Source organism: Anarhichas minor, unplaced genomic scaffold (assembly GCF_050575085.1).
Source record: "Anarhichas minor isolate MPS153535 unplaced genomic scaffold, ASM5057508v1 ptg000042l, whole genome shotgun sequence".
Taxonomy (NCBI): Eukaryota; Metazoa; Chordata; class Actinopteri; order Perciformes; family Anarhichadidae; genus Anarhichas; species Anarhichas minor.
The window spans coordinates 2,283,048-2,343,995 of NW_027466488.1; the positions used below are offsets into that span (position 1 = coordinate 2,283,048).

Consider the following 60,948-nt stretch of genomic DNA (forward strand, 5'->3'; position numbering starts at 1 on the left):
GGTCTCTGGTTCAACTCCTCTCACATGTCTTTGAATCTTGTAATTGGGTATGTAGTTATTGGCTGGATCTGATTTGTGATGTTATGCTCTTCCCGCAGCCAAGATATTAAGCAGAGCACAGGCTGTTGTGGTCTTTTTGTGCAAAGCTTGAAATTGTTGTTCAAAAATAAAACGTCAAATCATCAAATAAAGACATCAAAATAACCTTTTTGTATATGTTCAATCCTAAATATTCTAAAACCTGCCAGTAGTTTCAGTAACGCCTGTCCCAAGACTGATCACATTGATGTGATGAACAAGAGAGGAAGTAAGTTGACAGACCAGAGAGGATAGCCTTTATAACATGCCATAGCCATTATAAATTCAACAAATCAGGTCTGGCTACAGCTGATGGCTGGACAGGAGATCGTAAAGAAGATCCCATTGGGAAGAAAGGTCTTAAACATTACTCTTTTTGAGAGTCTGCTTTGTTTTCTTCCTTTTTATGGTAGATGTATATTGTATCAGTCAATCTTAAGAGTCTACACTTTCTAATGCAATTTGTAGCAGAACATCTTTCGAAGATTGATAATTGACTCTGCAGTCATATTGTCAGACACATAGCCCTACCAGAGGATCAGAGCTGTCTGCTGATCACCACATGGTGCTAAGGTGGGGAAGGAAGTCAGTGGACATGCTGTTCCAATATAAACACCTCTCTACCCTTTTGAGCATTGCCCTTTTCTCTTTGGCTTCCTAGCCTCTGCTGCAGGTGTGTATGCAGGTATCCCATGATGATGGCGGACGTGCAGGTCACATGATATAATCACACCAGTTTCAAGTCTTGACCTCCTTCAGCTTGTCCTGAAGGCTCCAAAAACATCCTCCTCGTCCTGACCTGATGTTGCAACCTCTCGCGCTGTTGAGTAGTTTTGTGTTTGGTTGCCTCTTTCCTTCTTCCCAAGGATATGTTCCACCCTGCTCCCCAACAGGTTCTCCAGAGCTGCAGACACCACATATGGAACTTCCTCCTCAAACACCGTCTGACCCTCTGAGATCACAGTGGACACGTCCATACTTTGGTGCAAGTAAGTAGACAATGTTTTTTAGGTTTTACGTGGAGTTATGTGTAAAAGTAATCAATCTGCAGTATTGCTTTCTTACTTTTTCACTCTAATATAATTTTTATGCACATTTAAAGGTACAGTGTGTGGCATTTAGGCCTTTAGGGTCTATTAACAGAAATGGTGTATAATCGCTTGGAATCAAGAAACATGTTTTCCTTAGAATGAGCGTTTTGTATTTGCATAGGGAGCGGGTCTTCTTCAGTGAGTCCACCATGTTGCAACGCCATGTTTCTACAGTATCTCAAAACAGACAAACCAAACACCAGCTCTAGCTGGAGCCTGTTACGTGTTGTGTTACCTAACGGACACAGTAGTTCTCCAACACACTTGGGATACTGGGGCAACGTGAGCCGCAGAGGGCAAAACCACAGCACCACCAGCCGCCATCTGACTTCCGTCGCTACTTAAGTAGTGTTATTGTAGTTAGAAGGGCCTCTGAGTGAAGTGAATGGCGTTACACATTTTTGGAAAGAAAGGAGTGAGGAGAGGGGTATTCAGGTGGTTGCAATTTGCAACCACACTAGTAGATGCTGCCAAAACCTACACACTGTCTCTTTAAGGGCAATTTGAGCAAATTTTGACATGAGCAAAACAGCTGTCAGGCTGTGAATTGTGATTTCACATTAACAGAGTACATAAATGTTCCAAAGTATTAACTGATGTCGAATATTAAAAGAGGTTTGTCGATATTAGTCAGGAGATGGTTATACCTCTGGATTTCCAACAGCTCTTCTGCAATCGTTTGCCCAATCCTCCCAGCACCTGCCCTCGTACCATTAGGAGTTCCAGGCACCGTTTGGAGATCCAGCTTCCCTTCACCTGCAATAGGACAAGGCTGTACGATTAATGATGTGCTGCTTTGCTTTGATGGTTGAGATTTAAAAACAAATAACACATAAGAAAGGGCTTTCTGATTGTCACCTGGCATCAGTACGGTGGCCATTGTGTGTGGGGAGGCAGCAGGCTGATAACCGCTCTCAGGTCTGTCAACTGAAGGACTGTTTTGCAAATGAAAAAAGCAAAAGAGTGTGGAAAGAGGCATGACTGTGTATTATGTCATAGCTCAGCAACCTACATTAGTCACACAGAATATACAGATATCCTTAATTTATTCTGCACTTTCTTTATGTGTTGCCGTGCAGCGGTTGGCCAGTCGGTCCACCATTTCGGTCCAGACTGAAAGATCTCCACAACTATTGGATGGACTGCAAGAATATTTTTACGGACATTCATGGTCCCCAAAGGATGAATCCCCCTGACTCTCTCACTTAAACATCTACATGATGGATTGGCACAAAATGAGGTACAGACATTCATCGTTCCCACAAGATGCATTTGAATGACTTTTGTAATCCTCTGACGTTTCCTCCAGCACCATCAGCAGGTCAAACATCTACATTTATCACCCGTCAAATATCTCAACATCCATTCAAATTAATTGGCACAGAATTTACCAATACCAAGAGGAAGCCTACTGTCTTTGATGATCCTCTTACTTTTCTTCTATAGTTATCGTGATTGACTATATTGTGAGCTCCTTAATTGAAAAATCTTGACACCAACAGATTTTTTGCTGTGAGATTTAATGCACAGATGCATTGTCCCCAGAGGATGATTGTAATAACTTTGGTCTCATTTAGCACCATCATCTGGTCAAAATGTCAATCATTTATTTTGTCCAATACTTTTGTTTATGACTGAATACATGCAAAATTTATGATATCCAGTTCTAGTTGCAATTTGTGTTTAGTCTTGTTAAACTATAGCACTATAAACAACAAATATAAAATGAATGTCATACAACAGGATTGTACAACATGATATTATATTATAAGCTAGAAAGGGAGAGTTTTACTTACGTGACTAGAGTATTGGTAGAGACAATGAACTCCACTTCTTTGGTCCAAGGGTTCTTAAAACTGAACCAGCGGCTTTTTAGTGTGATGAATGAGCCGTCTTTTATTTTGAACTTGTAGCACCTTGTATTGATCTTTTCTCTCACCTGCAGCACTTACAGCAGACAGCGACAGAGGGGGACAAGGACAAGTAATGGATGAACTGTCCACAGGTAAGATGAACTACAATACTATTTTCACCCATTGCAGCAAAAGCACTCCAATTCCACCAGATTCACTGAACAGTGAGAGCAGTCCTGGTCTTTGGCAGAGCTTTGCACATAAGTGCAATTGCAGTGAATCAAGTGTTGTCCCTTCTGTAAGATGCATACCTTGCCTGTGACTTTCTGCTAATTGAGCATTATCTTCTGTCATCTTCATAACAGTATTTGTAAAATGAAGTTCTCACCAGCTCCTGAGGTAAATAACCCAAAATGGCAGTGGCCCTTAAAAAGAAAAGAAGACTATTGTTCACTTTAAACAAAGTCCTAAATAACTTGCTGGTCACTACACACCCTGTAGAAACAATGAAGGTCCATGTTAAGTGACACTCTTTAGACTTTCATTCAGCAGTAAGGTTTTAATCCACATTTCATACAAAATAAAATGGAAAAGTGGCAGACCTTGGTAAGTCTATGACCAAAACGTAGCTTCTTTATTTCATTTTGTGCTGACCATGTGTGATAATCAAAGCGAATCTTCCATGCACCTGTCTTACAGATGCAGCATTAGAATAAATGCCATTTACTATCATAACATTATTCTATAAAAAGTAACAGCAGTAAACATGGTATTCTGATGTCTAACAAATCTCATAGGTAACAAAATGCTTTTATTCTCTTTGTCTAAATTGACATTTCATAAAGAAGACACAGCACAATTGAACTGATCACAATGGCAAATCAATAAAACAAATGTAAAAGAACGGGCTGAGATTTAAACCCAGGACCAAATATTGTAAGAAATTACATTTATTTGTGAAGAAATCCCATTATTGTAAGGTCAATGTTAAAAAGATATTACATTACAGTCATTTAGCAGACGCTTTTATCCAAAGCGACTTACAATTCAGATTCTATCACATTTCTACAGCGTAGGCACAACTACGGGAGCAATTTTGGGGTTAAGTGTCTTGCTCAAGGACACATCGACATGCGACTAGCAGAGCCGGAGCCGGGGATTGAACCGCCAACCCTCTGATTGAAAGACGGCCCTGCTATCCACTTAGCCACAGTCGCCCAGGTGACAATCAGAAAGCCCCACAGTCGCCCCATATTAGATAGAAGTGTCATATCTCCTCGCCAAGAGGTGGATATTTTATTCCAAACAATGAATAAACATTCATTTAAACATGGGTACTTTGACATCTGGACTAAATAGGCCAACAGAGAGGAAACAAAAGCAACATGTTTTACCAGCCGCGGGGTAATGCACAGACGGAGTGTGTCCGTAGACTTACAGGTATACAGTGGAGCTTCCGTTCCTTGTGCGAGAGGAGCTCTGGCTGGTTGAGCTGCTGATCAGGTTGGTTGACCGTGAAGACATGAGCCTGCTCATCGTAGATGAAACGTCGTCTGTCGGGTCCATGTGGACTTCACGGAAGTACTGAAGTAACACACACTCGTCTAGTCAGGTCATTATTGACTTTTGAGCACAAGAAGGAAATCTATATATCAAGCTTAAAGCAGCACGAGCAACAACAGCTTTAACAGCTGGTACTTACAGCATATGAGACCCTGAGGATTTCAAAGAAGCGCCCCAGCCTCTCCACACACCTCATTCATAGTCAGACACACACCTGAACATGGCAGCTAAGATTCACTTTTGACATATAGGAGAGGAAGCTGAACTTCAATCAAGATAGTGTAAACTTTACCCTTTAGACTCAGTAGTATAAACTTTGGGATTAAATTACTTGGTTTAAGTGGACGTGGGCGTTTCTTAACTGAAGATCACAATCATACTTGCATAAGCCATGACACATGTGATAATAAACAGGATCTGATGTAGGAGAACCATTAAAGGACCCTTGCTGGATGTGATTACGTAAAAGCCTGCTGTTGTGTAGCTCAAGTAACAAGTCTGCAATTTATTGTTTTAACCTAGAAAATAGTTGCTAACTTAAAGAACAATATCTTTCTAAAAATACATTCTCAGATTTGTAATAGCAGACTCCTAAAATAGAGAGATGTCAAAGTTGGCCTGAAGGTAAAAGTTGAACAGAGTGAACAGATGGCGGGAGTAATCACATTATCAAAGTCAGTAATATGAGCTTTTTGTTTGCTCTGGGGATTAAAGCCCAATTCTGTCCTTCTAGTTTCCATCCCAACATCTTCATATTACTAAACACCATCAACCCTGTTTTTGTTGTTGTTGGTCCCATTATAGGATTATTAGCATGTTTTTACTTTTAGCATGAAGCAAGCCTGGCTGATCAGATCAAACTGAATGTCTCTGTATGATAATATTTTATTGTATTGCATTTCTTTAGGTGCAGATTGTTTCTAACTTAGTAATGCATCCGAAATGAACTTGACACTAATTACTAAAATCCTTCCAATGAACCATTTTACTACAGTAGAAGAGAGAGCTCAAGAAGACATCTTGCAAATAAAAACACAAACAAATTGAGAAGCACAGAAACCAATTTGACTTGACATGACATTTGTAGAGGGGGCGATAGTAGAAATCCTCTATGAGAAAACTCACTGAAGCACTTACAGAAGCTAGCGGAACAGAAACTAGACGACGGGACTTTGGCTCCTGCATGATGAATATCGTCATCCCCCCTTCCTCCTCAACCTAACGTGGAAAAATATATGAATTTTTCAAGTGGGAAAAGAATTTGTGCTATACCTGCGTGCAGAAAGGGGCTCAGCTTTAACGGTTGCCACAAACTCCCACAGTTTAAAATTATTGTACCGGATAAACAACAGCAATTCAAAAGGGAGACAGTGATCCATGTGTATAGTAAATGTGTAAACAAGAAAAAGAAGGGCCCTACCCCTGTATATAATTGAAGAGGTCAGTTGGGTTGTGAATCTTATAGGGGATTCATATCTGCCTTTTGAGAAGAGACACAAGGCAGGGTTTATTGAAATTGTATTGAATGATGAAAAACAAACCTCTACTTTAATTTAACTCAGGGAAATTGCTTCATAAATGGCATTAAAGAAAAATCTGTCTCAACAGAAAGCAGTCCGTCTTTCCGACTGACTGTGTGATTGCTGTTATTGTTAGTAGCAGCACAACGGTAGTCGTAGCTGATGTTTTTGTTGTTGTAGTTATGTTGCCATGGGAACAAAAAGAGAGAAAAGGTAAAACAAATATTCAACACGCTAATAATCAAAGTAACATAAGACATGTATAGATGTTGTAGGACCTCGTGATACTAGATTATGTCTTTCAGCATCGTCTCTTCTCGCCACATGCTGGCGGTAGAGTGCCAACAAACAGATGAAAAATCCCCACAGTCAACATCTAACAGGTTTAACATCTGTCTTTTTTAAAGCCAAAAATACAATTATTTTTGATAAAACTTTAAATCAACAGAAACAATACTTCACAATTTGAATCAGTAAGGTATTAGAAGAATGATTTATTCTCATTTGATGCAGTTTTATTGAGCAATGGTGCCAGAGAGACTATACCTGTTCTATATCTCTATCTATTAAGATCTAAGGAAACGGTATATGGAAGGTGCAAACTTCAGGCCTATAACATCAATTAGAAGAGGATGCTGGAAACATTGTTGATAAGATGTCCATCTTAAAATGGAGCATCAAACACACATCTTATATTGCCAACATGTCAAGTTGGTCATGTCATGTAAAGGGATTTATAACAACAATTCCAACTATGAAGGAAGGATTTAGTTACATGTTCAAATGTGTGATGCAAATTATTTGGAGATCAAAAGTGAAAGATTGAATCTGAAAGTAAAGATCTCTAATCAGGCTTTAACTGTAAGAATGTCCTCATCAACTGCACAGTTCTTATACATCCCATTACTAACAGCAGTGAGACGATTTAAACCAGTCCTGTGTTAGTGATAGTGATAGTTTATGTTGCATTTGTTCCACTTGGAGCCTCTGTGCATCAGCAGATGTTGATGTCCTGTATCACTGTAAATGACATCACTCAGAGTTCGGACCAGACTGTTGGGTTTCCCGCAGACACCCTGGACTCCTTACACAACCTCTGCTACGTTACTACATTACTGTAGATCCACTTCCTCCCTCCTGTTTAGTTTAGAAGATAACGTCTTGGTTGGCGTGGCAGAGTCAGAACTTCTCATGGTAAATGAACATGAACAACATGGATTTCAGACAACCCGCTGAACAGCCTTGAATTGTATCTGCAGTAAGTCATGAGACAACAAGCAGCATTAAAATGGACACAGAGTTAATGCCATTAGCACGCGTCACACAACAAATGCAAAACAGTTATACAGGTAGCGTCTGTGACTATGGTCTTTATTTTTAATAATAACACATGACAGACATACAAAATAAAATGAGGAGTGAGAGACTTAAACCTCAGTGCTTCATGAAAGGCACAAAAATTAAGTGGATCATCATAATCAAAAAGTGGTATAAATCTGGCGATGACCGGTCTTTTAGCTTCAGAAGAATAGATTCAGAAGTGACACGTAAAACTGATTGTTTGGCTTTTGGGCTGTTTTCACCAGCTGGGCGAGGACAGGCTGTGATGTCTTCTAATTCAATATAGTCCAGGCAGAGAGATGTGAACATGCAACATTATACCTTATTTAACTCCAACCCAATCTAACCATCTGCTCTTCCTGTGGGATAAAGTGTCAGTGAACCACATGTTGACATGTGTACAATCAAATGAAAAATGTGCAGCCTTTTTTAATGCTACATTTTCTGAATCCTAAAATAAACAGGCTCTTCTGTAATTTAATTACACTCAACACTCACATGGTGTTATTTATAGTGTTTGTTATAATATGAGAGCAGAGTTCATTTAGATTTAAAAACAACAACAACAGAATAGCCTTGAAAGTTCGCAGCTGTTCATCATCTTTAAAGCCATACACACAAAAATAATAATGAATACTATATACCAAAGGCAACTGGATTTTTTGTTGTATTCTTTAAGACGTTTCACAGCTGGAGGCGTCAAAACAGACTTTGTCTCTTATCATCCGGCCATTTTTATAGACAAACTGTATGTAAAAACATGGAGGGAAATTTAATATATTCTGTTTTTATCTTGTATATCACAAGAGCCAAACCAGGCATCTTGTAGAATTGTGATATAGTTACTATAATTTTTATAAATCCATTCAGATTTCCTGAATTTCCAGCAATTTGTAGTCTTGCTTGAAAAACAACAACGACAAAACAACATAGCAACAAAATGTGAAAGCAGAGACGAGGCAACAGCACAAAAGGTCAAGTGTCTAAGTAAGACAAAAGTAATCTGAGACTAAATGAGTTAACGCGTAGAATGAGGGTACCGTGACAGAACACCCTTCACATAACAGGCTTGATACTCTGCTGCTGTGGATTATAACTGTGTAAATGTGGTTATGATGTCAGTTTTACACAGCATTAGGTGCATTTCAGCTGCATGACGAGTGTGTGTCTGATAATTGTTGCCTCAGTCTCACACAATAAAGACATTTCTTTAGAAAATAAGTGAGGACTCTAGCTAAAACCATATTCCTCTTGCAATTACAGACTGAGCTTACATAAAATGTCCTGCCTGAACCCTGGTCTGTCATGACTGAGTCATAAGGCACAAAATATTGTTTGGCATGTCGGCATGTTGGGACGTTTGGGTTTTGAGAAATTTGGCTGGCTTTCTACTGAGATCAGATGATGACTAAACTCTTGTTATTGTCTGTGTCCAAGTAGCATCGGTGAAAACGGTGTGGCTGTTGATTTAAAGATTAAATCACATGGTTTATCTGATCAAAACCTAGTCAGAACAAAATCTTATGACTACATGCTTTTGTCCACAGCTAAATGCTTGTAGTCATCTCATTTCCTTTTTAATTCGACTTAACAAAATTAATTTGTTTCTTTCAACTTAAGTATTTGTTATTATCTGTTTTAATTAATAATATGTATATAATCAGTATATAGCTCCAAAGCATAGGCTACTGATTTCTGGTATTCCAAAGCATGATTTCTTCAGTACCTCTACATAAGTGTGCCATCTGTCAGAGGGCTGGCCTACCTTTAGACAGCCAGAGAGAAGAAGCAGCCAGTGGCCATCTAATCCCATAATCTTTATGTCTTATTAAACACCTAGTCAAACACTTTCATCAGAGTGACCTGTGAAGAACCTGCCTTGCTGTGGAACAATCATAAGCTCCTATTCATGTCTACTATTGAGTGTAATCAATCATGTTCAAACAGCGTGATATAATTTACAACACATGTAATTGGTCGGTGTGTTTCCTGGACCCCTGAACGACTGCTGCAAAGGCAAGAGAAGCTGTGACGGTTAGAATAGAAGTGCTATGTCAAAATTTAATAATTCTCAATTATCTATCAGTTTTAGGTCCGGACCTGAACCGCGATTCACCTATCAATGACCCCTGTACCCCCTATAACTTTTTTCAACATTCTATGTGGTGCTCCTCCACTTTTTCAACTTTTATTCGATATTCTCAAGTTTCATGTAATATTCTTAAGATTTAAATATTTTGGGGGATTTGGACTATTGGCCAGACAAAACAAGCAACATGAAGAAGGCAAGTTTTAGTATAATGGCAATTTTCCATGAACCCTTATTGACAAATTAATTACATAAAAAAACAATCGATTATAACGATGAAATACTCTGCCGATGAAAATGTTGTAGTTGTTTTAATACTGTAACTGTTTCATTATGAAAATAAAGTTAAGTCTCTGACTTGTCTTTGCATGCTATAAGAGGGTCAAATTAGTCAAATTCCACGTTACTTCATACCTTATTTCTTCAGATGTCTGACTTGGCTTCTAAACTTGCTAAATGCATGCTTAGTTTCAGAGTTCATTTATTCTGGGCTTTGAATGTGCTGCAACTGCTGCGCTGCTTCCTGTCCACATATGTCCTCCTACAGTTTGTCCTTTGGTAATCAACAGTACAGCACACTTATAAAAGATAACATCAATGCCAGTCTAAAAAAATGAAGAACCCCCATGACAACAATTTGAAATATAACACAACTGAAAACTTCATTTAACATGTCCCCTTATTAAGTGTCACCCTTTAGCCCCCTAGTTCAGTTTGGCTTCCCAGATGTCCAGATGACTGGTTTCCATGACAACACTCCTTTCACCGAAATAGGCTCCGCCTTTTATCGTGCCAGGGAGGTTTGCACTTGAGTGCAAGAGTGCTCTCCTGGCAGAAATCCCTTATTCTTTATTAGCTCACTGAATAGACTGGGTTTTTTCCTGAGTGAGGAGTCGTCTTTGAAGGTACAAACATGGACGAAGCTTTCATTAGTTGTATTGGGATTTTTTTGAATCCAGACTGTTGAGCAAGATTTCATCAGAGAGCAAGTACCTCACTTCAGTCGGCACATATGACTTACAGTGCTTTTGTTGGTTATTTAGGCATGTGGTTTGTTGTTCATTGCTGCTGTTGGTGTGCCAATGCACGGAGACCTTACACTGCACACAACATCCTCCACACACCCTCTATCATCCATGTTCAGTCAGCGGGTTTAAAATCAGATGAAATAATCAAGTGTCCTCCCCAAAAAACGCCTCGAACAACATATGTTTATGTTCTGCTTTAAAGCGCTGTTGACACTGTAGACCCTGGTTTGCATCTCGTCTACTCACTGTCAGCACTAGTTTATTATAACTATGACCGCATTTTTCTAATAACCCAAACATGAGTTGTTTTTCAATATGTAACAATATCAAAATATATCTAGTATTTTACTGTGTCTGGTCTGTTTTATTTTACTGATGTGTCAAATCTAAATAGACGCTATGCAGCACCATCTTCTCCTCCCACGCTGTAGTTAAAAAGAAAAAAGAACAAAAGAAACACATCATTTTTACTGTTTAATTTTAATTCGTTGGTGTCATCACAACTTGTACGTGTTGAATTTTAAGGTAAAAACTGCCTTGTTAACTAAATTGTTCAGTAAACATAAGCAGACTTGCTTCTCAACAGTATGTTTGTGCAATTTAAGACGCAAACTAAAACTAAAATGATCTCTAAATAATCTTGATCAAACTGGTCTGGTTGCACAGAATGATTCGTGAGAAACAAAATGAATCAATTTGTATTAATTACATTATAATAAGCAGTCAAATGTAGTTTATCCACATGAATCTCGTTAGTTTAGATTTTAAGTCAACATGCACACCATTTACAATATGAGGGTGGGATTAATTAAGTGGCAGCACAAACCAAAGTTGTCATGATACCCTTGGTGTCAAATTATAAGTTATTTATATTCAACAAGTCTTATGTGTGTTTTTAATGAGCAACCAGCAGCTCCATCTTTTCAACCAATTCAGAGGGTCTCCGTGATTATGAGGAGAAGCTAAGAAAGTGCACATATGTTCATTATGCTTAATAACAAGGGAGAGCAGGCCTCCAGCCTCCCAGACATGCAATTTACATTTGAGATGTGACCTCACTGCTGCTAAAGAGCTTTCAGCCCTCCTCTCAAAAGACACAGAGTGACTGAACTCTGTTGTGGGCTCCTGTCAGCTGTTTCTAAATGCTAATCAGCATGTCTGTTATTCAGGCCAGACTACCTGTGGGGCTCCACCAATCACATCACAATAGGTGTTCTACTACTTTGCTGTGGCTGTGAGCACAAAAGAAATTCAAAACAGCGAAAGAAAAAAGCTTCAGTCCAGGAATAATTACTTCTGTGTGAGAGCTTTCACCCTCTCAGCAGAGCTTACATTCTGTCAAGCCACATTTAGACAATTATTTAAAATCTAATTTTTACATCATCACTATGATTATAATGTTAAGCTTTAGCTTAAACCTGAACTTGTTTTCAAATAGAGCAGATATACAGTTATCCAGTGTCTCCACAAAGTGAATGGTCATTATCCTCACTGAGTCATTTCATTGATTATCTATAGCGGCAGAATGAACCCTGCGCGCTGACAAAGAGGATGAGCAAGACGAGCAATGATGAAGCTGACAGTGGCTGAACTCATTGACAACCTTTATAACCTTCCCTTCCTGATGATAATCAGCTTTTACTCTCCCAGTAATCTCTACTGAACGAGGGCGCTCTGATTGTCTGATGATGTTACTCTATGATGATTTTTTTTGATCAAAGTATCAAGACTCTGTGTATCTGTTGTCAGATCAGTATATTTTACAATGTAAATTGTGAAGATTAAGAGTTTCTGTTTGTGACACGTGAGTGAACAAGGTGCTTTTTATTGAGTCCAGTGGTGGTTTACTACGCTTCCAGACTACAGCCATGTGTTTAAAATATGTTTGTGTAAGAGACGTCTCACAGAAAGTAAGTTCCTACACCATGCAGCCAATGAAAAAGCAGCATGTGGCAGTGCGTGTGTTGTGTCTTCAGTGCGTGTTTGTGGTTACAAAACCACAGGGTATTTGGCATTTGGGTCTTTCTTTGAGAATCCAAGATATCAATGGTTTGGACTTCAATTACAGACTTCTAGTGTTTGTACAATCTGTAGTTCTCAGGCATGAGTCACTCCTGCTCTGCTCTCTCCAAACTTTGTTGTCACTATTATTTACTTTTTTTTAATAATCTGCTTTGTGAAAATGAGACGGTTCAGACAAATCTATTGCTGTAAAATTAAGTGTATTATCCATGTTTTTAGAGCACTATATAATAGATAAAAATAACTAACTATAATAAAAAATAGATAAATAAATAAAATGACACACACACACACACACGCCTTGGTTTTGGCCGGATTGTCACAGTCACAGTCATCAACATGCCCAAATCAGTTATCCGCACATTGGCCAAAACATCAGTGTATTTTCAATAGTCTGCTGCATTTGAATGACAGATTAATAACTGATAATGGCATTAGAAAAATCTGTGCTTTACCTGCTATGAAATATATAAATTCCTGCTGTAACAAATGTCTATTGCCAGTGATCACATTTGCAGATTTAAGAATGTGTTTCTGTTGCATCCTCATAGAGTGATTTGCCCCATTTTTCAAATCTTGTCCCAAGATGTTGTACACTCTATTTGAGATTCAAAACAATCTGAATAAGTAATAGCGTCCTCAATGGGCATACACTATTAGTTAAAAGATGAAATGTACCCCAGATGAACTGCTCCTGTCAAAATGTGTAAATATCCCTTTGCATTGAGGAAGGGCAAGAAAATCAGACACTTTCCACATCCTTGCTGTTTTTGATCCTATTTCAGTCTCCACTGTACACAATGTGTGTTTCAAAAGGAGAAACGCTGTGACCCACAAAAGTACTGCAACACAATCCATTCCTATTGTATGTGAAACCAAACTTCCCCATTAAGTGATAAAGAGGGGGCGTTACAGCAACTGTTCTAGAGAAAAGATTTTAGCCTTGAGCAGAATCCATTCACTGTAATGGCGAGGAAGATAATTCAGTGAATTTCAGAAACACTCAGACATCGTCATGAGTTTTTCTGTAACTGATACACCAAGCACACCCATGCAATCCTTTATTTTGCACGAGAGGAGAATGTCTGTGTTGTTGGAGGAGATAACTGTAATATGCTTAATTTTCATCACTTATGGGTGTGACACCTTTTGCCACAGACGAGCTGTTGAACACTAGTAAGATGTAATGTGGTGTAGCATTCCACTAAACCCTGATACACTTTAATTAAAGGAGACATTTCATCCGTATTTTTCTCATACTTTCTGTATACTCCTGTATTCAGCCTGTTTGTTTTAGCGCCTGTCTCTTTAAGCCCCCGTCCCGAAAAAGCCCAGTCTGTTCTGATTGGCCTGCGAGAATTAAATGGTGCACCTTTGCAAAGGTGGTTCTCAGGCCGTGGGCGGAGATGTGGGGCGGTATCTTCTAATAAGCCTTCATGTGATAGGAAGAGGAGCCAAATCTGAATCGCAGGTTCGTTTTATCTACACAGCCAAAAAAAATACTGACTGGGTTATTTCATTTCACAGTGTCCGTGTACAGCCTCAGCTGTGCTTTGCATTGAGTGCAAATTAGCAAACATGTGCGTGCTAACACACTAAACTATCGTGCTGAACATGGTAAACACTTTAGCTGTTAAACATCAGCATGTTGGCATCGACCATTTTAGCTTTTCTTCTTGTTCACTGTTGCTGCCAACTGTGGTCTAACACTCCAAATGTAGTGATGCAGTTATCAAAACTTTAAACTTAACTTTTAATGATTTCTGGTTTTCGTCACACAATTCTCTTTACTTTTTACACAACTATGACACAAATGATGAGTTCAGCATTGCCCTTTACCCATCCAAATATATCAAAGGTCTACCTTTCCCCATTGAAAGCTTACAAATCACATTCACTGAGGTCATGGACTCCGATGGACATCACTGCAGAGCCATGGCAAGGTTTATTTTGATGGGTAGAGTGTTTGGGTGTAATGTGAATGAAAAGCTATGTCCCGATGGAAATTACAGGAAAAGACATGAAGAGATAAACATTCATACTACTCATGGATAGGTCTGTTATTTGCATTTATATAGTTACAGTTTTGAGCATGACTTGTTGTTTTGCAAAACATGTATCACCTATTCTCAAAGCCGGATCTTTTGTTCTCAACAAAGCATCCGAACAATGGAGAAAAACTGTAACCAAGACGTCTAGACGTCTTTTTGAAAACCCAATGCCCCACTGGACAGCTTGGATTATGTCGATCAATTGACAATGTACTTCCTTGCTGATAAATGACAACTTTTCTGCCATGGAAACCTTTTCTTGTGGTAAAACTACGTTTTTACAGTCACCTCTAAGTATTTGATTCTAAAAGTATAGATTTGGGGTCAAAGTATCATTTTAAAATATTGATATCTGCTCAATCCGCTCTCTGTCATTTGGTTACACACTGCATTGTTGGCAGACTGCAATGGCTTTATGTATTTCCATTGCATTCCATTTGAGTTAATCAGGAAAAAAGGTTGAGTGTAAGAACCACTACTCTTCTGACCTTACTATGTGTGTAGGTGCACTATTATGTAGCGAGTTAAACACAATTCCAATAGAATTGGCTTTTTTACTAAATATCACTGATAGTGATTAGAAATCATAAAATTAGGAAAGTTAGACCAAATGTTTTGTAAAAACGTATTAGTACTGTGACAAGGAAACTCAATCTTGGTTTGAAGAGCTTTAAGAGTGCGTCCGTCTGCTTTGGAGATATGAGAAAATGTGGGATGAATCTTGAAGACTTCCTGATTTACCTGCCTCAGGAGATTTTCACAAAGTTGAATTACACCGAAAGCATCTGATTCTTTATGAAAGACTTTAAATCGTTTTTTCAGATTGTTAGATATCCATGACACCAGTTATAATGTGGCTTTATGAGAGTTGGTAAACAAAGACTTGCATTAAAGTCCCCTACATACTCCACTAGTTGTGATTTAGCTCCTCTGAGGAAGGTTATTGGAGGGTAATGAGCCTGTTGGTGACAGATCTGGGCTGCGTCAGATCCTACAGGAGGTGACAGGCCTTGAGATGCTCGGAAAGAGGTTGTACAGTATCCCACAGGCGAGGTCCTGGGGTCAGCACCCGGCCTTACAGGATTAACACACCTGCCACCGGCACAATGAGGTCTAATGAGCGCACACTGGCGGCCCCAGTCTGTTAGCAGCAGGCCAAGTGCTCTCTGAGTGGCTCACACCTCAACGCTGGTTATTGAAGTCCTGGCTTTTGAGTCAATACCTTCATTAGTGACTTCATGGCAGATCACTCTCTGAGGCCGAACAAAGGAACAACAGGAACACAAAGTGACACATTCCTGGGATTAGAAAACTCTGGCCAGTTGAGCCATTAAAAGAAGGGTTTTATTTTCTTGACGTGCAAGGAATTTGCTTTGACTACTGCAAACATAATTAATTTCAATGTAATTAATCTGACGAGTTTGAAGTAGTGTTGACATATTTCAACATATCGGAGGCATTTGTGTGCCTAAAACATTTGAGGCTGTCTTAAAAGTTGAAAGTTCACATAAAACTGGTAGAAAATTATATATTTAATCTAATTAATATTTGTATCTATATACACAGTGGCAAAATAGCCCAACAAAAATGCTTTACAGAAATGTACTGTAGGTAACAATGTACATAACTGTGTAAATCCCAATAAGCATGTCCTTGTAACAACAAACTCAATCACAAGCAGGTAGCAGTCTAATAGACATGGTGTAAGCTTACATATTAAAAATGTTATCGAAGGCAACAACAAGAACATTATTTATATTCAACCATAGATGAACAGGTCACCGTTTATTGAGTGGGGATAACCTATTGATTACAATTCAAGCCTTGTAGTGCTGTCTCTCTGTTAGTGCTCACTAATTAATACAAATTACACTGCCCTCGAATACAACCCTAAATTAACATGTTTTAAAAATCGGTTTAAAAAAAAAGTATATATAATGTTAAAGATAAAATATTGCAAGAAAAAATAAACAAGATATGACAATATATGGAGCTGAGCAGTAACCCAGGTCTTACAACGCTTTCCTTTCCTGCTGCTTAGATAGCACTCTGGAGTATTACCCTAATCAGGTTATAATTGAATTATCAGCATTTGTGTAAACACACCAGCTGCTGACATGTGAAAGTCTCCTCTGAAGAGGATATTCTTCAAGTTGTAATTTCCTCATTTAGACGGAGTTGATGCATGGACTCTTTATGGAGTTAACTGAGGTGACATAATGATTTAGTGGCCGTGCTGAGATCTCTCTCTCTCGTACCAATACATCAAACCCTCTGCTCTGTCCATGAAGAGCCAGAGTTAGGGAGCCCGACTGCGTAAAGAGTCTTACCGCCCTACTGTTCACCTTCATGACCCCCCACGGCAGAAAGAGTCAGATGGCAACGACGCTTCAGTGACTTTAACCTCTGATAACATGACCTGTGAACCCTGTGATGACCCCAGAACAAAGACTGTGACATTTCCTTTGGTAGGGCCTGACATGGTTTTTTGTTAGCGTGCATAGGGATGTGAGTTGTGCATCACATGCCAGAAAAGACTGAATTTCGGATATAGTTGTGTGATAACGGACGTAAATACTATAATATAATATTATATTATGACAATCCTCAATCCTGTGTCTTTAATCATGCCAGCTCAGCAAAAAGCTCAAGAGAAGGACACTTCAGATTCCTGAATTTCCTCTACAGAGTTCTGGGGACACTCCACCGAATCAAAGCTAGACATTTATGCAAACCCCCATTTAGTGATGTGGGAAACACTCCAGTCCACACAGACTTCACCTCTGAAACAAAAGACAAAAGAATGTGCTCATGTTTTCCTCTGGGAATACAGTACGTAGCAGCCTATTACATTTGTGCTTGTCACGTGTGAGATGAAGGTTTTGTTTTTATCAGGTCAAGCTAATTTATGTTCTTCTGTGTAACAAAGTGGCAAATAAAAAAGAGAGCCATGTGAAAGTAGTGTGCTGCTATGTGTCAAGAGGCAGGAAGGCTGCCATTCAGCAGGCGTGTAATACAGTACTTCCTCTTGTTTGACAATGATGCTGCCCTAAATTCAAGACACACAGATGGCTTGTATAGTGTGTGTGTGTGTGTTCTTGTACTTCTATCTCTGTGAGGATCTTTTTGAGTTTCAGACCTTGACAGAGAGGACATTTTTGAGAAACTGAGGATATTTTGGCCTCAGACCTACAAAGAGCTATTAACTTAAAACTTTATCGTCCACAATATGGATAATTGTCTCTGGCTTTACCACAACATGAATTACAAATAAGACAATAGTAAGAAACAGTAAACCTATTGGGAGAGCTTGGAGTTTAATTATATGCAATCAAGTTTAAGTGTTAAGACCGTTTTTCTTTATAGATTTAATGTCAGAATTTGGTTTTAGCAGCACGCAGTTTCAATAGTTAAAGTCATGGTTGGAGAATGCATTGTGTCTTTGAGTCTCAAGGCGCCTCACTCTTTAAGAAAAAACATTCATCTGAAATACCAGTACAAGGTTAAATTCTTCCCCTACAGACCATTCGATAACTAACTGTTGATTAGTTTGTTTGTCAGAATCTCAAAGCACGTTGGAGGCTATATGAGCTGCCTCATGAACATGAAACCTGTTTTTACTCAGGTTCATAATATATTCTATACGGTGGACAGTGAAACGGGAGCTGTGTGCAGTCAAATCTTTCTAATTGCTTGTGGAGTGTGATTTAGAGAAAGAGATTTACCTTTGTTTGATCTATCAAGAGCTAAAACACTTCACTCTGAACAGTTGATGGTTACAACCTGCTGACAGGATGGAGAGATGTGCCTCGGCTTGGAGGTAGTCATGTAGTTCCTGCTGTGTGGAGCTGTTGGGTTTCTCTAGGTCACATCTGCTTCTCTGGCAGCAGATTAACACAGCAGGTTGTTTATTCTGTGTGAGTTATGGACAGGATCTGTGTGCTTTTATAAACACACCAGACCAGTAGTCTAAAGAAGGAGGACGCAGAGCACCTTAGAATTCACCTGCCATAAACAATGCATCACAGCATGTCGACACTTGCATTAAGAAGTCTTTGACATCTGCAGATCTAGTGAAACTGGGAGTGCACAGTAACTACTGGGAATAAACAAACAGTGTTAATAATACTGTGTATGTTCTCCTTTGATAGGAATTATTCTCAATCCTAATGACTGTAGCTGTTATCTTTATCGGCAGTTATCATTACGTTTGAAGCCCTGAATCAGCCAAATGTTACATGTGTCGAACCTAAAATGTCAGTGGCCCCCAGAAAACTTCAACTTTCCATGATAGCTAGAAAGAATTAGTAAATTAATCGATAAGTCAATCAACACCAAATTAATAATTCAATAGCATTTTTGCTTAAAATACAATTCAAACATTACTACACTAGTGTCTGGTCTTCCAATGTGATCATTTCCTGCTTTTCTCTGTTTTACAACATTGTCAACTGAATATCTTTAGGTTTTGACTGTTTCGTTGACGGCTCTGAGAAATTTTGACAATTGTGATATTTTTTACACTAAACAATTCAAACAAGAATCTCATCTGCAGCTTATGCCACAATACATCTAATCCATGACATGTCAGAGTGAGGTGTAGATGTGTCTAAAACTCACATCCCACAATCTCTTCTCTGAAGGACACAACTTGTCTGCACACATCATGTCCTTTTTTGTCCTTTTAAAGAATGATCTCTTTGTGACTGCAAAGCAACACAGAAACGAGTCACTGAACACAGACACATTGCAGCCACTGAAAATCTGCAGATGTGGAAACATTAGTCAACATTAGCAGCTTGCAGCTCTCTCACAAAGAAGTCATCTGCAGCGCTGCACACTAAAGCGCTTCAGTTTTGCTTTCTATCATTTTCCCGTAATCTCAAAAAACCTAACAAAGCTCAAGTTCATCGCCAAAGTGTATCCATGTGGACGGCATCTCGATACCTTTTAGCGTGAATAACATACAGTTTGTCACAAACTGGCATTACAAAGTCCAGCCACTTGACAACATGAAGAGATGACGGAGCCATAGTTGAATATGTTATTGCCCATATATTCTATGAAGAGTCCAAACTATCAGTGCATCTGATGTGTCTCTCTGCATCTGATTTACCAATACAAATAATGTTGGAATTTCAAACATTGTAGGCATATAGCAAAAATAAATAAAAGTAAAAAACACACGAATGGCAGAGTGGTGCGTGTTCTCGGCTAGCTTTTACATGAATATATATATATATGTAACGTTTGCATTTCCATTTTTAGCTGTTGTGCTCAGTTTGAGTTTGTACTCTGATTTAAAACATTTTTCTTTCAAATATCCAAGAATAAAGTATATAACATCTTGCTGACAAAACAATTAAAACCATCAAGAGTCGCAGATTAAATCGCTTTTTTCACCGATGTGCGTCTGCGTCCTTTTTTAAACTTAATGTGTTGTTTAGCTGATAAAGTGAACAAGAACTTGAAGCACATGACTGGACTACTGCACATCATAGTGTTTGTAAGAAGTTGCCTCTCAATAATTTGCAAATAAAAAGTCTCTGTGAAGTACCAGGGTGAAAATATCGTTATGATACTGAACAATGCCAAACCCACGTCGTTGTGTAACACAGTACACTGGGAAAACAGACTTTACCCCAAATAATCCTCCAGTATTCACACATCGGCCTATAAGTGAGTTATGTAACAGCTTCTTTGCTCAGTCACTGTATACGCTGAGAAATAACATTTAACATCTTTTATTCTTCCTGTGGATTGAATAATTCAATACACCTATTACGTATAGGTATACAACTCCTGGGGCACAGGTAGTAATGTATACTTTATTGTTGCCTTGTGTATCACTGTGTACTCGGGTATAAAGCTGCACTTGGGCGGGTTTATCAAGGGCGGAAACTGAATACTCTTTTTGATGCTGTTTTAATGTTTGTTATTCTTTAGCACCGTGCTTAGAAACTTTACAGACAGTAAATAAATTCAGCAATGAGAAGTAATGTCATTTTTTCTGTATTAACTTCATATGGAAGGTGTTTTTCAGTGGCTGCAGCAGTGGATGTCACGTACTGTACTTTGCTGAATATAAACAGAGCATGTTTGTCATCTGTAGGCCACAGTGTTATTTTGAGTGCAGCTCAGCCAATTCTATAACAGCAGTAATATAAAAACACCAACTCTGAATACCAGATTTATAATTATTTAGAATTAACCCGTTTGTGGAAAACTTAGGAGCACATTTTTGGACACAATAACACACGAGCCTGTGTAGACTAATGCATATCATACAGTGTGGAAACAATACTGTCTGCCAGACGTCTTTGACATTAGACTGTTAACTATGTATGCAGCAATAATTAACAACTTATTGCCAGGATATTAAGTTATTAATAGGAAAAACACTCATACAAATGTTCTCTCCTGATACGATACATTTACTAACTTCTGCCGAGTACTGATCCAATAGCAGCGCTCTCTTTTCCTCACATTTAAAATCTGTATAATACACAGAGATCATTGGAATATTGTTTATGTAAAGTAACATGAAGCCAGGGAGGCTGTGGTACGACAAATTATGTTTTGTTTTTTTGAAGACACTGACGAAGAAACTGTATTTAATGTGGATCTGTTTTGTTAATCCGCTAAGGCCAGAATCAACGCCAATATCAATCAGGCATCCTGAAGAGATTTTGATTTCAGCCAGCAGCTTCCACTTCCTGTTGCCAGTGTTAACTTAAGAACAGGCAGGCAGACTGTGCCAGGGATTCATAAGATATAAAAAGCAACCTTTACTGTATTCTCTTTTCATTTGGGGAAATGAAAGGTGAAGTGTCTTTCTTTCTTTAAAGCAGCATGGCAGATAAAATGTGAAGATGCTGCTGATGTCCCCATACTCTGGATGACTTATTCACTGACAAGTTTCAGCTGTGAGATGATTTTCTCTCTCTATAGTTCAACAGCAATCATTCACAGCTTTCATGCTGTGTCTGTATCAGACAGTGAAATGTCTTATCATCTGTTGGAGGTCGTTTCTGCTTGAGACTTCAGACATTATTATGACTTAATGATTCAGAGGTTTTCTTTATCCCTCAGTGTCTAGGTCACAGTGAACGCTGAGATGTTGTTCACAATCTGCAGAAATATCTTAAAGACCTTTGACTTTGTGTTTTGGCTGTGTCACCCTGCTGTCTCCGAGGTGTGTGTTAACACGTCAGAGGTTGTGGAAATGATCTGAGAGGGATTTTGGCATCATCTCTTAATTGGTTTTCTGCATTCCTGACTCGAACATCCAAAAAAGATGAAGAGAAAAGAGGAACAAATGAGGTCAAGCTTCAAAAACAGCTTTTATTTGTATGTCAAAACAATTTTCTTGGTGCACGTATTACCCCAACAAATAAGAAACATAGTTTCTAAATGGATGTTATAAAAATAAATGAATATGTGAGGATTGTTATGGTGCCTTACAAAGATTTAAAAAAAACACCATAAAGTAAGATAAATACAGTTTATCATCCATGTTTACTTCAGAGTAAATATGATCCCTGAGTCTGTGGATGTTTAAAATCGATGAACAGTCAGATAAATCCTAAACCAGTGACTCCCACACAGGGTGGCTGTCTGAGTCCTGACTGTGCAGAGAACTTAAGCCAGTGTCTGAGTCGTCGTCGTTCACACTGTGAGCTTTGGACAGACCCCTGGCCTGCTCCACCCACTCGCTTTTCCTCTCCAAAGTGCTCGTCATCCCCATCTTATCATCTGTCCCGTGGCTACATCTCTCCTCGCTGACTGTCCCTTCCTCTATATCCAAAGTGTTCACTTTCTCCAGCAAATCCCTCATCTCCTTCTCCCTCGCTCCGCAAATCTCCTGGGTCAGCTCTAAATCGCTCCTAATAGCTTCTAAATCCGTGTTGAGGCGCAGACCGACGTATAAACTCGCCTCTAGCTGAGTTCTGATCCTCTCTTCTTCCAAAAACATTTCGTTTTCTGACGCTGTGTCTGCCTCAGGAATGGGCGGGGATGGTGCGCCCTCGCCGGTCTCTGTGTCTTTCCTCCGCTGCATCCAGCGGTGGTTCAGCTCCTCCTGCACCTGCAGCGTGAAAATGTCTATAAGGGCTTCCTGCTCCCACAGCTCCTCTTGTAGTCGAACCACCTCCTCACACTGCCGGACATACTCTTCAAAGTTGGCAAGAGTTTCAGCTGAACACACTTTGTCTCCATCTCGGCTGGAAGCCGCCGCAGCATCCACTAAATACGTGTCCTGCACGTAATTAACCCCGTGTCTCTTAATTCTGTCAACATGCACCTTTGCCTCGCACATTTCGATGTCTGCGTCCAGCTCTGTAATCCTCTGGACCTGCTGGCGGATTGTATGATCCTGAGAAATGACAAGATGGACCAAAGTTTCCATCTTTTCTGCAGAGGACGCATCTCTCTGCGCCCTCTTTGTATTGATTTTCTCCAACTTTCTGAAAGCTTTCCTGACGACCCGACGCTGTTTCTCGGGTGGGACGCCACCCGTGGGAGACCGTGCGGTCCCCTTGGTAACACAGGGGCTGTGTCTGCTGAGCACCACACGCGCCTCTGCGCTCCGGGCTCCGTGGTTCGCCAAAGACGCCTCGCTTTTCACCAACACAAACTTCACATTCCTCTGCTCCTCTCCCCACGCGACCCAAAGCCGCAAAATCTTTGTCTTGTTCGGTAAGATCCTCTCGAAACCTCTCCATTTCTCCACGATACAGTAGGACTGTGGGCGTGCAGCTGTGGAGAGGCCGTGCTGTGAGTTCTGCTCCTCCAGAAGCACTTTGACAACATCAGCGCAGGTTGTGCGCTTTGACAAGCCGAAGACAAGCTTCTCCTCTCGGCAGACCCACACCGATATCTTACTCTTCTCCGCCTCCATCACGAATGTCTGCTAAACCGTATTTCTTATAAATAGAAATAAGAAAAAAGTCGTTTTTTTAAAATCGACTTAAATCCGCATTTCTGGAGAAAAGCGTAGCCGTGTCATCTCCTCAGTGTGCATGCGCGCTGCGTCCCGGACGCGAGATATTGCTGATGGAGCTAAAGGTTTGAGGGTCCCATGTGTCCTTCTGTGCACTTTCCTGAGGCCAAATCAAGGCCTGCCCTCACGAGACTGCCTCTGCTGTGATCACATGACTGCCACCAGCAAGCGTCAGCAAACAGTTATTATTTTCTGTGGCATGTTGGAGATTTTTGATGGTTGTATTCAATACTCTTTAAGGGGTTAATAGGTTAATAAATGATCCCCGCACCGTTTAAATCCAGATCTAAGTGTTTAAAACATCATGAACATAGTTATGATCAAAAATGCTTAATTTGGATTCATGTATTCAAATTTAACTGAATGGACACAACACATATTTAAAATTCATAAATTAAACATAACAATTTAAGAACATAGAAAAAGTAGCCTATATAGCTGAGTATTCAGTGTCAGTGGGAAATAATTTATATTAAAATATAGAAAAGTATATTTTTTTTAACTGAATGAGATTTTCTAAAATGAATTTATGGCGTTTTAGCTTTGGTTTGGTCTGCCGACTCCCGAGGGAAACATCTGGTTTAACTTTCTTCGACTGCTTGTGTATATTTGCAAACAGCAAATGTACAGACTGTACAGAGCTGTCAACCCGCTAGCCTAAATATAATCATAATAAACTTTATACAGCACCGTTTTAAAACAAAAAGCTAGGCTAATGTAAAATTAATCAGCACCACTGGTAAGCCAGCAAATTAGCAAAGGGAAGAGTATGAATAAAAAAAGAAAAACAGTCAAATTAACAAATTAAAACACATAACACTTAGTGGAAATGGAAAAATAAAAGATGCAGACCTAACATTATTAAAATTATTTAAATAAATGATGCTAACACATTGACAACGTGCACTGTGTTTGTGTGACAGACTGATTTGTAACTCCAGGCCTCACTGTAATTTTCCTTACTGAGTTGACATTGACTGACTTTATATGCAGACATGTCACCTTTAAAAGAAACTCCTTCTGAAAGCTGCACAGAGAAATGAAATGTGATGGTGTTAACGTAAAAAATAATGTTTAAAGGGGCTCTAAGATTTACCTTTCTTTAGGAAACTTTATTTGTATTTGACCCTTGAATTTGGACGGCATGATGCAGCCGCAGGTTGTGATTCTGTACATTGTAAAGTATCAACGGTGCGACATCATTTCAAACAATGAATAACCGTCATATGAATACAGACAGAAGAAGAAAAGCAAATCAGTTTATTGCAGAGCAGACACTTCCTGCTGTCGCCAAGGCTGTGTGGCAGAGACACAAAGAAACGTGCTGTACAATCGAACACATTGAGAGATCTGAGTGGATCAGAGGTGACCTTCTGCTGGATTACACTTTTGTGTTCGATGATTTGAATATTCAGGGTTAGTTTGCTTTTGTTGATTTGAGTGAGAGGGGACAGATATTTGATTGTGTAAATGACACCTTTAGATTGTGGTGAGGATACCCGGGGGTCAGAAACGCCAAGAAACAACGGCTGAGTAACTGAATGTTGTATAACTGTCAGCTAAGAGTGTGCTGCTTCGCCTGGTCCGTCCTTGATATTTTGTGATAATGTGCTTTAAAAGGAAAGGGATGTCTATTTAAAATTCTATAATGTTGAGCCTGTTAGCTTTTAGTTCATTATCTTTTTCTGTCTCATTGAACCTTTCAGATTTCGGCCTTGGTGAGTCCTGAATGCATGAGCTTATATTTCAAAGCACATTGCTGCTCACCTTTGTCTTCAAGAAAGACCTGATATCCTGAGTTTTTTTTGGGGTTGTCAAGGCTGCTGCTTGTGTCCGCACAGGAGGCTTGTTTGAGGCGTATAAAGACCATGTACTATAAACTTCTTGTGTAAGAGGTGTGCCAGCTTTTGCTCGTGCAACTTGTGATGTTACAATATACGATTGGTTTTATGCTTTTAAGGCTTAAGATGATTACCGTGTGTGTGTGAGGGAGAGAAAGTCAGCAGTGGTTGTTATACTCTGCACAGTCTTTTTGGACCAGAGCCAAAGAAACTAATTTGAAACCTGAAAGCACTCAATCCTCTAAATTTGTCATATCTCATTAAAATGAAGTGTCTTCAATCTTTACCTGGATTTGAATGGTTGTTAATATTCAGCAACTAACAACAGGAAGATAGATTGAAAAAATTGTCCAAACAAAAAAAACGTAGCCCAGTGTTGCCAACTCTTTGCTAATGGAACTAGCTTTCCGAAGCCGCCAGATGGTTTGTTACACTGATTCTCGCGTGATCGCATGACGGCGCGAGAACATAGCTGCTGTGCAAGGTAAGTTGGCAACGCTATAGCTCCAAACCAAACAAATGTCACTAAATCTAGTGAGAAAGTCACCGAGTCACACTGACAGCTCGTCCCTCACCGAAACTATCACAAGAACGTAAACCACAAACACAGCTACTACTGACAGGCAGGTAGACGAGCAGGTGTCCGTCCAATCAGTTCAGGCTAAGCGGAAGCCCAGATACCGATTCATTGATTTCTATCTATAAATAGAATTTCAACAAATATACCAAAATGCTTTTGAAAAGGATTAACCACCCTATCATTAGAAGGCATCGTATTGGTGTAGTGCAACCTTAAAGTAAAATGCCATAACAATGCGTCGGCTCACTCCGAACACACATATGTGCACATGAAAGACGGCCTTGAACTACATAATCCAGAATAAATCATTTTGCTTGTACAATTGCAATTCAGGAGTTATTTGTGTAAAGTGATTTATACAGGACCACATACTGGTGCTATAGACTCCACAAACTATTCTGTTTTCTCCTGTGTCATGGGCACCTCTTTCTATTGAAATCTGTCAAGTATTTCATCAGATATCCTACAGAGAAAAACGTTCTGTTTTGAGTCCTTTCACATGCCTCTAGCATTGCTAACGTGAACTCCCATTTGGGCAGAGCCTTTATTGCCTCTTAAGCTTTACTTCAAACCCACAGGAACAAGCTGCTATAATTCCAATATTATCTGACAGTTTGCTTTTTAACAATAATGTTTGTAAACACAGCAGGAAAACAGACAAATATTTTAGTTGACAAACACAATATCTTATGATACTTGTCATTCAAAAGGGTCTCAATAGTTATTGGTTGAGCCTTTTAGTATTTGATCTCTTCACTATTTCTGCTTTCAGTATATTTAGATGACAGCATCAAAGGTTTTCCTTCCAATGTTTTATGCGACTGCACTTTAAGTACACAATAGATAATATTAACTGGTGCCTCAACTAATGGATTCAACTCAAAATTAAATTGTGCATTTTTTTAAATTAAACAATGTCTCCCTCTGGTGAGGGTTTCCGTTACTACAGTGGTATACATTAAACTATGATATACATTAGTTGTTTTACACGCAAAACAGGAACACAGACTGTTAAACACAAAGCAAGTGACAGGCTCCATCTACTGTTGATCGGAGGTTTCTGCAGTTAAAGAGTTAAATGGGGCCTCAGTCCAAACAGGATCATGTAATACTGCTTTCTCAGTAAATACTCAACCCGTGCTGATCGCTTCAGGACCATAAATGTTGAACTGAAGTGACAAAAAAAAAAGCAGGCAATCTATTTTCTGATTTATTTAACTTCAATATTGTATACATACAAAGTATCTAGAAAGCTACAAAAAACTATTATCAAGAAGGCATCGAAATGTTACGGAGCAAAGACAAGACCAAATGCAGAACACGGAAACATAGCAGAGCGTCTCTTCTCTCCTTTGCTCCAACACTTAACCGTCATGGATACGAAAAGATATCACACATCTGTACCAAGAAAAGCTAAGATATATCGTTTTTTACAAAGCACCTTTTTACAAAGAAAAAAACAATTCTGCACACAAAACCCAAATGTGTGTATGACAACTATATGTGAGCTATGTGAAGAATCACGTTAAAGCCACCATCTGAAAATGGTCATAAAACAAAAGGTACCAGTACCTACTCTTTCGACAGAATTACAAATAACAAGAGCTAAACTGCTGATATGTTTATATCATGATTCCTCGACTTGGCTGATTTTATTTTATTTTTTTCATGTGTCCATTTTCTCTCTCCAAATGGTCCACCAGACATTCATGCCATCGAAGGCATCAGTCCTGCTGTTTGAGTGTTGAAACGACATGTCAAAATGTACCAGCAGCGCAGCAGCAACATCATTATATCATCTTATTGGGCTTGCAATATACAGACGATGTCATCACAAAACCAAGTACAACTGTATACAAGTACAATAATAAAACATCTCACTAAGTAATCAATAAATGTGAACAGATACACACAGCGTAAACAAAATACTGAATGATTGATTGAACTTTATCTGCATCCACCAGAGACATTGTCTGCAATTATTTAGAGCTTCTTCCATTAAAATACTTTATAATTGTATGAGTAGCTATGGTCCTTATGGTGAAAAGCATTAACCTCAACGGCCTCGTCCACACTAGCACCCGTGAAAAATGAGTTTCTGAAACAGCATCTCAAACAGGTTTTGGAAACAATTACTTCAACCACATTAAAAGTTATACAATTTTGTAGTGTAGAGTCATTAAATAAACGGTCCCTTTTCGTTCTGAAAGATAAATTATAAAAGCTTGTGTCGGCCCCTCGAGGACGTCACAGCTGTGTCTGCTGCATCATCGAAGGTAACATCGTGATGTTTTCGCATCGTGCCAGCGCGTGGATGCAGGAGAGAGGAAACCATAATGTTTCCAAAAACCTTTTTTTATTTTTATTTTTAAAACACTTGAACCTGCAAGTGTGCACGGAGCAAACAGCTGCGGTGTCCGTACGAGTTGACATCCTGCATGCAGTCAGCGGCTGTACGTTATCAGCAGGTCTTCCAGTCTTTGACCACAAGCAAAGAAATGGGTTTTCGTCAAATACATAATTTGCAAAATCAATGAAAGTGAATATATAATTCACCTATTTTTTTTTATACCAGTAACCAGCTTTCCTCCTGCTTTCATAATAATCCTTTAAAAAGGCAATGTGGTGATTGGTTTCACGTATGTCTCATTTTTGGTCTAGCAACATTGAATTTGTAATTTCTGTTTGATCTTTTTCGAAGCTGGACATTTTATACCAAAGGCACTTCCTTGCTACCATGCAGAACAGGACAAAAGATTGACTGTATCTCTGTATTTTTGGTCTTTTTTACGACAGGAAAGGCAGTCAGTCTGTGTTTATAGTACACTCTTAGAAAAAAAGGCTGATATATTAGGAACATTTACAGCATTAGAGGAAAATATAACCGTGTTATCATTTTTCTGAGCTTTCATTGGCACACTTCAACAGAAGAGCACTGCCTTTTAATAACGTCAACAGAAACTGTATTTCTAGGAGTGTACCAATTGTAAGAAAGATCATTTCTCAGATGTGAAGATGTACCAAGTAACATAGCAGTGAGTTAAGTTTGACTGTTTGTCCACAAAACTGATTTTAGACTTAAAACACAGCAAAGGGTAATGTTAGAGTGTATTCTAAGGCACTGTACATCTACACTTTGGCAGATGGGATTGTGAATTTCTTACACAATGCGAACATAAAAAGAGTCTTCCTGCGTAGAGATCACAGTTTAAGGGGCATCTTTTGGAGTTCTCACAGCTATAACATGTTTAAGGCTCGGGATCGGCGTAGGCCACAGAAACATGTGAACATAGTGTGAACGTGAAGGCAGCACCACTCTGCTTTGGGAGTTTTCACACCAGCATCCCAGAGTGGAATGGTATTCTGAGCCTTTCAGGGGGCAAAGCCACAGCGTACTGAACAAGGCCTTCTGTCTACATGTGATTTATAGTGTGCTGATTATTTAAAACCACAGCTGTAACAGAAAAAAAGTAAGCATCACTAAGGCAAGTCTGGGCGGGGGAACAAAGTGCTTTTGGAAAAGATGAGAGTCTGTTTTGAGTAATTTCCGCAGTACTTTCACCCGTCTGAAATCTAAAATTCTCCCATCAGTTGTCACAAAGAAAAGACTTGTTTGCAGCACAGAAATGCTTAGCAGGTGGTAGGACTTCCTACATTTAGGAAGCAGATGCAGGCAAAATGTTGTTAGTATTTTCACAGTGCAATAATTCTGTTGTTAGTGTCTAAGACTTGGAGTGCTTCAACAGGGATAAATATACTACTGAAAGCAGAGTTGTCTTTAAAGAAATAGCAGTAATTCTGCAATATTCAAAACCACTTGCTTCAACTGTCCATGTAGTGTTTTGTTAGGTTAGTTTCTTTGGAAAATCTATTGGCTGTGGGTGCATGTCTGTATATCTACAGTATGTACGCTCACAAATTATGGACTACAGACGCACGAAACACACTCAAACATATTACACAGACCACATCAGGCCGCTGAAAGTCCTTTTTTTCTCAATCTACATAACAAAGCAGAAGAAGACGACACACATATTTCCATTTACCAAATGAATCTAGTAAATTCCTTAAAAACGGCCACATTTATACCCAACAGAGACCAACTCAACATATTTGAAACAAGAATTCTCGTATTTAAACATAAAACAACTGTACCGCAATTCACAGCTGCAGTCAAATAACAAACACTTTATATTAAAACAAATTTATAACAACTGACTTCACCTGATACCATGACCAAAAAGCATTGTAGGTGTGACTTTCAGGTAGAGGCACTGCCACTTGTCTTGAGGTTGGTAAGTCCATGAAAACAGGGGGGGGGGGGGGGGCTCGGAGCCTCTCATTCTTTTACCAGTCTGTAGATATGATGCTGGGCGCCGTGCTCACTGTTTGAAACCTCAAACACACACGCCATACACAGCAGCGTCTCCTGGGTGTCCCTATTCGTCACCACCTGCAAGAAACCAGACGGTCACTTTCTAGTGTTGAAGTGAAAGTATTCAAGGAGTCGCCATATTTTTTGAACAAAAAACACAAAAAACAGAGGTAAAGAATCCAAAGCTCAGGGTTGAAGAAATAAAACGCTGTTTAAACGCTGTGAACGTTACACTTTTACGTGTTTCCGAAATAACCCTACGAGTTTCTTAAAGCAAAGTCTCTTTGGTGTTGAAGATAATACTGAATGCACTTTCGAGTAACTTGACATATTTAACTGTCTATAATAAGTCCATTCTGTATATTCACAAATACAGAGATCACAAAGAATAAATGTGGTAAATGATAGAATAGAAATGTTTTATACGTAGAATCCTTCAGTATGAAAATGAATGTGCAGTCAGCAGTCTACAGCTTTCAGTTACTGGGTGGAAGTTAAAGGGTAAAACAAGGTTCATACTTGTATTTTGGGTATCTACAACAACATGTCAACATGCTTTAATATTTAAGAAACACATTATTGTTCTCATAGTTTGTATGACTGTACCTGCATTCCCCCTCCGTCAGAAGCACTATGTTTAGCACGTGTCTCCCCAACCCCCCTCTGATGTAGAAACACCATTACTTCACGGATATGTGTCAGTTTCAGTTCCTCCTGAATATTTTAGAGCTTTTAAAGACAGTCTAAAATCAGATAGGAGGTGCTCATTAATCTACTGTGATTATTTCCAACATGATGCCTTGGAGAAACACCGCTTAAGGCTAGAATGAATATAAATCTTACAAACCTTTTTAAGGTGCTTTTGTGCCTTGGTTGCGCCCCATGTAAAGATCTATGCCTATCTTTTTATTTGTTTTTTGCTCTCTCTGGAGTGCTGAATGACACTTTAAGACCCCATGTGATGGCTAATAACGGGGGTTTCTCTCCCCCTCTTATCCTCCCTTTTCCCCTGCAGATAATGAGGCTCCTCACACTGAGTTTCATCCCCTGTGGAATGAGAACAATGCAAGAACAACGAGAGGAACTCATCTCAAGGCCCAGTCAAACCCCCCCGGCCCACCAACACACCCCGACAGCAGAGAGAGGAAGAAGAATGAGAGTCCTGGAGAGGGATCTCGCCCACTCAGGTCAGTGTGATGATTACCAATAAGATAGTGAAGTTCTCCAGCACGCTGTTCATCATATATTTCTCTGGCAGATGTTTTAGTTTATGGATGAAGTTGATCATGTATTCACACATGGGAGACCGGCTTATCCGGTAGACAAAGCGTCCATTCTCAAACCGCGCATATTCAGTCTGAGGAAAATGAGAAAAAATTAATTAATTAAAATGGTATGATGCCTAAAAATATGATGGTATAGTGTAGGTAGTTATTCACATCTTTTAGTCATTGTGTTGATTCCCAGGATGAAAAGACTTGAGTTCATACCTCAACTTTCTCAACCACCTGCTTGCCAAAAGAGCAGACCTTTGTTGAGCACGTAATGGTCATGTTCTCCGAGCTCTCGTACTGACTCGTGACTCCGTAGAAAGATCCAGTATCATTTTGAATGTTGCAGTTCAAGTCCGCCTGGGAGAAATAGGAACATAAAAATGAGCAGTCTGTGGCAATTAATATTTGTATTTAGGTGTTCGATTTACAGGAATAAACAATACACAAAACCACGGTACAAAGAGGGAAATACGTTGTATTCAAACGGTGAAATAAAATACTAGAAGTGACAATGGTGACAAGGTGTACCGGAGAAAAGTGATGAACTAAATGAATTGAGTAATTATGTTTTGGTACAGCAACCTCTGTGAGGTTTTTCATATAACAAGTAACAACACGCCTGTGAGTATATTAATTATTTAGAAGGTAACAACCAATTTAAAACAATGAATTATCAAGGATCACAGTGAATACATATCTGTAATGCCCATTCATGTGGACTATCTGTAACATACCCAATGGAACTTTTAAAAGGATAATATGCAGCCAGTTTTTAAAACATAAATAAACAAACTTGATATGAAAACCATTGGACAGATTTTTTTTTTTAAAGCTCTACGACCAAAATCCATCAGCGGAACATTTTACAGTTTAAAAATGAACTCAGCGCTCTCTGGTGGACAAACTATGTAATAGAGACTCTGTTTCTATACGACCTCAAACCTAGTTTCGCATTTTGGTTCTGCACCTTCTCGTTATAGGCTGACATATACACCAACACCACAATGTCTGCAAAAAAAAAACAAATATCAGCGGATAAATAAGCGGTCCATTTTTTACTACATACTAATTGTGAGCAGGTTTTGATCATGTAGTTTGTTCACACTGGAAAAGTGACAAAATGAAGTAAATTGAGAGTCCTCTAAACCCCCGCTTTTTAAAATCTGCCGTTGATGCGCATTACTTTCCAACAATGCAAAGCACAAAGATAATAGAGGAGCTGCTCACAGCTGAAAACAAAACAGCTGATGATGGTTCAACAGCTCAAGGAACACCCCAGAAAACAAAAACAGATCTTTAGTTTTTGAAGAAGAGAAATGCTCTCTTTGTTGAACCTGCAACACAATATTTCTTATCTTTTACCACTTGAGAGCAGCAAAAACAAGTTGTGAAAACAACATTGACATATCACCTTTGAAGTTGATATGGCTTATTTACACATCGGTCATTTACGGAGCAAATGTACATTCATATTTTGCTCTGTTTTTGGTCTCTTCCAACTCGTGGTTTCTTAAAAAACGAACTACAAAGACAACACACGATGAAGACTAGCATAAATGACATATATACTGTACACAGGATGGAATAGAAATATCTGTACTTGGCCTTTTAGAGGAAGAATTTGGTTTAAATATGGAATCTAAAAATGTTAATTTTCTTTGTCGTTGTCTCATCAAGAGCGGTCGAGATTAAACATGTACATCGCATATCAAATTAAAAGATCTCGGCCACAGAAGCATGTAAATGTGTCCATATTGGAAACGAGATTCTAAAGAGGATTAAATGAAGTTACGTTCAAAGACTGATTAACAAGGTCGAACTGGTCTACTCCCGGAGTGCAGCCTTTCTATGCCCCGAACATCCTGTTCATTATGGATTCAAAAAGAGGAGACATCCTCCTACAACATTCTCCTCCTTCATTAAGCAAAGCAGTTATACATTCATTATTGTGCAGATTCTGTCGTTCATTTGAAATTTAGATTGGTCGGTCACTTCAAAAGGAATTTGAGGGGACTTGGTCCAAGTGCATACGCTCCTACTTTGTTGGCTGCCGCTAGTTAGCATTTTGCATCAGGGAGGAAATACATGCAATGTTTAAAACAGCCATTAGGAGTGCAACCAGGTCACTCCATTGTTTGGAGATATTACACTGAATTAGTGACTGCTTTGATCAAAAGCTCTCCTGCTATGCAAGTCCAAATATAGCCGAGTGCATTCTGCAAACATTAAGAGAGCAATCTCCTCTGTGTAGACTGATTACACCCAATCACTAAAGACGAACCTGAGCAGAATGTTCCTGATTCTGCCATCAAACATCTCACAATGATATTCATACTGATGTGCGTAAAAATCACAATCCAGCTGTAACACTGCCATTTTATATACGACATTTATCAATCCTGTGGCTGTAACACTCACCCAGAATTTTATAAGGAAGAAGGAATTCTGGGGACCTTTTCCATAGAGCTCCTTCAGTCCTCCTTTCTTTTCTGGGAACTTGTCATAAATCTGACGAATGTCCACAGACTCCAGCAGGGCGTCACTGTAGGAATGATTTGTCTGTCCGATATGTACAAATAGGTGCTTGTTGTACTGAAAGAATAGATGAATAGGGTTAGAGACACACTTTAAAATACGGTGCTCTGTTTCACGTTATATCAAAAGTGATCTATGCATCAATATCAAGAGAGTCATCAACACAGAAAGGTTTACTGAAAGAAAATGAGCCGATTCTGACAAACGAACCACCGTAATAAACGAGGTGGCTCGAATCAGATTGGTAACAATAAAACCTCATGATGATAAGCCTCTGCAACACTGCTTTCTATCTGGCTGTCTGCACGGTTTTATGATGTACAAATTAGGAAACATCATTCTGCTCCACTAAAGCCAAAAACAAACTGATCCCCTAATATGTATTATCACCCAAAACAGGAATGCCAGACTGCTTCACCCAAATTCTATAAGCATATAAGTTAAGACTTTTTTTTTATAAGCATGAAAGCCATGAAATCACAAAGCTCATTATTCAGTCTTCATTTACATGAAAAGCAACATTTATGCATCGAAGGCAACCACAATCAACCTAAATTGACAATATGGAATGAAATATGAGCGCTTTATCTTTGAAAGAATATGTTTTCTCTATTTCATCAACTTTTCCACGGAGAATATTTGGATTTGGTTTAACAAAGAGAATAAATGTTGTGGTCTGGTAACCCAAGAAACCCATGGTGCATAGCAGAAAGAGAAGCAAATCAGAGAATAACATTTGATCGTCAGAGGTTCTTTGGCCTTGTCGTGACCGCATGAAACGCTGTGGTACTGCACTTCAGTTTAAAAGCTCGCAGAGCAGCCTCTCCAGCGTGTAGCCTTTAAGGGCAAATGCAACAATTTCAGCATCGAGCCGAATGTAAGATTAATGGCTGTTGTCGTGCCGTAGTAATAACAAAAGGAAGTGCTCGGGAAAATGTGGACAAACATTAAAAAATTGCGAAAGCAAACAAGAAATGTGAGACTTGAATTTGTCAACTCACACTCTGTGAGTCTGTGGATCGTCTGGCTGAGCTGACGTCTGCCGCGTAAATACAGTTTTGGCATGCCTTTTAAGGTACTGATTAATATACAGTCCTTCATTATTTCTGCAGGTTTTCATGCTGTGTGTCCCTACAGGCCAGGCTTCTCCCCTCTCAGCTTGTTTTGGCCTCCTCTCAGCTGACTTTCTGCCTGGGAAAAGGTCCCAGTGTATTCATAGAGGAAAGGACTGGATGATAAGAGGTGGGAATGAACACCAAGAGATAGTGATATTGCATGCTTTAGTTTAACGCTCCACTCACTGTGTCTGGGTCTCTCTGTTGCTCTAGGAAGGCGGAGAACTCCACCAGCCGGAGTTTAGATGTACCGATGGAGCGGCCCTGCCATGCTGGTGCCGTTGGAGCTGGAGCTGCTATGGACTCGTAACCTACAGTAACGCCACAATAACACAACATTTGTCCTGCCTGTGGGGTGTTTTACAGTACAGCCAGATTAAGTTAAGACAACAAAGAAAACTTATTTCGTATTAGAGATATCGTCTGATCGGTCAGGTTTGTCCTGATGTTGTTTCTAGCTACTGTCCTCTTTACTTAAATCAAAAATGCCCAACAATTCACAAACTCTACAACCAAGAAATACAAGAAATAAGTAACACAGCCAAAAGATAAAAAAATTAAGTGAAATGAATCCTCACTGTATCTTTGAATGCTTATTTTTCAACTTCTACACAGGTTTAAGTATTTACAATCAATCCTAAATCACAAAAACACTTTACATGGGTAAGAATAAATCAGTGGTTTCTGAATGAGGTTAAATGTGTTGAATGACAGGATTTAAAAAAAATACATTATGTGCATAACAAATGTAAAATTAAATTTAAATTAAACTTTAGCTGCTGACGAACCTTAAAGGCAGAATGACTGCACTATGTAAAGACTCATACATAAATAATCCCTCTCAATAATCGGTGTCTGTATCTGCAGAGTCCCTTGTCTGTATTTTCTTATTTTGCTGTGTTAAATAAGTTTGCTGTGTTCTTACATTTCTGGGCATCAACCTCTATAAAACAGGCTTTTATTGTTGTTGCCATCTCCCAAGCATTTTAATCTCTCTCTATCAACACATTCGTTTTTCAGCTAGACAATCTGCCAAGTTTCCCCAGTAAATCTAAAGGAACAGATTCAACAGCTAAGAATATTTTAAATGCTTTTTACCGAGCAGGGAAATGCTCATGTGGAGATTGAGTAAGTTTGAACACAGTAAATAGTTCGCACATTGTACTACGTCATGCATGCTATTGGATCTTTGTCCAATAACCAAAGGGTGAGGTTGCATTTCCAATATTTCAAATTCAGCAATTATACAACATGATGTACGTTTTGGGTCATATTTTTCCTTAATAGTTTTCTAATCAGGTAACTTCTTACTTGAAATGGCTGTTGTGACTGGCTGGATGGGATAGGCTTGCTGGGTGAAAGGCTTAATGCTGGAATAGAGAATGACAGACCCATAAAAATACTATATTTGATCCGTTGCTTTAAGAGTTTTTTGTGAAGTTCTCTTTTTATGAAGTTTGATACTTACTCTTGTGAGGATCCTGGCTGACCGGCCGATAACATACCCTGCCATAACTGGAGAATTACATATATTAATAGAAAACAAACAACAGAGAACGTACAATTTGCGATCAAAATGTGTCACAGCTCCATGTTCAGTGGATGTAGTTATCTTGACTAACGCTCCGTTTGATATTGTGCTTATCTGATAGTAGCAGTTATGCAAAGCTGGGGTGTGTAATGTGATTTGGAGCGGGAGTCGCCGTGGTTGGCCCCATGGCTGCCCTGGGTGAAGCTGGACAGGATGGATCAATAGAGGGGTGCCGACAAGGCTCTTACCCCTGCTCCAGGAAAGGCTGGGCGCGGGATGCCTGGCAGGCCCAGCTTGTTGTGAATAGCCGTGGCAGAAACAATCTGAGCCGAGGACATGGAGGCCATGCTCTGGAGGGCTTTGTCCTTCACGGCTTGGTCCTTTAACAGCAGTCACAAAAGGCTTACCACTCACACAGAAGGGGAAGGTGGGGCATTTTGCAGAGGGAGCAACAAACAAGACTCCAAACAACACGCTAAAAGCATCACAGACCTCTCTCACAACAGTAAACTGCAAGCAGGTTAAATGAAGATGCATGTGCATCGCTATTCACATACTATAAGTGTTTTTACAGGAATGTGCTGAACAAGGACAATTCAATTCCAATATACAGTGCAGTAGCTGTGGTATGCACTTACACAAAAGTTTTCTTGTTGACTAATCTACCATTAAAATACTTTCAAAAACTCATTCAGCAGCATTTCTATCAAGGCTGTGTTTGTCTGCAAGTCAAAACACATCTAGAAATTGTCAAGAATGTCTCAAGTAAAACTGAAGATTACCAGTCCTACTTGGTGAATAAACGTTCACTTCTCTCGTTAGTTCCTTATTCTTTAATCTTTGGACAAGTGTTTTTTTAAATGATCAGGAAATATCTAATTGTAAATGTTAAATGGTCACGCTTCATCATAGCAAAGAGCCACAAAAGCTTGCAGAAGTGCACTGCACATTGCACGTTGTTTTGGACATGGCCCTTTGTTAATGAGCATTTACAAAGTTGTATACGGTCATACTGAACCTGCTAAATTCAGGTAGTGCAGCAGAGTGCACACCTGGGCAACACATACGCACTAGCAAACCCATGCAGACTCACTGGTGGCAGAAGCTAAAGGTAAGCATGCTGGCGACAGATGCTGATGGAGCAGAGCCAAGCTACAGTATGATAATAGTATGATGACACAATGAGAAACCACTAAACTGGGAAAAAAAACACTGGGCAGCGTCTACTGTGTCGCTATGGCAGGAGAACAAATGCAAAACTAGCAGCCGAAGGACAAAGCAGGCCCTAATAAAAGCAAAGACAGCGTCACAAACAGAAAATGAATACTTACCATGTTTGTAACCTAAATGCAAAGAAACAGGGTTTTGTTGTAAATTCATTTATTGTGAGTAATTCAACATGTATTAATAAAACTGTTGTTTAAGTCTTGCATGACAAAGTATGTTACCTACAAACATCAGTAAAACAACACTTTCATTTGTGAATGTCAAGCCTTCTTGACACAGCACAACACAAAATGTGCAATGATCACTTAATAACAAAGGGTTATTACACATTATCCTTGGTCTCTGTGGTGAATGTCTTGCTCTCTATAATTTTCACAATCTGATCAGTAGTCATCACTCGAGACAAAACAACAGAACAATAACGCAACGACTGTAATTTCACAAAAATGCCATAGACGAGACCAGAAACAGCAGGTTTTCATTGACGCCCCCTGAAATGAAGGGCCCACTTGTATTTGTCTTTGCCCCAACACTCTAATTTGCCTTAAATGAGAAAAGACAGGGATTCATACAAAAGATGTCTGCTGTTCTTCAGACAGCCACCTGTGCCCTTGAAAGACCAGGCAAAGCTGCCTGTCTGAGTCTTGCCGTCTCTCAACATGCACGCACACGCACACGCACACACACACACACACACACACACACACACGCACACACACACACACACACACACACATACACGGGGTCATTCATTTGTGTTGGAGCAAATGGGGAAAATCAACACATGAAGTCGTCTCCCCATGAAAAGAAGAACATGGCACATGGGTGGGGAGTCCTTTGATACACAAGCATTACTTCATGAGATACTTTAAATTACAGGTCAATATTATTCAAGATGGCTTCTTTCACAATGCCTTTGTCCCATTTTAATCTGCCGTTGTGAAAAGCTTTCCACGGTGATTTTAACAGAGTTCATTATTGTTTAACAATTGACAAGAACGCTTTGAAATGACGACATCTGAACCGGGAGGAAGGAAAGCGGCTGACGGCCACGGCACTGCGAGGAGGAAGGAGGAGGAATAAGAAAGCAGAGCAGAGCAAGAGTCAGCCATCAGACCGGTATCCTTGGACCTGCAGCTCTCGGCCAATCACCAGCAGCCAATGCCAGCACGCTTCCTGACATTTGCACACTTTGATTGTGATTTTACTAAATTATTACAAATATGGATAGAGTTAAAAAATGAGAGCCTAACCAGTAAATAAACCAGGTAGATATAAAGATATATATATATATTTCACATTATTCTTAACAATTTCTAGGAATCACAATCTCTTTTGGTCTGTCACTTTAGGTCCAGACTGAAAATTTTAAATGGATTGACATGAAATTTGGTACAAATATTCATGATCTCCAGAGGATGAATCCTCAGAATGAGACTTTTCTTCTAGAGCCACCATGAGGTTGACATCTGTGACTTTGAGGGACGTGTCTCAACAACCGCTGGATGGATTGTCATGAAATTTGGTACAAACATTCATGTCCCCTTTAGGATGAATTATAATTACCTGTGATGAATCTCTGACTTATCATTTAGCACCACCATCAGATAAAACATTAAATAGTAAACATTATACCTGCCTATCATCAGCATGTTAGCATTGTTTTTGTGAGCATGCTAGCATGATGGTGATAGCATTTAGCTCAAAGACCACTCAAGAGTGACTGATAATAATCCATTTTATTATTTTTTACCAAAACAAAATGTCTTTACTATTCTTATAATAAGTCATGGGTATGGCGCGTAAAGGCCCGTAAAGAAAAGTGAATAAATGTAGATGAAAACAAGCAGGCAGGACATTGACAGCATGTCATAGTGAGGGCAAATAGAAACTGGACTGAGAAGTCGGAGGGGGTTATAAAGTGTGAACAGCCGACAGTCAGCAGGACATTTGGGTCAGCAGGAATCAGAGCACCGGGCATTCACTCTGTCACCACGGGAAACAGGAAGTTAAGTCTCACAGCAACCAACAAGCCCAAAAGCAGAAAAGCGCATACCTTTAGCTTGGAATGAAACTCACGAGATTTCCTTCTGGCAAGAACCTGAATGTGACTAGACACCTGCGGGGTAGGGGAGGGGAGGAAAACAAAGGAAGAGCCTGTAACCATGGCAATGAAAAGCCCCCTGCAACTGGGCAAAGCCAGACGTACCTTAATGGCAGCGTGGATTTCTCGAACTTTCTTTCTTGCTAAGACCTGTATGTGACTAGACACCTCCGTTAAAAAAAACAGAAGAGAAAAAGTAAAATAAAAAAACAAGAAAATACAAAAGAAGCACAAAGTGGATTATACATTTCTTTGTTTAACAGACACTTGAGGGAGAAACGGTGCATAACAGAAGCATCTCCAAACCACACGCCAAGCTAACAGCCAATAAAGCGTTTTGCTGTGTGTTGTCGTCACTTAAGTGAACTGATTAAGGAGGATGCAGGCCCCTTTAGCACACATTAAGACCACCCAGATGCCATCTTCTGTGTGTTGAATGAGAATTGGCTGGTCTAGTATTCTTACGGGAGCTCGGCGAGGCATTTCACCGGCCAAGTTTACCCTCCGACGTTCACACAGTGCTAAATTATTTAATATTCACACATGAAACATTCAGCAGTGCAAGTAACAGTTAGAAAGAGAAAGTGTGTTGATGACAGGTTTGAGAGGCGTCTCCTCCAACGCTATCCACGCAAATCACACCGAAAGTGAGTTTTCTAGTGAGTGAAGTGATTTAAAAAGTGCTGCCTCTGCAGGTAAATATTTATGTTCTTCAAAATATAACATATTTCGTCGCTATTCAGGTTGATACATAAACTAGAGCTAAAATAAATCAACAACTATTTGAATCATTTCTCAAGCAAAAATGCTAAACACTCTCTGGTTCTAACTTTTCCCATGTGAGGATTTTCTGTGTTTCATATTTAATTATAAAGCAAGGAATCTGTATGTCCGTCTCTCTGTCCATCTGTCTGTCTCTCTGTCCGACTGCGTGGTCTTTGCATATCTCGAGAATCGCTCATCTGATCTACTCCACAGGTGTATTGCTGTAGCACCCGAGGGAGTGCTTTGTTGAATATGGTGCAATTTGGACACTTGACACACTCAATATGAATAAACTTAATAAGCAAGCGAACAGCGCTCTGTGGAGCTGCAGGGGCGGAGCTTCGGGGCTCTGCAGTCGAGCACGGCGTCCAACGCTAAATGGATGCTGGATAACGTTGTGACCCAACTTCACTTCCCTGGAGTCAACGAGCACGAGCGGACAGCCTACACAGGAACAGTGCAACTCAAGTTGTATACATTTTGCTCTACTTATCTATAACACAAATAATGTTTTGGGATTGATGATTGGTGCCCCAGGCATTTGCGTACCTTGCCTAACGGTAAAGTCTATTTCACTAGTGTCTCTGACTGTGTGTGTGTGACACAACTATGTCCTGGCAGGAGTTTTGCTGAGGACTCGAAAGAGTAAAGTGATTGAGCGGTTCTCGAGAAAGCTGCTCGCAACAACAGGGGCCAAGAATTCAGCCCGCTCTGAACAGGCATGTTTGAATGGGCACTGCACTAGTTATTATAAATTTAACATCTTGGGCCCAGGGAAAATATACTGGTTATCTTTCACTATTTTCTGGCATTTCATTGATAAAACAATGAAGAAAATAATAAGCTGATTATCTGATAATGAAGATCGGGGCTAACAATTTGTTTCCATATTTCATTAAACTGACGATTATGTTTTCAAGTAGTTTTTAGGGCTTGAAAATGACAGAAAATACTAGAAAGGGTGTTTCCTAAATCGCAAGTGGACATATTCACATAGCTTGTTTTGTCCAACCGCCAGTCCAAAATCCAAAGATTTCGAATTCACTGTCATAGAAGATTTTTTTAAATCTGTAAATGGTGAATCTTTGACAAATTTGCTTAAAAAAAGAAAGAAAAACAATTATTGGATGTCAACATTTTTGCAGATAAATTTGATCTCGAGTGACTCGACATTTCATCTCTGCTGAAAATACTTGTTAGTTGCAGCCTTAAAATAAACAACACAGCAATTACACACAAACACAACATGCATTTAAACTAACAGTAGAAACAGATGCGTGTATCTTGGTGTAGATGTGAACCTCTCTCTCTCTCTCTCTCTCTCTAACAATCACAGAGAGAGAAACCACACAGCCTTTCTGCTCCAGACTGATCAATTCACACACAGTGATTGAATGTCACTGCAGACACTGGCTGGTTTATCATTGCCATTCAAGTCAGTGGTCATACAGGGGATTTCCTGTTTAGAGGGAAGATCAGTCAGCGGGTTTCATACTGTTACTGAAGCACCATCACAGCTGCTCATTATCAGCTAATGTGAATACACGAATCAATTGTATACTTTGATATATTTTAGTACTATTGTTCCTTTGAGGAATACATATATGGGAAAGATAAAAAAGGCATGAATTCTATATCATTTACATGACATATTACAGCACAGACTATGAATTCATCGCAGCTTGATTCAGAAATCTGAGCAGAACGCTGTGGTGAGAGTTGTGAGTCTGCAAAGCACCCAGTGTGTTGCAGAGACAGGATGCACTCTCAGCGAATGCTCTCTTTGATCAGCGATTGTACCAATCTATTAAGGCTTCCACCTTCCTATTAATACAGGCTTCTCCTCCGACCAAGTGCACGGCCTCCATGATTTAGTCATGAAGCAGAATACTTGCACTGTTAAGCTACTGTGGCTCTCTTTTAACGCTCTTATGTTTATGGTTCAAAGCTGCTATACTGTCGGAAATGAAAGGCTGCATTTTAAGGGGAAATGATCTTTTAGAACAACTGCTACAGTTCTTACACAGTATGTGTACTAATAAGTGACAATTTTGGAAAATGTCATAATCTAGGGGCATCTGTTCATGCAACACAGCAGTGACGGGGGACTTGTCAGCCTCAGAAGTCTCCTCGAGAGCAAAGCATTGTGTTATTCTCTGTCTGGAAACAAAGGCAACAGTCTGCCGGCATTAATATTTGACAGCCCTCTGACACTCATGCAAGAGAGACGTCTCTTGTCTTGTCTTACCTGCTTCCGAGTCCTCGTCTTCCCGGTCCGAAGCTTGATGTATCTGGCTATCAGCTCATTTCGACCTGCGTGTAGAGAAAAATGAGAAATGTGTTTAAAAAAAGATATCTACATCAAATAACATGAAACATTTAGAGATAGATTAAATGTTGAATATCAAGTGAGGAGGGGAAATATTTTAGCAAGACAGACAAAGAAAAACCACATCCTGGCCATGAACAGACTCATGTAGGCTTTTTACATAGACTCGTGTAGTCTCATGGTTTAGTTCTTTAACACTCAAACACTTAACACATGCAAGTTATGTGTTACAGTTAATATAAGAAACATAACATTGAAATTATTTTGTATTAACCAAGTAAAGAAATACTTTTAAACCTAGTCTGAACATATAAATTGTAAATAATGGATATTTAATGAGTGGCTTTAGTCACAATATGAGTAATATGTATATTCATTCACAAAGCTACAACTTTTCTAGGAAAGAGTCAAAAAATCGAACACAAAGCTATAAAGCAAACTGTAACCATCATTTTGGGTGCATGCAAATTGGAAGCTATGTGTATCTCCTAAACAAACCAGATCCAGTTTCCCAGTAAGAACACAAAGAGCCATAAGCATGAAAAAAGAAAAGAAAGAAACTCGCTGCAGCACAGCCTTTCAAATTAATCTAATTCAGTCTCATTCTCTTCAAAGCCCGGCGCTTTGAAAGGAAACAGATCTAGCTGTTCATACTATTACAGAAAATAATGGCAACTGAATATATTGGGTTTAAAACAGTGCAGCTCTGACTAAATTATAATTAAAGCATAGCTTTGTAGAGATTTCCAATTAACGACGGCTCCAAACATTCTTCTGCCCTTAGCTCTGCTCTAATTGCTGCAGCAATGCACATGACCCCTGCTTAGCCCTTTCATATGGTAATAACATGCCGCCAACAAAAACTATTACACAAATTATTGGTAAGGAGGCACTCTAATTATGTGTCCAGCTGTAGCCAATCAATGCCATGGATCCGCTTTTCTGCTCTATAAAATGCACCGAACCCCTCAATATAATGAAACATTTTTCTACATTCACATCATTATCAATTAAAGGCCTTGTTTTTGTTTCATGACACAATGGGACCACAACGTACCGCACATGTGCTAATAAGCCATGTCTTAGGTAATCAGAAGAAAAGGCATTTTCAATGAATGGCAGCACATCACGCATCCCAGAGTGTGACAGATCGTAAGAGTACATCCCAAAGATAGAAAAGAGCAGAATATAGGAGACATGTTGCATAAACAAGGTAAGACAAGCAAACACTGATAGATGCTAATATCTGCTTGTTGTTTGTATAATGGAAATATAAGGTTGAGAGTGTGAAGCATCATCTTGTGATGTTTAGGGCTCTTGTGCTCGGTCTGGGTAAAGCAGCTTCAATTACAACCTATCCATATAGTAAAGCTGCAACTAAGGATTAATCTACTTATATTGTTTGGTCCATAAAATGTCAGCAAATATTGAAAAATGACAACTTCTCAGGGTTCACGATGACTTTAAACCTGACACTCCAAAACCCAAAGATCTTCACTTTTCTATCAGAAAACCAGAAAATATTTACATTTGAGAATCTGGAACTTTGCCTTAAAAGATAACACTAGAGAGTATTTGGTTGTCAGAGTTTGTTTTCTTTGTTATTTTTTATCTATAAATTTATCAACTAATTGTTTCAGATCTACATTTCCTTCATACTAACTAGTTTTAAAGGTTAAGGTTGCTTTCAAAAAGGTGCTGATTTTATTCATAGGAAAATGATTTCAGGCCGATGTATTTCGTAGACTCTTGACCAGTAAAATGCAAATCGTAGCCGTCGTCTGTGAGTTTAAATAAAAACACAGGGTATAAAACTGTCAACAACATGAGATCTTTGATACCTGCCGCACCTGGTGGCGTGCCACACCTACAGATTTTATCGTTCTGTTGAGCGAAGAGGGGGAGGGGTGGGCTTTAACGTCGAGCTGCAGTTTGTAACAGGTTGACCCCGTAGCTGTTTTCACACTGAACATTTAGGCGAGGCCAGCCTGACTGAACCCAGCCATGTGATCTCACGGGACAAATAAATAACATCAGGGCATTTACAATGCCTGCCCGTCCACAGCACACGCAGTGTAAACTTTACCAGATGACACAGGGGGGGGCCTGCACTATTTCCACTGTGGAAGCATAAGATGACAATACAGACATTCATGCAAACTCCTGATTTTTAGATCAAAGCACACAAATGGCCAGCTGAAAGCTTGCTTACTGTTGAATAATTCATTCTTTTTACCAGGCGGGAAAAAAAAAAGCTCAGTGGGTCCTGGCTGGCCTGCATTTCTTTTTTCTTGCCTGCCTTTGCACTGCAAAACAACAATTGCCGAAAGAATCGTGTCCACATTCACAACTGAAAATGGTTTATAGACACAACTCTGCTTTTTCCACCTGACATAAGGTGTAACATTGTCCCACAAACGAATGAAGAAATTGTCCCCCACAAATAATACAGGGCAGTCTTTCTTTAAGGCACGTGAAACGTTAATATGCTGATTTTATCAAACTAACTGTTTTCAGGAATGAAAACCTGATCAGGAACAAAATTAACAAAATTGGTTTAAAGTTATACGATGCAAAGACAATTCAGATTCAACAGTTTTCATATGTTGATTCCATGTGCAATGAGTTCACATGCATTAAGGAACGTTTGTGCACTTGTCATTTTATCAAATCTGCCGACAGTGAAGATTCTGCAGCACCAGTAACACGTAGCTGTGAACAGCTCTTCATGAAAATGCTGTTGATAAGTGTTACCAACACTGCAGACATTTGAAATTCATTCAACATCTTACAGTATGTTTGGTGGCTGTTTCATAGCAGAAGATTTCAGTGTCAACTAACAGAAATCAGGATCATTTACCCATTAGTGTAGCATTGGACACTAATGGGATATAAAAAGTAATTTTCTGCAACTTTGTATTGTACGATGTAGCAGATCGGATCTCGGCCGCATACGTGTTCACACTTGACACGTGAATGTGACCTGGCTGATCAGACCGTGATCGTATACATTTCGTGGTCAGAGCAACGCCTGTAAAACATTGGATAAACACATTCAATTTCTTATAAAGTCTTAGTTATTTTTGCAGCTTATCATTCCTCCCTGCAGTATAACTTGTTCTATTGAAGAAAAGCAACCATCAAACAGTGATAAACACATTTTCCTATAAATTATTCACACTTGTTTGTTGTATTTGTATTTAAAGGCTTTTATTTTGAAGCAGCAAAAAAGCAGGAAATGTTGGGTTTTCATGAGCAGTAACTTAAGATGAGACGGTGGGTCTCAGCTGTGCTACAGTCCCGGTTTTCTTTGCTCTCGCTGGGGAGATACTGACTCAAGTAGCTGGATTGGGTTACGGTGACAAGAGGCCGATCTGGTATCGGATACCGTTATGTTGATAAATAACAATTCAGTACATTCATATCTATGTATTTATTTCACATTTTATTTTACAAATGTGTAATGCAGCCTGCGGAGGCTTCTGCTGTGTCCTTTCGGCCCGAGCCCCGTTCTCAAGTTGTAGACATCTTCTAACAGGGCAGTGCTGATCTAAACTTTGAAGAGTTATCTTATGGTCAGTCCTGTCTATTTGCCCTGATGGCTTTTTCTTGCATTAGTTTGGCCTGGAGAGGGCTGGGAAAACTAACTCTTTATGGGGTGTTCCTGTCACTCAGCAGGAAAGGGATTCAATATTTATAGTGTGACCCCTGAGCAAATTTGTGCTGCTAAGCAGCTGGAGGAACCCTCCACTTGGCCAGCCTGGACTCTCCAGGACGTATGAAAGGCACTCCAGCAACAGCCCCACAAAGAGACGGTGGCTCAACCTTCTCTAGACCGACCCCAAGTAGCTGATTCCTCATTCAGCCAGAAATCCAATTTGGCCCTCAGCATCCTTCCTCCATGGAACCTGGGACAGGCTCCCTCTGTTGTGAATAACAATGGAGTGTATTGTCACAGCCAACCTCAGAGATACCACACCCAGGAATAACTTCCTATACTCTCCCTCAAGACCTCCAGTCTCTAAATTAACTTTTTATGAACTTAACTCTACAACCACAACAACACATGTCGCAAGGAGTTTTCTGCTATTCTGCATCCCACAGTCACATCTCATCCATTTAAATGCATCTAAACATCTATTTGCAGTAGTCTCGCAAGTTGATCACGCTGAAAGAAGTATCTGACCTCTCTCTATCTGATATTAACTGGGTTGCCATGTAAGACAATAAATAGGTTGCCTCATATGACCAATATTTACCATTTGTAAATTAATATCATTTCATAAACACTTCATCCAATTCAGACTGTCTTTCTACAATCTTGCTGCTTGTTATGTCAGTTGTCATTGACAATTAGGGGCCAGTCAAATAACCTGGCAAAATGCCGGTAGTGGTACCATGTTTGGTTCTTGACTTCTTTCCTTCTTCACTGATAACTCCAGATGGAAAAAGAGTGCAATCATCTACTCCCCTGATAAAGATTCAAGACATTTTTGTATAGCCCAAAATCACAAATCACAAATTTGCCTCAGAGGGCTTTTTTGGGACCTTATTGTCATTGAAACCATACAACGAAAAAATTCAGCATGGTAACTTCCAGTGACCGGCAGCAAGAGAACAAGATAACACAAAGACAATGAGATGAAAACAAGCAGGATAAAACACCTAATTGAAGATAATAAATACTAAAAAGCTATTGCACAGAGACTTAGATGAATAATTAAGTGCTGGGGTACATTATTATTATTATTAGCACATCTGTGCGCTTGAGCGCTATGTGTGAACTGTTCAAAAACAGCGGCTCGCCGGTGCATCGCAGACTCTTTCCTGATATCTAGCATGCTAAATGTCTGGATCTGTCAGGGAGTCTGTCAGGGACATACAGCCAATGGGAGCGCACGGGTTAAGGGGAAACCTGACAGAGGGGTCACCCTGCCGTTAGCATACCTGTGTGTGTGTGTTGCAATTGCAATCGTTGTTGATGCACATTGGGTGTTGGATGTTTCCATGCATAAACATCACATATAGCACAGTGACTGATCTACGTAGGGTAAATAGTAAAGACATGTGGAAACACGCTATCATGTGAACATGTGAGCCGACGACAACAACATCAACAAGCATGACTACGCTACGCCCCTGTCACTTCTTGTAGAAGTTCTTGTAGTGCGTGACCCCTTGACGCTGGTCAGTCATGTAGTGTGGAAACCACGACTCCCGATTACAAGACTGCACATTGTGTAGCGTGAACAGTACAGAGATCTGGCGACTTTGATCATCGTGTAGTGTGAACTTGGCTTTAGCAGCCGATGGGGGCTGGGGAGTGGGTAATAGTATTTGCAGGCTACAGCTGATTAATTAAAGGCTACAGCTCTGGGGAAAAAGCTGTCCTTCAATCTGTTGTGATTCAGTGTAGGTATTTGTAAAATGCATTTATGCCCTCAAAGTCTGGAACAACTACGGTATGTTCAAGCTTTAGTCATTTGTAAAAGCTATTTGAGCCAGCACAGGGCTTCTTGTTACATTATTTAATTATCTCCCTGCGTCATCCTGTGGATGTGACGACCCTCGCAGTTTGACAGAAATGTACAAGAGAATGAGATTTTTCCAATCATAGAAAACTGAGAGTTACGCAATTTACTCTAAACACAACATACTTTGGGTTTACATTGCATTCAGGTTTATTGAGGCTTCTCCCAGTGAATAAACTCGTGTATACTGACATCCCCACTATAAATTACAACCTGGATGAAGCCTTTGCTCTTCAGTTCTGAGGGACTGACACCAAAACGCGACCTATACGGTGAACTGATGAACGCTAGGTCATCAAACTCTATTGTTGCTGCGTTTTCAATCAGCTCCTTACTGTTGGCAGTGAGGTCCTACATAAACACACAACTTTCTGCCAGATTATTAAAAAGTTTTAGTTTCACATTTTTCACATTGTTTTTGTCTGATGTCACGTGTTTCTGTGGACTAATCAGGATTCAGCAACATTTTAGGTTTCTGAGTGGTAAACTCTAAAAGATAAATAATAATAATACCACGGTAAGGGTCTTCTTCAATTTAACTTTGGTCATTAATATTTGATGTTATGGAGAAATACTTTAAGGCAGTTCTTCAGGGGATTTAACAACACATACAATAAACCAGACAATAAAACATACTAATACAAAGCATTAGGGTTCCAACTGTTATCGTCATATTTCCAGGATTACTCTGTTAATAATTTCATATACTAACAGAAAATTGTGAAAAATTAGATATAGCCTATTTGAACATCTTGTTATATTTGACCAAAAGCAAAGCGATGTTCAGTATATACAACAAAGAAAATAGACAAATTATTTACAGCTGGATCCAGTGAATGTTTGTGCAAATTACTAAAATTAATATCAAAATAGTCAATTGATTTTCTGTCAATTTAACTGATAAATTAATAATTTCAGTTCAGGCTATTTGCTGTTTAAAAAAAACTTTGCATCATGTTGAAAGGTTTTGTGATTCATATTCTTGTAATTTATTTTGAGTGACAAACAATTCTGAAATGTCTCTTGGCCTTTAGACATCTTAAATTTGCTGAGAGTAATGATAAAGACGATAAAGTTCATCTTACAGCCATTAGATACAGAATAAACAAAAATGAATCCACCTTTGTATCTGCATTAAAACAGGTTTTACAAAATCAATACAGAATAAAATAAAAGTGAATCACCAGGCAAATCCATACCGCAGATGAATATCACATGGCTTGTTTTTTCATGTCTAAATTAGTAAAGCAGCATTGAATGAAACACAAAGGCATGTCATTGAATTCACTAGCAAAGCCTTTATGCACCTGTGCAACATAAACCCCGGGGCTAATTTAAGTAATGGCATATTAAACAATTTAACTGGCTTGGTTTCGTCCTTTGAGCGGCAAGAACAATACTTTACTGCTCTGCTCCAGTTTCTTTTTTCTTTTCTTCGTTTTAAAAGCATCCATTTCCTGTAACAGCACTTCTTTCTAATGCAGGCACAACCACAGTCACATCTGGCCCAGCACTCTGCCATGAGACGGCGCTGGGCCTGGCCGAGAATCAGTCGGCAGATTGCCTACATGTGTGTGGCTTCCACCGCTCGGCTGTCTCTCTGTCTCTGCAGGGCCTGAGAGGGCAGCCTCACAGAACAGAGTACGCATGACGCTGCCCGGACTGTAAAGGCAGAGCTATCATTAACCCGTCGTGAAATTCTTCATTTTCTAATTAAAACTAGCTACAATACAGTTGATGACATCAACTTGGGCCTTAGTGATTATACAGACGAAGCGATTAATCAAAGTAAATGATTGGAATTATGAAAATAATCATTAGTTGCAGCCCTGTCCTACTATACGTCACTATATCCTTAACAATACTCATTTCTAATGTGAGCAACAAATATCCAACATACTGCTGAAACCATCAGATTAATCAGAACAAGACTAATGGAAAAATTCCAAATATTTTCTGGTTCAAGCCTGTCAAACATGAGCTTTTGCAGACATATTCACTTTTATATCATCAAGACAGAGCTTGAGCTCTATTTTTCACAACTATTCATAAACTAAAATTCAGTACATCAAATAAATGATCAACAAACGAATCAATAGTTAGTTGCAGCCCTATCAAATCATTTCAAACAGTTTGTAAAAACCGGCAAGATACTTTGTTAATTTTTAATAAACATTTAATTTAGTCTGTTGGTACTAACATTTGTACTTAGTTTCTTCCTCTTTAAAGTTATGAACACCAAAGCTCAGTATGTGTTTGTTTCTCACTCTGTATGTGTGTGTGTGTGTGTGTGTGTGTGTGTGTTTCCGTGTGTGTGGTGGGCCAACACAATGGCCCCAGCTTCCCTGTCATCCGTGATAGATGACTCAAGGGTCTCTAGCAGACATTAGCATCACAATAGACTAAACCAACAATATGAAGGCATACTCCCAGATTTTGGGAATAGCAGGCAGGGGCAGGAAGCCTTTTACTGGCAATATCAATGAGAAACCACTGCGTGCCAAGTAGAGGAGAACATGTGGCTTGAAAGAAAATTGACGATGCCCTTCTTTTGGAGGGAAAACTCTATGCTATCAGTTAAGCATCACGTTAGCCCCGGATGAGAGGCCAAAGGCTAGGCTGGCAACTAGGTTCCTGTGTGAGCAATAATGTCACAGGAATGAATCATGCATAACTGTTGTAAGAACACAACATGTCAGTTATGTAAGCCTAAACAGTTACAGCTAAAAGCTCTGCAGCTGGCCAGAGCCTGCAGGTGTTTCCTAAAATATGAGTGTTTTTCAAGTATTTTCTCTCCGTTTGGTAGTAATGCAGGTCAGAGCGACCGGGCACTCAGGCCTCTTTAGCGGTGAACTCTCTTGTGGAAGTCAGAGGATAATGTCGACTGATCATATCATCTGACTCCAGTCTACCAGCTGCTTGTTATGGGTGCTTTAACTTGTGGTATTGTTGAACCCTCGCACAGGAAGAGTGGGTCCATAAGAAAGACTTCAAGGCCAGCCGTTGCATGCGTGACGCCACGATGATCACAAACACTAAGACACATTAGAAATCCCGCTTCCACACACACACACACCATCCTAATGCCTGCGGGCTAAAACGGAAAAGTTGAAGCCCATGTATCTTCTTATTGAACTAACGTTTCATTGTTGAAGTATATTTCACACTTCTTTGATTCAGTAGATGGTGATTATTATGGTAATCTTTCAACATTCTCTAATTTACATGTAGCAGTGGTTTTAATGTGTCGTAAAATTCTCACAGGCTCTTTCAGTTGTAGCCTCACATGTACATGGGTGTTCCACCCATATCCACAGGAAAGAAGTCTATTCAGTCCTCATTTAGACAGGAAAAGCAGGGACATAAAAACAAGAAAGCCTACAATTAAGAGGAGTATATTTCCAAGCCTCAGAATTTCTGAACTGAAGACCAATAGAGGCAAGACGGCGAGTGGGGTTTTCTGTATTGTGTGTGTATCTATGTTGTACCTTTAAAAATACCCTTTCCAGACACTGAATTTAAAACCTGTCGCTCTTTTATGACCACGGAAGGACTGCCTTTGGTCTAATAAAACATCTTTCTGGTGAACAAAGAGCTTATGTCATCAGCTTATATCCGTATTTTAAATATAAAACAGTACTACAGAGCACTGCTAATTCATTCAAGTCATTTTGTTTCACTGACCAAGTTTCCACCCAAATGTATCTCAAAATGTTAAACTGCTTTTCAATAAATCAACAAAAGAAAAAGTAAATCCATGCCTCATTTCCATCCACTACTCTTATGCTAATATTAGGAGGTGAATTCAGATGAACAGTTGGTTGTGCTAATTCTCTCATTGGGTGCCATTAAACCAGTGCAGAAGAAGATGGCACAACAAGATGACGTAAATAAAAAGTGCCAGTCAAACCTAAAAAGATTTGAAAAACGTGGTGGATATATTAATGTTTGTTTCATTAATTAATATGAGGAGCGTTACAGTCTTAGACTTAAAGTTAATAAGTATCACTCAGGGTCCAGCAACGGCACATTTAAGTTCTCTCCATAATGCAGTGTGCAACTGTAATTAACAGCTCTTTAAAAATCCATTTTTTCTCTGGACACCAAAAGAAATCAATACTTAACTTCAAATGACCTTATTGAGCTGGATAAAAGGCTTTATTGCATGGGCTGGGTCAGGAGCGGTTGAGCTAATGTGTTAGTTGAACAGTGGGGGATTAAAGGTGAGGTGTTCTCTCAAAATCTTACAAGACATCACAAAGCAGCAGGTCACTAACCTGAGCCTTCCTGGAGACACCGAGAGGATTACAGCAGCCAACCTCTGCTGAACCGAGCGCCTGTATTCATACGGGGCTGAGGAGGCAACGACAGCCTCTTTATCACTCAGCAGGTCCAGCGCATTCTATTTCCTCTCTCCCAGCTCTACGCCTCTCAAACGAGGCCAGAGCTGAAAACCCACTAGTCCCAACTCTTTGCAATATACTCACAGGGGACCAATTTGCACAGGCAGCCCTTGTCTGAATCACTCTATCAATTAGGAGCCGCTGTGTTTATCATCACATACATTATTGTAGAAGCTGGCCTGGCCTTTGTGTTGAGGTGTGCCTCTCAGGAGAGGGAAAGGGATGAAATAAACGACCAGGGAGTGAAGCCACAGTTGGACAGGCTGCTGGACTAATCTGAAAGGACGGCTGTAATTATGAGTCTCCCGAGGAACTGGCTGTGTGGCGAGTCCCGATGTGTGAACATGGCGCTAACAGTCAGGAAGGTGCACTGCCCCCCCTCCTCCACAACAAAGTAAGACACTGAGTCCAATCAATATTTTCAATCTCTCCGGATCAATTCAGCATCTGAGCACAAAGGAAGACATGTTGGCTGTGACCAATATGGGTAAATGAAAAGTCAAACTATGTGGTCATGATGGGCTCCTCTGTCTCGCGTTCTTTTGTCATCATGAGCACAAGCTGAGGCAGTCTGGACTGAAAGTTGTAATTGAATTCAAGTTTGGAGAGAGGCCCCAAATAGTTCATGACAATACCCCCCCCGATAGTCACAATGTAATAAACATGAACTTACTAATACATTACAAGGATAATAGTATGATTGGTCATATATTATAATGGGGTGAGACCATAACACAGCATTGAGTATGATCATTTTATGGCTATGGTTACAGACTTCCTTTGTTCCCAGGGATGCTGTTCAGTGTTGAGAGACCTTTCTCTCTTCCACAAATAGCAGAGAAAGAGATGACTGTCTGTGTTAGCGGTGGAGTGTAGTCCCTATGCTCTGGATGAGAGAATAACACTGGCATTCAGATTTCATTCATATGTTGATTACACAAAATGGTCCCATCAGTGTGAGATGATCTCATCAGAATAAAAGTGTTTCATCAATGGAATATGATGTAATCAGCACGAAACAGATGATTTCTCTAAGAGAGCACGAAAGTGACACTGCATCTTTAAGAAGCCCGGAGTCTCACTGTGTTTTAGTCAAACAAAAGCAGCCAATTGGGAATGTGCAACCTGAAACCAGAAGCCTGACTCAGAGGGCCTCACACAGACCTCAGAGCAGGGACACACCCCGTGTGCTCCTGATTCAGGCAGGCAGAGAGCCACGGCCTGCTATCCAACCATTCTGTGCAAACACTTCCACACAGACGGTCAGAAAATCACAAACACAGACTCACTGATCATTTTGTCTGGCTTTCTTTCACACACACACACACTGGGACTACATTTCTATTATATGAAAACATGTTCAACAATGTTAATTTAGGCAAAACATTTGCATTCAGCAACATTTTAAGGATGATCTGAGGTGCTGTGTCAACTGTACACTTATACATTTGCCACTTAAGATAAGATAATACAGGTACAACACAACACAGAATCTCTGCCTCAGAAGGTAGTCTTTTTTCTACAGTCAAATCCTTTGACATCTTCTCAGTCTGGTAAGAATCAGCACTGCTTACACCTTGAATCCCCCCCCACCACTGTTCACAGTAAGCAGCCGAAGCTGTGGGAAGGAGCCATCACAAGCCACAACATGTTATGCTTGGTCACCACAACACAGACATGAGTTAGAGAGGAAATCTGCTCACCATGCACTGACTGCCATCAAATAATGCGCACTTCAAAATCAATCCTGCTTCTGAGCAACAGGATAGCTTCTAAATGTAGATCCATTTTCAGTCTCATTAATTGCAAGTTCTCAGAGCCACAGAAACAGACATGGGTCATAAGCTAAAGATATGGAGCAATCACACAAAACAAGCACGGTGAAATCAACTAGGACTCGAATCATCTATTTCCCTGATGTTTCCATCGGCTGCTGTCCAAACATCCTGACTGGCGTCCACTGGGCATTTAGACCCATTTGCATTTGCTGTGCAAAACAACAGGTGCGGAAGGACTGTGAGCAAATGGTTTGCTTCATGAGAAAAGAGAACATACAGTATTTGAATTACACAGGTCCGCTGTGGAGATACCTCGATTACATTTTTTGTTGTTTTGCTTTATTATAGCAGCTGATATACAAGCCTCCAGAACCATCCCGAAAAATGATTTGCTGCTAAACCAAATGTGCAGCTCATCGGTACACTACACGGTTGTCGTTTTTTAGCCGCATGCACACTTTGTGTAGGACGCTCTCTCGGGAACTTGCTTTACAATGATGTGGCCCATTCATATGAGCCCTCTGTCACCGGTCATCTCTAGAGGTCTGCGACAGTAGTTTCCATACACATCACTGCTGATCGGCAGAATTACATAAAAATCAGACCGAACAAAATGTAATTTCTGGTAGCGCCTTGGTAGCCAAGTACGCTCACAGTATCTTGTCTGTAGTTCTTTGTCTCTCTCTCTCTCTCTCTCTCTCTCTCTCTCTCTCTCTCTCTTCTTATTAACAACATATTAACATCAATTACATCAACATCAACTATCCATAATAGAAACACCTGTTGAATAGAGAAGAAGTGTTTCACCCTGTTCGGCAGAAGTGTCACAAAAACCAGGGTTGATTTGTGCTTGTTGACTATTTGCATGTTCTCTCCCTGCCACCGAGTCAGGTTGAAAGACATCTCCATAGCGACCCACGATGAATATATAACCAGTTTGTCACAACCCAACCCTAAACTCCTAATTCGTAACGACTCCTTCCCTCCCTCATCATACCTGCATCAATACTAGTTACACTTTCGGCAGTTACTCCTTTTGAGGAGGGACATAAAATAATTGGACTTTTTTCACTACCAAGTGTGTGAAAACACGGTAGTCTTACACAGACAATGGCGGGGGAACAAATGAGGGATTATTCTGGAGGTGTGTGATGCCTCTCCTGCAATGAAGTTCCTCACACTCCATTCTGCGTGAATGTAGGTGACTCGGAGAGCCTGAGCTGATCCCAGAATTCCTCATTATCCGCCCAGCGGGGAGGATCAGGTCCGCTCGCTCTGTCTCAGAGCATGCTCGGCCCGGTGAGACGAGCCCCAGAGGAGCACCGTGCTGGGCCATCGGGGGCAAGCCAGGTCTGCTCATTATATCTAACTCATCCTTGGCATCTCTGCAAACCAAGTGCCACTTAGTTCCCACAGGAGGGGTCTGGGCTGGATCACTGACGAGATGGCAGAGCAAACAGCAGAGTGGTAATAGGAAAAGCTTTACATCAAAAGACACGTGCAGACAGACTCATAGTGTCCAGCAGTCCATTTAGGAGGTGAATATTACAACATGTAGGGCTCTCTCACGTATTTGGTGACGGCATTCCTTATTGTAAAGCTACCGGTAAATATGCATTTAATGGTCTGACTGCTGCTGCTGTTGATCAGAACCAGATGTACACCTGATATAATGACACAAGCAAAAGCACCCTAAAATTCCCATGAAAATGAAAGTGTTTGAAAACTCAACGTGTGGCATCAAATACAATTGGTGGACTTGCCTCTTCAGCAGCAAAAACAAAACGAAAAAACACCACATGGTATAGCCTACAAGTAGAGTATGTATTTACATATTTATTTGTCCGGAAATGGGGAAACAGTATCCAACAGTAACTGACAAAAATTCACCAGTGTCATTTAGCTTGCGGGGCTAGTGCAAATATATAACTCAATGAATAAACATACGATCTGAGTGAAGCGTGTTGTTTCGTTTATCAACTCTATTTCTGGGACAAATGAATGCAGCCTAGCACAGCAGGTGTATTATGCAAGTGCAGAGTCTTAGGCATTTGGCGCGGGGCCAGGGGCCTTCTATTTCCCTTTACTTTTAAAAAAAATATTCTCCTAAGTAAACGCTGGGGCCGGGGCAAGATGATGCGGCCTATGCAGATGCGGTGTCTTCCATTGCAGTCACAATTAGCCCTCAGAGAATTGGCACAGCGCCAGCCAACGCTGGTCTCAGCACATGCGAAACACTTCAGGTAAACGCCACAATAAGCTAAGAAGCAGAAATTAGAAATTGTTTTGTACCGCAACACAGTTGCTATAGAGACTGTTGCTAATTAACTGCACTCTGCCCCAGGATAACAAAGGGCTTAAGGGCACTCAGGGCAGATCCTCTCGTGATGAGCTATGTGTATGGAACACTATGCCGTCCCCGGGGTCTCTCAAATACAAAATACCAGTCTCCTTGCAGCCAACTTTCATCTCAGATGCCATGAGAGGTTTTGTGTGGCGTCGGTCTGCGGCTGTTTTAAACCCTGTGGACCTGGATTACGGCCCCATATCAGCCTCACCGTGATGAGCTGAACCCTTCATTTCTTAAAAGACAAATCATTGGATGTATATAAAAAAATAAATCCCGTGTAGCAGCACGGAGGACCACTTCATTGGTTACTTATCATCTCTGATGGCAATCCAAAGAAGTGTTAGTAAGGAGCAACGCAGGAATGTAAATCGGAAGACTCCTACGAAGAACACACATTCATGTGGCCAACAAATCCTATTTGCGTTTATATATCGGCATCCAGCCAGGGTTTGGATTTTAATTCATATTTTTCCAGTTGAGCTCTCTCAGTAGTAAAGCTGCCTTTATACATCCGACTGCTTACATGTTTCATTTCTTACAACAATTCATCTTGTACTCCGGCACCCCAAAGTGAACAGGATAGGTGTGAGATTTGTATTGGCTTACCTGTCAGATGTGGTGGCTCAGACGAAGCTAAATACTAAGACACTGAGCATTAAAATGCAATCATTTTTATCCTATATCATAAATGCCTTACACAGCAACATTTATTTTAAAATACCGAATACAGATTTTTACTTGTACAATATTTCCACACATTTGATCAATCACATGCTAAAGTGACAGTGGGAAAGACTCTCCTTACAGGGAGTTTATTTTATGTTTAAATAGGAAAGAAATGGTGCAAATGCCCGTTTATTTTGAGATGAAGATGAATGAGGAAATTGATTGCGACTCAGAAGCACCATTAGGCATTTTGTAAGAATTGCTCACAAAAGAAAACTGTAAATATGTGGGAGGAGTAAGATGAATGGAGTCACATTCCAAGCATTCCTCAAAAGATTACCAACACTGGGTTAACACTCCCGACAGCTAAGGCCTTATCGTTTACAAAACGTCAGGGTGAATGTAGCAATCCACCCCCAGCATGGACTGTCCTCATGCCTCTAAATGTCACCATTTTAAGTTGGCTAACACCATCTAAAACGTATGGTATTGTCCTGCTCTAATGTTATATTGTGTATTGTTATTTTTATTTTTCGAGAAAAGACCCATGACACCCTAATGCCTTCCTAGCTTTGGTGGATTGTCCCAGTTCAGGCATGATGGGATTGACACTGGGATGCAGCAACAGTTGCAGGGTTGAACAACATGAAAAGCCCCTTTACATCAGACTGATATCAATCTGTCTTCTGTAACAAAGGCACAACAAACTCTCATATGCTAAGAAGGAGCACTTCATCCATAATTCTGGCTTTACTAAAAAGAACTTTAAAAAAACAGCTGAATACCAGCAGTCAGCAGTATTTTCATCATTTTGCAACATAAAACCATGCATTTGGTTTCCCTCATTGTGTCTCTTCAGTTTGCAAACTTGAAGAAAACCATTTTACTCTTAGTGTCTAACAGTTCGGACTCGGTAATAAAAGGAATGACGGCCCTGTGATTCTGCTGCTGGTGAGACAATGTGTAACCAGATACTGAGCACATCTGGCAGGACCAAATTCTATTCAACACTACATTTGTCTCTTCAGCAGATTTTAAGGCAGTATCTTTTTTTGTCTATAAGTGATTTCATGAGGTAAATTTCAGCAGGTTGTCTTCTGCCTCAGTTGAATCAATACCAGTTACAATATTTCTTATCGGGTTATGTATTTAATTTGATTGTAGGATATTGAAGAGAAGCACCAACAACCTGCATTTAAGGTCTTGTATTTTGGTATTTGATGCAGTAAATGTAAATCAACATCAAGTATGAGTCACGCCAAGTTTCTACTTGCTCCATAACTTGTCAAAAAGAATATATTTAGGAGAATATTTAACATTTTTAATGTACCAGTCCACCAGAAAGCAGATCATTGGCATCATATTGAGGATGTACGTTGAGTAACAGCGAGGACTGCACTAAGCACTGCTCATTTATAGCTCGACAAAAAACAAACGGACATGCTTTAATCCACAGCAGAGGGACAGCTTCTCTGGCAGCTTCGCTGTGTGTGGGGACGAGGGAATTGGAGGAAGAAACAGTGGGGAGGGTCCTGTTGTCTGAGCCCACATCTTTGTAGTGGCAGCTGAGGGGTTTCACTGCAACTCCTAGAATTTACATTTCGTTTGGCCGGAGCGGGTCACATGACAGCTGCAAGCGAATGCTCTGAGGGGCTTTATGCTTTCACTTGACACTGACTGACTGGCTGTGAGACGGTCCAACACCACAGAGAGAAAATATTCCCTCTTTCCATGACATCACCCAGCCAGGAATGGGGGAAATGGCGGGAGGAGAGGGGGCACAGCTGGTGGAAGCCACAGTACCATCTGCTACTGACTAATAGTTCATGCTGCTTTACTTATAAACTTGCACTTCTGTGGAACAGAATAGTGGCTGTATGGTCACCATCACAGATACATTTGACAGTTTCATAATATTACATTACTGGGCACAGCCACGTATTGATGTGTTTTTTATTTTTTTCCAAAGGAAGTTTGGAAAATATGCGTATTCCCTTTTTTGCTGTGATATAAATGAGAAGATTGACACCACTCTCATGTCTCTAAATATGAAACTACAGCCATCAAAAAAAATCTGTATAGATTAAAACAAATAAGATACAACATGTTAACCAGTGAGCTTTAAAGGTGCTGGTAGACAGATTTTGTTACCTTTGGACAAAGCCAGGCTAGCTGTTCCCCCCCGTTTCCAGTCTTTAAGCTAAGCTAAGCTAACCAGCTGCAGGCTGTGACGTGAGCGGTATTGATATTCTCATCTAGCTCTCCTCAAGAAATCAAATGTATTTCCCAAAATGTCAAATTATTTATTTGCGCTCACTCAGTTCACACCTATATAAGAATATCATGCAGCTACACAGATAACACTGGAGTTAAAACTCAGGCATACAGTCATCTGTACTCACCATACATCTTTCCCTCATCAGAGAGGATGATCTTCCTGCGTCCACAAGGAGGATAGATGGCCAGGGCCTCCTGGAAGCTCTGTTCAATATCAGGGCTCCACACCCCCTCGGCATCATTGTCCATGGGCTTGTCTGCCGAGTCGCTCATCCTCTCCATGTCCTCGGCAGGGCTCTCGCTGCCGCTCCAGCTGCTGGGATCAATCGTGGCGGTTGGGCTCTCCAAGCTGAAGCCTGGAGCAGACTAGGGAGAGACCTGGAATTCCCAAATAAACAAACACAACCAAACGGTCACTCTCCACAACAAGAACATTGGACATCTGCTTCCCAACAAAAAAACAACATCACAGTACACACTGTTAGAGAGAACAATATGGAGCGCAAGCAGCCAAACAAGCTCGGACATTGCCAAGAATGTTGTTGACTTGATTTACAATGGATGTTATGGGTTTAAACAATTGCACATATTCTCTCATAGATTTGTGGCACTTCCATCTTATTAAATGAC

At 39.9% G+C, this 60,948-nt stretch overlaps 3 protein-coding genes across 9 annotated transcripts in view; 1 reads left to right on the forward strand and 2 right to left on the reverse strand.

The window, feature by feature from the left end:
- The window catches only part of btbd10b (BTB (POZ) domain containing 10b), a 7,341-nt gene extending 7,137 nt beyond the window's left edge, over positions 1-204 (forward strand). For all 5 annotated transcript variants that reach the window (XM_076110053.1, XM_076110054.1, XM_076110052.1 and 2 more), the window contains exon 8: positions 1-204. This exon is cut by the window's left edge and continues 823 nt beyond it. The gene's annotated coding sequence lies outside the window, so the exon portion shown is untranslated.
- Positions 205-22,221: 22,017 nt separating this feature from the next.
- rassf10b (Ras association domain family member 10b) lies at positions 22,222-23,571 on the reverse strand. Its single transcript, XM_076109732.1, has one exon. It carries the CDS (start codon positions 23,533-23,535, stop codon positions 22,222-22,224), a length of 1,314 nt encoding a protein of 437 aa, XP_075965847.1. The 5' UTR covers positions 23,536-23,571.
- Positions 23,572-30,397: 6,826 nt separating this feature from the next.
- tead1b (TEA domain family member 1b) lies at positions 30,398-60,639 on the reverse strand. 3 transcript variants are annotated; one of them, XM_076110060.1, is made up of 11 exons: positions 60,444-60,639; positions 43,233-43,297; positions 40,172-40,234; positions 37,137-37,268; positions 36,826-36,872; positions 36,669-36,727; positions 35,544-35,668; positions 34,126-34,299; positions 31,924-32,064; positions 31,638-31,790; positions 30,398-30,511 (listed from the first exon to the last, which is right to left on the reverse strand). In XM_076110060.1, the coding sequence occupies exons 1-11, from the start codon at positions 60,598-60,600 to the stop codon at positions 30,398-30,400; spliced, it is 1,230 nt and encodes a 409-aa protein (XP_075966175.1). In that variant the 5' UTR covers positions 60,601-60,639. The 3 variants fall into 3 exon arrangements, with proteins under 3 accessions (XP_075966175.1, XP_075966176.1, XP_075966174.1); XM_076110061.1 differs by having other exon boundaries at positions 37,143-37,268; positions 60,444-60,618; XM_076110059.1 differs by lacking the exon at positions 40,172-40,234 and adding an exon at positions 40,325-40,387 and having other exon boundaries at positions 60,444-60,567.
- Positions 60,640-60,948: the final 309 nt, after the last annotated feature.

Coding starts and splice junctions, on each gene's coding strand:
- rassf10b (XM_076109732.1), bottom strand. CDS start 23,535: ATGGAGGCGGAGAAGAGTAAGATATCGGTGTGGGTCTGCCGAGAGGAG.
- tead1b (XM_076110060.1), bottom strand. CDS start 60,600: ATGGAGAGGATGAGCGACTCGGCAGACAAGCCCATGGACAATGATGCC. Junction 35,669..36,668: donor AGTCACAACAGCCATTTCAA/GTAAGAAGTTAC, acceptor GCGTTACTGTAG/GTTACGAGTCCATAGCAGCT. Junction 34,300..35,543: donor AACAGAGAGACCCAGACACA/GTGAGTGGAGCG, acceptor CTATTCTTTCAG/TACAACAAGCACCTATTTGT.